At 37.4% G+C, this 72089-nt stretch overlaps 2 protein-coding genes, 1 long non-coding RNA gene and 2 pseudogenes across 4 annotated transcripts; 3 read left to right on the top strand and 2 right to left on the bottom strand.

The window, feature by feature from the left end:
- Positions 1 to 15208: 15208 nt before the first annotated feature.
- LOC131798758 (uncharacterized) lies at positions 15209 to 19174 on the top strand (annotated as a pseudogene).
- Positions 19175 to 22614: 3440 nt separating this feature from the next.
- Positions 22615 to 25593, top strand: LOC131798757 (uncharacterized; annotated as a pseudogene).
- Positions 25594 to 51836: 26243 nt separating this feature from the next.
- Positions 51837 to 54034, bottom strand: LOC131798753 (uncharacterized). 2 transcript variants are annotated; one of them, XM_066167226.1, is made up of 4 exons: positions 53900 to 53996; positions 53601 to 53652; positions 52942 to 53063; positions 51837 to 52804 (listed from the first exon to the last, which is right to left on the bottom strand). In XM_066167226.1, exons 1-4 carry the CDS (start codon positions 53943 to 53945, stop codon positions 52392 to 52394), a joined length of 633 nt encoding a protein of 210 aa, XP_066023323.1. In that variant the 5' UTR covers positions 53946 to 53996; the 3' UTR covers positions 51837 to 52391. The 2 variants fall into 2 exon arrangements, 1 of the variants encoding a protein (XP_066023323.1); XR_010717530.1 differs by having other exon boundaries at positions 53388 to 54034.
- Positions 54035 to 54984: 950 nt separating this feature from the next.
- Positions 54985 to 57186, bottom strand: LOC136280773 (uncharacterized). The gene is made up of 5 exons (XM_066166467.1): positions 56635 to 57186; positions 56104 to 56206; positions 55651 to 55871; positions 55424 to 55555; positions 54985 to 55146 (listed from the first exon to the last, which is right to left on the bottom strand). Exons 1-5 carry the CDS (start codon positions 57184 to 57186, stop codon positions 55132 to 55134), a joined length of 1023 nt encoding a protein of 340 aa, XP_066022564.1. The 3' UTR covers positions 54985 to 55131.
- Positions 57187 to 57264: 78 nt separating this feature from the next.
- LOC131775142 (uncharacterized) lies at positions 57265 to 59598 on the top strand. The gene is made up of 2 exons (XR_010717536.1): positions 57265 to 57442; positions 59496 to 59598. It is a non-coding gene; the product is annotated as an uncharacterized lncRNA (long non-coding RNA).
- Positions 59599 to 72089: the final 12491 nt, after the last annotated feature.

The following is a 72089-nucleotide window of genomic DNA, read 5'->3' as shown; positions in this document are numbered from 1 at the left end:
AAACAGAAACTAATCTGATTATGCTTTGCTAAGTGAGGGATTCGCCGTCCAAGAGTATGCATATCTATTTTCAATGAAAAGAAAGCATCCTACCTCGACAATTATAATGGATTTTGCAACACACACACGGGAATAAACTGAACGATAAACGAATAAGTCGTTTTTATACCTCAGCTGGCTCAACAACAAACAGAGCTGCATCTTAAGTATTAGTTTGCTTCTTTGCTTTGTTTGATTATATTTTTTCTCCTTTAAAAATATTAGTTCTCAGAGAACGATTCAGAGGATAATAAAAAAAATATATATCATTTCTTCGCTTGTGATTGGTTAAAAAAACTCCTATTTTCCACTAATTCGATTGCCAAGTTGTTATCAGAGAGTTTGTTATCCGACAAATTAATGAGCCGGTCACATTCAAAGTTGTAGTTTAAAACAATCAATCAATCAAAACCTTGGTTTCAATCACCATAACAACAGTGTACAGACTTTCTTCAAAATGGATAATTTTTTCCCATGAACAGTGGCAATAGTTTAGAGCACAGTAGTGAGGTTAGTATCAGTCTATTAAATGCAAATTTTCCCTTTCTTCTCTCGCAGCTTGACTATACTTCTTTTCTCGGAAATTATAATTTTTTGTGATAAATTGGTGATAAGACTTCATGTCGTCCTATTAGGTCTGTAATCATACTCGTGGTAAACAACTCGGAATCCCGCTGTGCAGCCGTCCGATTTTGTCACTCGTATTATCACTGACCAAACTGGATTCCACTGAGTACTATTACCATTAAATACCCAAAAACTTATCTTAATTCTTTATCACTCAAACGAACCTCAGGGTTTTGGTTTTTAATTATTTCAAATTCTTCTCACAGAAAAATACGAGTTTGTGGTAATGATGATGAAATTCTGAATTGAAGTTGCCCTGTAATGCATTTATGAAGTTCTCGCTCAACACTGGTATGAGGGTGGAGAAGCCATTTTTGGTTTGATGCTTCGAAGAAACACCTTCAACTGGCATTTAGACTGCTGCTACAAACCAAGCGCCGTCTGAGTGATAAATTGCGACGGTTATTATGTTTACTACATAAATGGCATACCCTCGTGTCACCTCCACTACTGCGACACAGACTAAATCGATGCTGGTTGAAAAAATTATGAATTTTGTGTAATCTTATCATAATTGGTTACATTTATGTGTATTATGCTTCGAAGCAAAGAAGCAAAATAATGTAGCTTACACCTCAGAGGAAATTTTTACTTTAAACAGTGTTATTTCCTTAAGTCTGTTTAACATCAATAAAACTCAAGATAAATGATTTTGGAAATAATCAGGAATGTTTTGGCCTTTAACCTCGTGCTCTCTGACTGTTTGCAGGCGTACAGTATTTTCCACCTGTTGAAAAACCCTTATTTCATCAAGGCCTATACATTATGAATGTCTTCTTTTTACACACAGGCTACGTGCACAATCTTATTCCAGAAACATGCTAATCAGCTAATTTGTAGCAGTGTCTCCTCACGCTTATCGTTATTTGGAACTAAAAGAAATGCAAATACGAACACTTCAAATTAACAAACGTACCTCTACCACAGTTTTTACAAAAGTTTGCATCTTCATCTACCACCGAACCACACGCGGTGCAAAACATCGTGAGCTCGAAAAATGGCGGTTTTTCGAGCGAGCAATGTGTTACTGTTACACGACGTACTATTTCAGATGCGATTAGCAGCCGCTGACCAACCGCTGACCAACTCGTTTTCTTTGTTTTGCCGTGACTTTTTGTTTTGCCGTGACAGTTGTGGGGTACCGTACTTACGGGCCTAACACCTACGAACAATATCATATCAAACTTTTATGCCCTTATCTATTCTTCGAAGAAAAGGGTCTACATTGTTCGTAAGACAAAGGTTAGGAATCACCAGCGCGTAGCCAGCTCACCGAGCGCGAAATTCCAATTTCTTCTGAAGCGATGAGTGTTACAAACACAGCCTTTGTGGGGGAGGGCAAGGTAATGATTATTGCAGCTTGGACACATCTAAAGGGGGTGGGTTGGGGAAGTTTTTTGACGAGAAGGGCGAGGTCTGGACAGTAAGCAGGCGAAAAATTACGCATAATAGTTTTAATAAATCAACTCTGAATGTTGATTAAAACTTTTCGAACACTCGTCAACCATTAAAACTGCAGCTTTTTCCTGAATTCAAACTCTGCTAAGCTAAATACAACTTATACGAGTCATTTAATCTTTTTCGGGTTCATTCTCGTCCCCAAATCCCTTGTCGCTTTTCTTAGCCACTGGCGCAAGGAATATAAGAGAAAACATGTTTTCCGCAGGCCGTAGGGAACAAAGAAAGTGTAATTTCACACCTTTTTACGTTTGAGTGACTCAGTTAACGTTTATATATAAGTAAATGAAGGGAGGCAGCAAGTGGGCAGACTAATTAAGGGTTTTATTCAAAAGTTTAACACAAGCATAAAAAAGGCTCGCAAACCTAAGCCGGAGTCATAAATCGCTTTCTACAGTTTGCGACTGAGCGTAACGCTAAGAAGTATGAGCAAGTTTTACGGTGAACCTAAATTACACTGAATAATTGGCGATCCAACCTCAAGGAGTTGGTGAAAATATTTTTAAGCATCAGAGACAATTCAGCTCTTTAAGATAGAGTGAAAACTCAAAAAAAAAAAACCAAAAAGCAAAAAAATAAAAAATAAAAAAACCTGGGATATACAAAAACCCGGAGGACATAGTTGTTTGGAAGGCGGTTAACACTGATATAGGAGTGAAAGTTACACTTGACTTTGGTCTACCTTGTTTAACGTGTATAGTATGCTAGCGTTTTCAGAGGTTGCATCTTAGTTGCAACAAAAGTAATGAAATATTAGCAGTGTTGCCTCAAGAAGAGTAGTAAAAAGAGAAGATATTTTCCTGCCATTTATCAGCAGCATTTTCTTTATTTACCTCTCACTTAAAGTGCTTTCCATAAGCATTCAACGCTGGCGAAATCCATCTGAGTTTCATAGAGCCATAGGACGCCAATGCACATGTAAAGTGACCTTTATTAATACTGTTGCATGATAATTGCCGGGGTAATATCCCTCATCAGTAGCGACAGCGAAATCAAAGAGTTCAGCCGGGATATAATATCATCGAGGAAGTGTATCAAGTTTGCAAGTATACTTCACTTGTTCTAATTAACATTCATTTAGGCTGTTAGTGTTTTGTCACTCTGAATGAAGAGATGTGAAATAGCAGGGGTGAGGGGAAGAAACCGCTCGTTAATTAAATAAACGCAACTTTTAAAGGACTGGTAACATGCGATTGCTTGTTTATAACAATTAAAAATGGCAAAGTTTTACTATGATAGGAAGATCAAAACCGCACGCTGTTGCGCAATTTCGTAGGAGGCCATTGCAGTGTTCTGTAAGCGTGAATGAACTGTAGAACGCACGAATCAGTTAACTGAAATTCTATTTTGGTACAAAAACGCGAAAGCGGTAAGTCATCCCTGCTAAAAATTATTTTCACTATTCTTTTAGGTAAAGTTAAGCTTTTTTCAATTTTCAATTTCAATTAATTTTTCCTCCTATTAACATTTTTAAGAGACTTAATTAAACAAGAGCTATGTACAAACATTTTTTATCACATAAACTGCGGTGTTATACAGGGATTTGCGGCTCTGAGAAAAGCCGTAACAACACACAAGAAAAAATATCGTATTTTTTCATCTGTGTTGATATAGCCAATCAGCCGCATTTGCCATTGGCGCCACTCGGTCAGGTTGATGAATGAACGGCAAAGCCTTCTCGATTCTCAATACAAGTTGTTTGTCGGAGCTTTTTCGAATTATGCCGGTAAAACACTAAAATATGCGTATCGCTAACAGACTGTGGGGTTCAAACTTTCTTAGAAGGGGAAGGGAACCAATATACTAAAAGAAAAACCGAAAGTTACTTATTCAGTGGCTTTGGTGTTAGCATTTCTCTCGGCTGAGAATGAAAATCAACAACTGGAAGATTTGCCACTAGCCAACTTTTGCCGTTTACCTGAAAGATTTCTTCTGTCGGTAAGGACAAAGTCAATCAATGAGAATTTTGTAAATTGAAATTTACGACCATTGTTGTTTTTGTAATCAAGAATCAACGCATTTTTCCATCTGAAGAGTTAGCGCCAAAGCACTGTACGATTGTTATTCGGAGATTGTCAATTCATTTATTTTCATTCATTAAGGAAGTCGGTTTTTCTTCTAAGTAAAGGGCTATTGTGTTTATATTATAAACAAAATAATACACGGTTGCTTATAGCTATGGAATTTTTCTTCTCGTGTTCAACTCGACATCTCTCTCGTTCGCTGCGGTCACTCGTGAGCTATCGAGTTAAACATTCGAAGAGAAATTCCATATCTACGCGCGCCATGTATTATTCTCTATTTCACAATCTTCATTTCTAACGTATTTTATCAATAATATTGTTTAAGAAGCAATGGTTTTTTTTGTCAGTGGCGAAAAGAAGACTAAACATCACCTCCTGTATATGATATTTCCATCGAAAAATAACAGGTAAATTAATTTAGTTTGCTCCTGGCCCTAGTGACGTAGGTTGAGATCCTGCTTGGAGGATAGTATTGAAAACCATTGTGACTTGTTTTAATTATTGACTGTGTGATTTAATTTTAAGAGCAATACAGGATAAACATCATTTTATTCAAGTTGATGGAAAAAGTACTCGTAGATGTATTATATATTAGCAACCGGGTGCTTCTTTTTTTTTATTTTTTTTAACTGCGTCTTTCTTTAAAATCAAAAACTTAACTGTCTCTTGATACTTTAAAATCTTATGGCATATTTTGAAGCACTTTCACTTTCGCAAATACAAGCGATTACATGATTCCTTGAGTTGATTCTTCATTGTTAAGAGCAGCAGTTTTACTGTCTCTAAGTTTTTAACGTTTAACATCGCTTGAATATTCCTCATTCAATAATAAAATGAAACATCATTTGGTGTCCAAATTGGGCAGAAGTACGGGATGAACTTAGCACCGAATAATGTTTGACTTTGTGTTTTACTTATTCAATTCCCAGAGAAAAGAAATTTCCAGCGCTTCCGTCTCTTGGAGACGAAAACGTGAAAGAACATTCACAAAGAACCCGAAACATTCCCCACACCTGAAATATTCATAATGAGTGTCTCTTATAACTTCAAGTGTTATGTAACTTTTTTTTTTTTTTCTTTTTGAAGCCGACATTAAATATGTATATATATATATATATATATATATATATATATGTAGGAGCTCTTTCTTCTTTGTCAAATTTATACCAAAATTTACACATCACACCTTAAGTTTGATCTCATCCTTTCTAACCTAGAGAATTCCGTTGACAGTACAGCTCTTTCCTCTACGTCGAATTTGTGACAACATTTACGCGTTACACCAAAAGGCTGTTTTTAACCTTTTGAATACTTCATTTTGAAACTGCAAATAAAGAATTCTGTCTGTCGTAGAGCTATAATTTCTTTATGCATTTTGTGAGAACGTTTACAAATTAAACCTAAAAGTTGATTATTCAAGCTTTTGAACACTTTATTTTGAAACGAAAGTTTAATATTTCTGTTTGCAGTATAGCTCTTCCTGCTTTGTCCAATTTGTGACAAACTTTGCGCATTGCACGAAGAGGTTGACTTCAAGCTTTTGAATTACTTATTTTGAAATCAAAACCAAATCATTTTAAAGAGCCAAATGGTTCTTTAGAACTGGACATGCTACGCATAAGAGGTGAACTCCAAAAAAATCTATATAACAAAAATTAGCAAACCAATTTTTAAAAAATTTCTGATCAGGAATTAAATTCCCTAGAAGTGGCCCTGTCACTCAAAATTATGCAAATTGAGGAATTCCTAACTTTAATAAAACTCGCAGCTTTGGCAAAAGACATTAGTTTTTCTGCTGTTAACTTCACCTCCAAATCATTTCAAGCTAGTCTCCCCTAGAAACTTTACATTCTGGATTCAACCTTGAAGGATTCAAGTTTCAGAAATCGTCACCATAATTCATTTTAGTAAAAGGTAAATTTGAATCATCAATCTATATAAAATTAAAAATTGTTTTAAGTTTATTTTGACCCGAGAAGTTTGTAAATCATTCACCTTTGGCTCGTGAGTTACAAACATTCTGGTGTTCTCAAAAAATCCTGTGTGGGTGATAACGCCGGTAAACGGAGAGAAAGTGCGGTATATTGCTTAAAGATACTTCAATTGCTCCAATCGTGAACGGTCATTTTTAGAACTTCTCACCGTATTTGCATATGTAGTTAGATTACTACAGTAACTTCTGGGAGATCTGGTAAACTCACCAGGGAATAAATCAAACCACAAACAACGTTTTTATTCTCATTATTTTATTTTTAGATAAGGCCCTTCTCGAAGACGATAGAATTAACACCAACTGATCCTTGAGCGACTAAATCCTGCACGTAAACGGACAGTGAAAATTCTAAAGGGAGTAAGTTCCTAAAGAATGTTTCAATGTTATGTTGCATTTAAGCAATACTGTACTGTATTTTTTTGGCTGGCACACCGACGGTTTCAAGAATATTTCTTAGGTGGTTGAGTATTGTAAATACTCTTAGGCACTGCAAGTATCATAAGTTTCCCATTTTGTTGTGTTGGCTTTTTCTTCTGTAAGCATTATGATTGTTTAGTTAAGTAAACATAGTAATCATTGTTTAGAACTTATCAGAACAAACATAAAACAATGTCAGAACTTATTGAAAGAAATATATACAATCTATTTTAGGGTGAAAATCGTTTGAGTCTGCTGTTTATGTTTTTCCGCTTTGTTTTGTTTTGTTTTGTTTTGTTTTAACTAATATGTAATATGAAAAAAGAGCATATTTCATGGGATACTCATAAAGTTATTCAACCACAATGCATCACACTAGGAACGATTGTGTCCTCAAGATTGAGCAGGCAAAACAATGGAACAGATCACTCTGGTCATAAAATAGCTGAGGAGAGTGTGTTACCTGTGTTATGAAATATGCAAATACATTGACCTCCTAGTCTTCCCGGATAAGGACAATAAACCGTAGACTCCGTCTCCTGCATCTTCTCTGCACCCGACTGACTAAAAACATTTCATAAAAATGTCGCAAAAAAATTATATTTTAATTTATGTATTCCTACAATATTTTCGGGTGCAAATTGCTTGCTTTGAGAAGCCAATCAGAGCGCGTTTTCAACGCCATCCACTACTTTGCCAGATACTTATAGGTGCTATTTGAAGTATGTAGTTTTTCTCAGTTATATAACACTAGTGGGACGGCCGGCAAACTCAAGGAGTGTCAAATATTGATAGAATCAGAAATGTTTCGTTATAAAAGCATAATCATTCAACCAACCAAAATTCTTTTGAATAGCTGAAAACCAAATTTTGCAGATGGCATGGGATGGAGTCCAAAACTAAAAGGCCTAAGACAAGGCTAGACTGGCAAAGAAAAGTATTGTTTAGCCAAATCTAAATTTGAGGCATGCGGCAGCGTAGGTGGAAGCTAAAGGGATTGTCTTGTTGTTATAAAATCATATGGTGAATAGATTTCCAAAATGCAATGTAAACAACTACAAGAACTAAAAATCTGTAAAGACCAAAAGCACTCTTTAATGGACCGATGCAAACAGGGGAAAATTATGCACAGCTTAAAGTAAAAGAGTCATACAACAAACAATCTTTGAAAAATTACTCTCGAAGCCATTACGAAGAACACAACGAACGCCGGTCCATTCCATGATAAAAATAAACTAAGCTGTTGATTATCCATTTTTGGATGCAATGACCGAGGTTAACAACCCTGGCAAAGACGGAGGGGTTGAGGGGGAGGATTATTACCCTATGAGCAAACTGCATTGACCCTCAGGAGACATCGTCCACCATCTTAGTCCGACCGTTGATGTTGTGACTTTTTCTCCGAGGCCGTCATGGCGTCATGGCTTCTTCCAGCTATCAATTTTCTCAACATTCCTAGAGGTCTGTAGGTTCTTGTGAGTACACATCGGCTGCCAAAGCCTTCATTTTCTCGCTGCACAACGTGCATGGTTATAAACCTGTCAAACTAGCTCAGTACCGGTATCAAGGATATGTAATCTACCGCTGCAATAGTTATGGACCAACGTTTGGGGGTTATCAAGGGCGACATGACATCCAGCTACGAAATAACGGTGGAAACATTCACGATTCCTTCACCACATGCGGCTCTACTTACGCCGTCCCTACTGGTTACCCTGCGTTCGCAAAGTGCGTATTCTTTTCTGGGAGTGAACTATTTACTCCGACTGATCCGGAGGTATTCTACGAGATAACATCGTAGTTGCAAGATTATGAAGAGGATACGATTAAGCAAAAGATAATTCTCAATCAGATTTGGTAAATGAAGGAGTGCGTAGATAAAACTCTGTAAATAGCCTTCATAAAACCCAATAGCAACAACTCTCTGTCTGAGCTTAGGAGACCTGTTTCGCCACTATTCTGAGGCCAAGCCAAAAATGCAGAATTCGCGATGTATTAACTCACACGTCTTGTCAATGAAATCACTGAGCCCTAACGGAATGTTAGAATTAGCGACGCGCACATGCTGTAGCAGCTAGAAAGAAATAGATTCATTTAAACATTTTATATCAAGGTAAGCATTCAATTGTTTAATTAATTCTTGTATATGCTTTTGGAAAATTTCAACAATGATGCTAAATGATTTGGAATGTAGATTTATTCTTGTTTAATATGTATTGACTACGTGATACCTATTTAGTTTTGTATTTGAGTCACGAACATTCGTATTTTTGATCATCCACCTTACGATTATCTAGACTATTTAGTTCAGTCTTTACGAGTTCGGATAACATAGGTTCGATTGTAGCACCAAATCTTCACTTTGTTTGGATAGTGTTGGTGCATCTAGTATATTAAAGAATAATATATTAAAGACCTTGATTATCTATCCTTTTATAATTTTTGACTAGTTTTCAAAACAAGGAATAATCTTAGTACTTAAAAAACAAGACTTACTCCTCTAGTAAGCACCCAGGATGTAACTACTCGCTAATGAATCAAGGAAAATGAAACAAATGTATTACATAGCTCCTGGAAAAGGTAATTTTTTTCAGAAAAAAAAAACCCGACATGATTCTGTATTCACAGGGCAAACACCTCAACCCTCATACAAGGGAATTGAGCAAAGGTGACAGGATGAAAGCGAACGAACCTTGCGTGGACTGGGCTATTCAGTGCGTGCTGTACCACGGTGTTCAAGTCTGAATTCGCTACGAAAATCTGCAAATACAAAATTAAATTCAGACATCACGTGTCACGCGTAATGGCCTATACAAAAATTTTGCAGATTTGTTTTATCTTCCTAAGTAATCATCATTTTTTTGTCTTACAGGAAGTTAGTCATACACCACCCAGAATCACCCTCTCCTCCCTTTCTACAGCGACTCCCTTAGATTACACTTCATGAAGCCACGGACGGTGAGAGTGGATTCCTTTCGGAGTAAGTCGGTAACGATTTCATTGATATAACTTTTTTTCCAATTTGCGATATCGGAAAAAATGGTTTCCCGTCGGTGGAAAAGATGCAGGCTCTAGATCAGTTTTACTTCCCGTTTTTTTCAGATTGTTAGCCGTAGAAATGCTAGAATGAATACTCCCAATTATGTCGATTAGTTGGTACGTGTACTATTATTGGTCAAAAAAGCGCACCGAACTGCACTTAATTTCCCGCTAAATTCAAAAGTTTGTTAGAATCGATATCTCCCACACCCCATTTGAATCCAGAGATGTGAAAAAAATCTAAGTTACCTCCTTTTATTGTTCTGTATCTTAATCAAAGGAACCTTGATTTTTCGCACAGTCTTATGGCCCACCCAAGCGCGAAGCAAGGATGAAAAGACATTTATTATATCTCAGGTTCAAATTGAGGGGGAAGATTGGAATTCAAACAACTTTTAAACTTCGTGGGCCGTACTATTGAATACGGCCCTCTTCACTGACTGATCATAGTGCACCATACTAACTGGGATATATAACACGGAGTATTATTACCATGAATTGACGGATACGTGTTTCCTCCAATACTGTTGGATATTAAGTATTTTATAATCATCTTCAATAACATCAACGAGCCTTTTCTCGCGCAATTTATAAACCAGAAACTGACATGTCTCTGTCATCAATTAATCCCATAATAATGATCAGCACACTTATTTTAAAAAACAAATAAATAAAACAGGCTAGAGAAGATTAAAGTGGAATTATTTCAAACCTTGTCAATGTTTTGTTCCTGATATACACTCCAGCTGCTTTCATCAATAGAGAAGGACAGCTTGTAGCTTTTGACGAATGACCCATTTTTCTTCCCTTGCGTTGCGATTGCGCAGACAGTGTGAAGCGCTCCAATATCAACTTGTATGTAGTCATCGGTGATTGCAGTAGTTTTCTGACACCAACCATTTACTCCATTGAGCCGTCCCATGTGCGGATAATAACTTAGATAATAAGAACTTGCGGTAATTTGGGCGTTAGGTATTATGTGTGGATCTTCTACCCCTACAGGGGCACAAACTGCTGAGAGATATAAAAAATACGACGTTTTGACGCATCAAATCTCAGATGGGAATGTAACTGAAGTCTGTAAATCTTGCCTATAAGAGCTCACGACTTTCTCTCCGAGGAGTCATGAAGAATTAATTTATCCTCACAATATCAGTATAATTTCAAGTCACGGCGACGAGAAGACAGAAAATGATATCAATTACGGAATATCAACTTAAAGTTTTGATATATGTCAACTGGGTAAAAATCGCTGACAACATATTCAAAAGAAGAATTGATAGCTCTTTGGTGACAAACCCCTTTCAGCTGTAAAGATTTGCCGCTTTTTTGTGATACATCCTTTTCAGCAATTAAGACATACCTATTTTGTGACGTAACCTGAAGATATTTAGGAGCTATAACTACTGTACATCGATCACCCTCACCTTTATGGACCTATAGCTGTTGTACGTCGATCACCCTCACCTTTTAGGACCTACAGCTATTGCACGTCGGTCACCCTCACCTTTTATGACCTAGAGCTATTCCGTAATGTATTGCCTCAAACATACGGCATAACACGCTCATAGTCGTTTGCATGGCCCTTTGCGTGATGCTACGGTACCTTCTTAGGTATTTAAAATATCTGCGTGAAGTGAATTAGTTCAAGTACTGATATGGGCCTACCTCTGTTTTTCCACTTTCTCGCGTAAAACCTAGTTTCATCTTGGACAAAATCGTCAGGTTTCTCTTCCCTAGTTCTGTCATTCAGCTCGCATATTTTACCAGTTATGACGTAATTGTAGCTCTGACATGCGACTTCGTTGTTGCAAAACACCAGACATTCGTACGGGTCTTGCACCCTTTTTGATTTATAGGTGTGACCCTTGAGAGCCTTTCCACTCACAGATTGCTCAGCTGGGTTACACTGAGGACCAGCAGCCATGAGCAGAGGGATCAGTGATGAAAAGTAAAAGAAATAAAGAGCTGGGAACATCTGCCTTGAATTGAGCAATGCTGCAATGGTTAGGAAAATCAGTTTCAGGAATTGAGAAGGACTCTAAACAATTCTTTGAATAGAATGGTTTTGTTTCACAGAGCTGGAGAAAAGGATTCCATTGCTACGCTGCAGTTATATATTGCGTAGCTAAGAAAGAAATATCCCTGAGCTGCTATGGAATTTTTCCCAATTGAGATAACGAGGAAGTATCGCTGAAAACTCACAATCTTTGCAAAAATCGTCAATTATCTCAGTAGCCATGATAGTGCACAATACCCCAGCTACATATATTCTGATGACTCAAGTGATTTTTTGATTATAAGTCTCTTCTATGAGAACATTTTTCTGTTCGGATTGATAAATGCGTTTAAGAAATTCTCAGTAAATTGCCACGTGTCGGCATCATAAATTCGCGCTAACCATTTCTGGCCTAAAACTTTTATCTAGTACACACCGAATATTTGTGAGTTTTTCAGGGCATACTGGAAGCATTCTACAAAGTTCAGAACACTTTTTTATGAGTTCCAAAAGAAGGGGTTATCTAACCGTACAGACCGAACTCGATTCACGATGAATCATTTTCTGCAGGTATGTTGTGGTGTTGTGGTTTGTCTTTCGGAAAAACTAAACTAATTTTGGTGATTTGATTAACCTTTCGTGTGGAGGACTGGGTATGTATGTTTCCTTGGAAATACTGCACAGTGCAACTCCGCTGTTTTTCCAGACTTTTCGAAGACGAAAGATTACCCTCTGATTGTTAAATGCCTTTACTAAACGCGAGAACAAATGTACGTCTCTATTTTTCCGCAATGCACTGCTTAATTTCATTCCATTTCAAAACATTTATGGCAAATATCTACGAAATTTCTATTTTTATTTTATCACGCAAACTACTTCGAATGCCTCTGCATTACGATTTAGGTAAGAGCGCTACCAATGAATTTCTTTTTGCTTTCATTGAGGTCGTTGGCGCTTAAACAGGTTTTGATTATTTGAAAATCACCAGTGTTAAAATAGTTTCTTTCCTTTTTCTCCTGAATGGTAAAATAACTCATTTCGATTACCCCGACAATCTGAATCTAGCCGAAAGATTCCTACCATTTAACAAGTATCTAGAAATTTCAGTGCAAAAAGGGACATCCAACTAACCTTGAATTACCTCAACTGTCTGCCCCTTCTGTTTCTATCGAAGTCTGATACGTTTTCCTTCTCTTTGACGATATCTGAACAGCTTTTCAACAGAATATTGTTTTCACACTCAAGGATGTTTGCACTATCAATAAAAAGAATCTTGATTGATTGGTTTTTATACCCCACCGTGCAGATACAGCCAAAATAAATTTCTTCCTTTGTTAAGGAAAGATTAAAAATTCAATAAAAGGCGATCTTTTTGTCGCACCAAAAACTTTCAGAGCTAAATAATTTTAAATGATATTAAGACAGGCAATGCGCTTCAGAATGATATAGAAACGAAAATAATGTCATGAACAACTCAAAGTATGCCTATCATTTGCGTCAAGTATGAATGAATACCCCTCTGTTTCCATCCTAATTTATGCAGTATCAAAAAAAACGTGGACTGAACCTGATCATCTAAGTATATATAAAAAACTACAATACATTAACTGTTATGAAAAATTGATGAGTCAAATTAAAAAAGCAGACTCGATTCTCGCGAACAGTGAAGAATTTAGCGGACAACTTTGACATGTAAATACATTGCTAGATCGAAAAGCCTTGATCTTTTTCAAGGTGCCAGTATAGATTAAGAAAAACTAAGCCTGCTCTATAATTTATACTGAAATAAGAGTATCTAATAAAAGCTTTATTATTTATTCATCTACAACTCCAAGAAATCTTTCAAGAAAGACTGCCCACGTCGACATTTACTATCAAATGTTTATGAAATTGCAACTGCTTAATTGCCAAAAGTAAAGCTGCTCTTGTAACGTAAATGTTCCAGAATAGCTTGGAAACAATATGCTGACTTGAAAAGTAAAAAAGTGTTTTAGCCATAATCTAGATTTGCAGCACTCGGGAGGTAAACATTACAAGCATTCGTTTTTATCTCAGAAAATCGAAATGTTTTGCCAACCTTTGTCATCACATGTTTGTGTGAGAATATTTAGTCAGGACAAGGACATATCAGCAATAAAAATAAACCCGGGCACTCTTCAGAGATTCCAATTTTTTTCCAGCTTATTCCTCGCCCTTTCATCTGGGCTTCTGGAATAATCATCTCCATCAAAATGGGACCTTAAAAAGTATCTATCAAATGTATCCATCCCTCGAAAAAGTTCTTAAGTTGAGCGTAGACTTTTCCTTTACCTCCTCCCGTGCTATCTTTAGAATTCACGCGCGCTCACGGCAGCTTCTTGCGCATGCACAGTGGCACTTACACTCACCATCGTGCGTTGACATTACGACCATGGGATTTGGCCATGCAGATCGTTCCATGGAAACTAAAACAGGGCGTATATTTTTATTGAAGAACACCAGCTTCTTCACATTTTGGGAAGAACTTTCCTAAAGAAACTTGTTAATGCTTTCATTCTTTTCTAAGGAATTTCCTAAAGAATTGTCATTTTAAAGTTGGTACAACGAGGAAGACAAATATTATCCACTTGTCGTGATTGAGTGAATTCATAATTTTATACAGTTGAAAATTAGCTGAAAATGGCTTGAGCCAGTATGCATCTCATACTTTAATGTTTTCATTCGTGTCTTTTATCTTTTATTCAAGAGAAAACAATTTAAAATGAAAATATTACAGCTTGGCGGAAAGCTGCTAGTTTTTTGTGAAGTATTATGCTGGTTAACGCCGTGACTAAATTTCATTATGTAAATTTAAAAAAAACAGAAAAACAGAAAAAAAGAAAAACAAAAAACAAAAAACAATGGTATCATTCTATTTCTACTGAGGTTTTGATAAGAACACTCCAAAACCTGTTTTAGAGCTTTATTTCTCAATAGCTTATTATGAAAACAAATAGTTTGGAACCCCAGAAAAATTAATTGTGGGAACATGATGAATTTAGCAAGCCCTTTGCTCAACTTTAGTCAAGCACAGACCTTTTCAAAATGAGTTCAAGTCCTTTGATAAAGTCCTTATTAGTTATTTCTATATTTTCGTGTAATTGCCAAACTTCGATGAACGGAGTACAGTATAAATAATGAAGGACATTTTGTTGTGTTTCTCATTGTTCCATTTTCAATTCTAGCATGAGCACAACACAGCGGGAAGTTTCTAGCAATTTGATATGGAGAGTTTTCCGATTTGCCACAATGAATGTTTATCAACGTGTCATAATCGCTTCCCACAACGCTTTTAGTAGCAATGAACCTAGTTCGAATTGCATACGCTTTTCATAAAAGTCATCAATGATTCATAACGGGAAAGGAATCGAGGTTTATTCACGATTAATTCGGCATATATTTCGCGTCAATATTGCCTAAATTTTGACTTAAAAAATAGTTATACAATTGCATTTGACGCAAAATGAGGTCATTTTCGTTTTATTTCCTGCTTGAGGACTCATTCTACTGCTAGATGACATTTAGTAAAAAGGGGATGTCTGTTTCATGCTTTCCTCATCTGCCCCGAAACGAAATTAATTTCAGCTTCATTTACAAAGCGGAGTTTAGAGGCCAATCGAAAGAGATTAGTTCAATTAAGAAAGTAAACATCGTAAAAGTTGGAAGTTGTGAAGGAAAATCACGGATACTACAAGCTCATAGGGTAAGCAAATGTGTCAGAGGTAGCGAAAACTATGAAGAGTTGACGTCTGAAGAAATTGGAGGTTGATTGAAACGGAGTCGAACATTGCTATGTAAAAATTACCAGTTATACGATATTTGATATTATCGAAAACATTTTGGGATAACCGGCGCAACCAATTGGGTCATTTCTCGGTTCATCCAGTGAGAAAAAACCTGAGGAACCAACTCTCCTAACGCTACTGATTCTCGAAGGGTAAGTCAGAATTACGCTAAAAATGCTTCGAGATAGGACACAAGTGTGCACTGTGGAATGATTTGGAAGTTTCGGATATCGGACAATCACTGTGAGGATATTTTCCCAGGCAGAAAGATTCGAAAACAAAGAAATCCTCAATGTTCCATGGTATTCCAAGAAGGCAAAAAGCAAAAGAATGTTGAAAACTTTTTATTAATGAAAAAAATTGCCAAGATTTTCAATGAAGTACAGATTTCACTTTTTGTTGAAATACTCAAGTTTTTCCATAAATAACCATAAATATTCATTCAACGTAACGTTCGATTCCTCACGGAGACATAAAATATTTTCCTCTTTATCCAACGTTTGTGACGAAATGAAAAGATCAACTTTCTTACTGAAATTTACCATCTCTTGGGTTCCGTTAACACATATGAGACTATGGACATTACTGATCCTTGCAGCATGCAGGATATGTGCAAAATATGAACGTAGAGAACAACTAGCTTCCCGCAGATTCTCTGTGGCTCTATGGCTGTAGACGCCGTGAGTACGTTATTGTCTTTGTTTGGGTTTTTGGCACGTTCCTTGGTCCAGTGCTTCTATTGTTTCATATTTTAGGCTCTTTTGCATTTTGAATATAATTTGGCTCAGTGGTGGGAGTGGTGGGAGTTAAAACCTCCGATCTGTTGAAGGGTACTCAAATTTAACAAGTTCGACTTCGGTTGAAGACTGGTTTCGAGCAGCGTGATTCAGTCACAACCTTTTTTTAACGCTTTGATCGCTTCACTTCACTTTGCACCGTTTTCTAATCAAGTTTTCAATCGAATTTAAAAAAGGAAAAAACTGATTAGACCTGATAGGAGAAAAAAGGGCCCTAAATTTTAATCTTCAGACCTTAAAATAAAACTATCAACTATCAAAATCGCAAATTGAAATCAACCGCCAACTGTCAAGCCACCCCCCCTTCATTGACCATTGAGATCTTCACAGTACTACTGTGCGTAAGTATAACAAACAACAATCGACGATTATCAACAAAATTAGGAAATGACGACGATGTTCAAACGATATCTTATATAAAGAAGCTAATACTTTCATAGTCCCTATGCATCGCTAAGCACTTTGCGAATTTTCTGTTGCCCTGAGCGACACATTGCAGCAGATTAAGGGTGTAACGTTTTCGCTTCATCCTTACGTTGCAGCTTAAGCTGGCGTTTTCTCTAAAACTATGTCAAAAACATTTCTCATTTAAGTCAAATATATCGTTCGTTTCCAGTAGCCCTCGATCCCCTCTTAAACCCAACGTTTAAGCAGGCCCTCATCATTCACCTTTACGCACGAGCGTGTCTTCGCCAGCGGGAAAGTATGCGGTCCTTAGCAACGCGAGTCAGCAAGAGGTCTGAAACGGGTCTGGTTGCTGACTCTCGGCAACTTCTCCCGATTCGTTTCAAATCTTTACGGGGAAGGAGATCCGCGGTTCTTGCATTGCTAATGTTAAGAGCCGCCTGTCACGCTATGCATGAGCGCTTTAACTGATTTATTTGTTTATCTATTTATTTATAGAGTACAAGTCTATCCAGGTCAGATGTTTTCGGTACTGTATATTTTCTACTTTTCATCTTTGATTCCTCTGCGCATGGCCATTAGTCTGCAATGTGAACCCGCTGAGCAGTCAGAGGGTGGAAAGGCTCTGAAAGGTCACATCTCTAAATCAAAAAGGGTACAAGATCCGTACGAGTGTCTGATGTTCTGCTACAGCGAACTCACATGTCAGAGCTACAATTACGTCAAAACTGGTAAACTTTGCGAGCTTAATAACAGAATCAAAGAGGCAAGACTTGAAGATTTAGTCCGAGATGAAACTAGATTCTACGTGCGACGATGGAAGAACAGAGGTACGGACAATAACATAGTCTTTAAAATCACTATTATAAAAAAGATTCGTGAAAACTGAATACTTTTCATGGCTGAAAACATCAAGTTCCTTTAGTCCTTGGACAATCACACCTGGTTAGTATCGTTAAGCCAAAATTTTCAGCAATTTGATAAATTTTTCAACCTTGCATATGACGGTAACACATGTTCAGCTACTTTTGAGGAGGAGAGGTTGTGTCGGAGAGGTGTGAGATAAACAGACAGACAGATAGAGAGAAAGAGAAGACTTGTTTAAAGCTCATTTATAAATGCTAGGTGTTTTGAACACTATTAAAATTTCATCCTGTTACAATGTGACTGATTCCGTCAGCGTTGTCCTGGGACCGGGTTGAAGCTCGGATATATTCCCTATACAATTCACATATCACTTGTGTAGTTCATCAGATCAAATCAAAGCCTCGCAATAATTGAAGTGGGAATGGGGGGTTGGGGAATGAGTCTCCTCTATTCGAGTCTAAGCCTTACAGGAACAAGAAATTAATGTGGTTGGCTCCCGGTATTTCTCAAGATGTTACCTTCCGAGCACGCATATTTTAAACATTCAATGAAACTTAGCACATCAGATGTAATATTATAGCATTCAAGAAATTATTTAATTCCTTACAGTATCTTGCGATTTAATATGGCCACATTGGAATATTCCTTGCTGAAATGATGTTAGGTTTGTAATTGAACATGACAATACCACACAATCCAGGAGGTAATTGTTATCAAACGAAAAGCATCTTACTGTTCCTTTCCCAAAGTCTCTTTAGGCTCCGCTCCCGAGATACCTGCCGAGTCTTGTGCTGAGATCAAAGCCAGCGAACAAGGTATGGCGGTCAGCGGTAGATATTGGCTGGAGCCCCAAGAGACAAAAATGAAATCCAAGAACTTTCTAGTAACTTAACTATTATTCTTCATTTCTGAACAATTCAAGAAAAAAAGGGATTTGTACCGTTAAAAAATAAGAATGTTTGGAATTCATAATTCCTTTCTTATAGACAGTTCACGTAAAAACAAGTTTGGATCATAAAATGCAAGTTTGTATGGAATTCTTTATTTATTTGCCGATTTACTGTGACATGGTATCAGAGGATGAGGCCTGGACTCTCCTCGCTCGGTTTTCAAACAGTGACACTAAATACTGGATGGATGACTCAGGAGACTGGTGGTATGACAGTACTCAAGCTGCAGGAGAAACCACTGACCCGTCACACAACCCAGACATGATATCACCAGCGTTCTGGCTGGTCAGTGGCAGATAGCTTAGGATCACGCGCAATGATGACTCTGGACACACTCCTCTATTGCAAACCACAGGGAACTGTCTGAGTGGGAAGACATTCCGCTCCAAAATTACTAGCTATGGCAGCTTCAGAAACGGTTCAGTCTGGTCTAAGGGTGAGTGCCTTGGAAAATGCAAAGTTAAATATGGAGGACAATACCTGACAACTGAGGGCTTCGGACAGGCTTCATGCAGTGGTGACCTGCAAGGTGCTGATGAGGTCGGCTTCTGGTGTAACAAGGGCTGGAGTGGTTCTGTGATCATGATTGGAGGAGGTGGAACTGGTTGTTCAGGTGCCGATCACGGAATTGGGACAACCGTGGCGAAACTTGCCTCTTTTAAAATCAAAGAAGATAACAGAAGAGAATCTGACTTTAGTAACGACGCATGGGGTTCGATAACTAAAAGTTACTCGTTGAATTTGTGGATTCGTTAAAGCATCCATCCTTTTTAAACTCGTGAAGCGTGAGATGCTGTTTAAAATGCTGTTTGAAGCGTGAATTTTTCCAAACTTCGCGCATGAAACGGGATCAGAACTACTCTCCACGTACAGTTGTCTTGAATCCGAATTGCCTTTCGATGTATTGAGATAAATACGTGCTTATTTTTAGTTTTTTTTTTGTTTCGTTTTGCTTTGTTTTGTTTTCCAGATGCATGAATTCAAACTTAAAATGATTTTGTGTATATTTAACAAATTGAAAGTGTAAGTAGTTTTATAAAAGGTTTCATTCATTGTTGTGCATCTAGTTTTAAAGAAGAACGAACGTGTACATAGTTATAATAGAACCTGCTTTGATGTTGATTGATCAATGTGTTCAGCTTTAGGCATCTAGGTCTCTGGGATCATTTTCAGGACGTTAACCTTGAGTAATTGTTGGCTTGGTTTTTAACTGGGTGTCGTTATCCTCCATAAATAAAGTTGACACACACATACATAATGACAAATAAATCTTATTTCCCAGTATCAGAAGAAATGTGATCAGGTGGCAGCCAAACGCATGCGCAAAAATTAAATAGAATTAAATTGGCTTACGCAGGGAGACAATATCTTTCCATATTTATTTTAAAAATTTGGAAGCCCTCTCCTTTCAATTGAGTATTCTACTGCAAGTTTGCCCCTCGGATGGAGAGGATGAAACGAAAAGAAAGAAAAACCAGCTACAGTACGGTACATCATTCTATGCTAAGGCCCTACCATAGACTTCATTTTGAATTGTGTTCATTACTTCATGTGATAAGGCAAAAAATTCTGACCTTTGTGCTCATCCCTATATATTCGATCAGCAGACAATAGCGAGAATTTAGGAACAGAAGCAAACCTAGTAGGGGAGACAGGGTTTTAATTCAAAAAGTAATTGTCTCAGAATAGAGTGGGTGAGAGAGTTTTCTTTCCATACCTAAACCTCGTAGTCTGACTTACCTCATACCATGAGGTAAAAAGGTAGTTTAATTAAAAAAAAAGAACAAACAAACAAAATAAATCATAATTTTGAGCATAATTTAGAAAAACTGAGCGATAGTAGCATAATATGCTACTTTTACTGGCACAATCCATAAGGTTCCACTGGTGTTAGCTTGTACCTCAGTTTTTCATTGTATCTTGGGGTTAATAGTCTCTAAATACTAATCTCTAAAAAGAGATGATGTTGTCGAGCGTTTAGAAATGAAGGGGGAGGGAAGGAAGCCGTCTTGGCATATGAAAGGCTAAACTATCAGCCGTTTTCTTTCCTTAGTTTTCTGACTCTTTAACGTTTGGCGATGAACACAATTAACATCCCATGAAGCCTGTGATTGAACTGAACGAAGACATTATAATATTTTTGACTTGGGTAGTTTTAAAAAAGAAATGTATCGCTACAATTGATCATGAATGAACATTTCACCGTATCAGTCCCTTTGGAGACGATACTGATCTACGAATTTGACTTCATCTGTCTGATTAGTAAATGGTTATGTATTTCTATCCGAAGAGATCAACTGATGGGATACTCAAAACTAGCTTCCGGCGTGTAAATATTAAGTCGTATAAGATAACCATCGTTGAACGAGATTCAGTATGAGGAGCCATTTGTGCCAAAAATATCAATCGCTAGAGATAAAACTCAGTAGTTAATGCTAAAATATCAATCGCTTGAGATAAACTCAACCGTTAGTGCTAGCAACAAATCATAACTGTAGATCAATTTAGTTTCCTTTTTAAATTAGTCAGTCGTTCGTGCTAAACCTCAATCGCTTGTGTTTTGCACCAAACGCCATTGTAAAATCGCTAATTATAGATCGCTGGTGTTCCGAGGCAGTTCGATAGCGCCAGATATAAATCCTATGTTTAAATGTCAATTGATATTGTAAAACTTTTATGACTTGTGCTATTTTCAAATTCAGCAATCATAAGGATGACAGTAGTCTGTGATGCCACCGATCGTTTGTGAAAATAAGAAATCGTTATCGCAAAACCTCAATCTTAAGTGCTAGTATAGATTTGTTATCGATTCTAACTTAAAACAGTGTTTTTAATAAATAATTATTGTCGGAAAAGTTATTAGAAATCTAAAATACAATTAAAACTTCTGATTGGATCAACGTCTCCACAAATAATCTATTGAAAACCCAAAAATAATTTGCAATCCAATACTCTTTGTAAAATTCAGAAATATGTTTGAAATCGCGAAAAATGACCAAGGTGATCGTGTCCTATTGATGCCTTGAGGTGGACAGCGAGACGGCATCCTCAAACACATTCATTTATTAACTACAGGCTCACCAGTCATGCAGCATGGGATTTATATAAAAAACTACGATTCAACATATTTTTCTGGCTGTAAAAACATTTTTGGGTCTCCCTTGTCGGCTTACTACTTCCTGGCTCGTGATAAATACATGTTTTATGTAACTATTAAACTTCAATGTTTTGACGTAAAACTTCAAAGGTAGAAAAGGTTGTGGTTATTCATCGTGGTGAAAAACAATAAAATCTCAGTTTTTCGTTTATCTCACGATGTAGTCACGTGTGATGTAGATCGCGACCTTTCGACTTCATACTGCTAGTCTTCTTCAGGCGATGAGGTCGACTGGTCATGCGTGATCTTATAAAGCATGATGCTCTGCAGTGATCAGTTGTTTTTCAACAGCTCTGATTGGTGCATTTCGATCCTTGCTGATCACTCAGTGATTTGCTCCCTGGGCGGTCCGCTGTCGCACGGCTCTCCTGTTGTTGTGTTTTTTGATCATGGGCATCCACGCTTCTGGAATTTCTATTCCACTATCCATGTTGATGTTGCTAGGATGAAGTCTTATGTGAATTACCTCTTTGACCCTACGCGTGTAGTACAAGGGTCATGATAAATAAACTTTCGTAGTCTGCGACTTGAAAACAGCGTGTACGCCTTGTTGTTGTAGGCAACGGCGAAGCTGTTCCCACAGACCTTTGATATAAGCTAAAACCGCATTAGCCTTAAACTCGATGGAGGGTTCGGCACTGTTGTTTGGTTTTCAGGTACTGGTAAGTTTCTGCAAGAACTTTTCAAACACCATAAGGTGTTACTTTTCAATACCAGCAAGTCTTTAACCGACTGTAAATATAAACAAAATTTTCCAACGGAAGCTGTAATTTAAGTGTTCGGTAATGTTGTGTTCCTTGTCGATACCGGTATCAATCGAGCTCTGCGAGATCGAACTCATAGACGCCAGACTTGCGAAATCTGCCTTTGTTTGTTAGCTACAAACACCATTCCAGACAACAATTAACATGCGCGAGGACCGTCTCAAATTGTAGGGATGCAATCGGCGGCAACTTGAACACGTCTCCCGCTGATCTTACAAATATTACCCATTCCCTCTTTATCATTTTCATAAAGACTCAACTCGAGCACATGGAAAATGGCGACGTCTGCTCCAAACAGTGCTATAAGAAGATTGCTAAAGTTAGTTGGTATTGGAAATGACCTTATTCAGAACTTTGAAGAGCAGGACATTACCGCAGAAATAGTTCCTATCCTATCTAATGCACAACTGATTCAACTTGGCTTAACAACGATAGCAACTACCGGTAGTTCGTTCTATTTGCCGAAATAGCGGCACGAGAAATGGGGAGCCAGCACTTTTAGTTTGAGTTTTTGTCAATAAATGCAACCTCGGCAGATGGCTTCCTCTGTAAGTTATGGGAAGCCATTTGTGCTAAAAATATTAATTACAATTGATAAAACCCAATCGGTAGTGCTAAAATGTCAATCGCTAGCGATAAAACTTAAAAAAGGGAATAGTGAGTGAGACAATTGTGATCAGTGACCGCTTTGCAGCCAAATTAGCTTTATCGCGGAGCTTATTCTTGTGAAATAAAAAAATCTACGTCCAACATGTACAAACAGACGAATTTAAAAATCATAAGACTGCACCTCTGTCTAAAGCTTTTAAGAACAAAAACTTAATTGCATCAGATGGAAACTACATGCCAAATAAAAGTATAAAAGAATTAAAAATTTAGTGAAATGAGAGACAATGACTATATTATTTTGGTTGGGAAAGTCTTAGAGTATTATGTATCAGCTATGATATAACTAAAGATCAATTTTTTTAAGTCTAAATACTATTGTCGCTATCATTGTTACCAATATTATCACTATCACTACTACAAAACTCTTGCCATACCGTTCCCTGTATGTATTGCGTTTGGGTTTTAATTACCTGTGAGTTTTTGTATGTTTCATTGGCTGCGTTGTGTGCTTGAAGTTGATGTTCACATTGTTGTGTATTGTTACTTAATTTCCGTCGAGTAATTTTTAATTTTTTTTGTAGAAATTTAGTCTTGTGGATCGATATTTGTGTCCCCTCTTTAGAAGCAGCCTCTTCGTTTATAAATGCTTCTAAAAAGGATTTCGTTATTTTGAGGTTATTTATAAGTTTTTGTTCTCTTTTTTGTATTTTTCCGACTCATGTCTCGTGCCGTAGGTGTGTGGAGATTTTGAATAAATGATGAGCACAAATACGCGTGACTTCGAGTTTAATCATCCCAACTGTGTCAATTACAAATCGCACGAATATGTCGTGTGGTTACTAAGTGGTCTAATTTGTGGTTTAATTGACAGTTTCAAGTCCAAACTGTCCGACTTTACCGGTCTGGTTACAAACACTTGTAATCCGGCTGTCAGGCCAATTGGAACAGTTAAGCTGCCGATGAAAATTAAGCACAAACATTTTGGGATAACCGGCGAAACTAAGTTGGGTCATTTCTTGGTTCATCCAGTGAGAAAAAATCTCAGGAACCGATACCCTAAACACTACGTATTCTCGAAGGGCAAGTAACCTCGTTGCTTTGAAAACGAGAATCCTTTGAGTTTTTGAGTCAGAATTTTTTTTAGTGGTATTTGAAGTTGATAATATATATTTTAACAATTGCATTAAAAATGCTTCGAAATAAGACAGAATTGTGCATTGGAAGTTTCGGATATCGGGCGATCACACCAAGGACATTTACCCAGACAGAAAGTTTCTAATTCGGAAAACAAAGAAGTTCTCATTGTTCCAATGTATTCCTAGAAGGAAAAAGGCAAAAGAACCTTGAAAAGTTTTTTTAGAAATAAAAAAAACAGATTTTTAATGAAGTACAGAATTAATTTTTTGTTCACATACTCAAGTTTTCTAATAAATATTCATTCAACGTAACGTTCGATTTGTCATGGAGACTCAAAATGTTTTCATCTTCATCCAATGTTTGTAACAAAAAAAAAGATCATCTTTCTTAATATTATTGCTAAGCCTAGCCTTCAAGGAATTGTTTAATATGTCCACATTTAAGCATTCTTCGTTAAAATTATGCTCGGTTGGTTAATTGAACAGTACAATACGATCAAGAAAGTAATTGTCGTCAAACGAGAAGCATTTTACTGTTTCTTTGCCAAAGTCTCATTAGGCTCCGTTCCCGAGATGCCTGCCGAGTCTTGTAGAGAGATCAAAGCCAGCTAACAAGGGATGGCGGTCAGCGGTAGATATTGGCTGGAGCCCCGGGAGACAAAAATGAAATCTAAGAACTTTCTGGTAACTAACTAAATTATTTTTCTTCACTTTGGACAATTCAAGAAAAAATAGATCTGTATCGTAAAAGTAAGAATGTTTGGAATTCATAATTTCTTTCTTGCAGACAATTCACGGAAAAATAAATTAGGACTATAAATGAAAGTTTGCATGGAATTCTTAATTTCTTTGCAGGTTTATTGTGACATGGTATCAGTGGATCAGGTCTGGACTCTCCTCCCTCAGTTTTCAAACAGTGATCCAAAAAAAACTGGATGGATGACTCAGGAGACTGGTGGTATGACAGTACTCAAGCTGCAGGAGAAGCCGCTGACCCGTCGTATAACGCAGACATGATCTCCCCGGCGTTCTGGCTGGTCGGTGGCAGTGAGCTTAAGATTACGCGCAATGATGACTCTGGACACACCCCTCTATTGCAAACAAAATGGGAACTGTCTGAGTGGGAAGAGATTCCGCTCCAAAATTACCAGCTACGGTAATTTCAGAAACGGTTCAGTTTGGTCCAATGGTAAGTGCCTGGGAAAATGCAAAGTTCAATATGGCGGACACCACCAAACCACTGGGAGCTTCGGACAGGCTTCATGCAGCAGTGACCTGCAAGGTGCTGATGAGGTCGGCTTCTGGTGTGTCAAGGGCTGGAGTGGTTCTGTGATCATGATCGGAGGAGTCGGAGCTGATTGTTCAGATGCCGATCACGGAATTGTGACAACGGTGGCGAAACTCACCTCTTTTAAATTCATGGAAAATAACAGAAGAGAATCTGACTTTAGTAACGACGCATGGGGTTCGATAACTAAAAGTTACTTATTGAATTTGTGGATTCGTTAATGCACGCATCCCTTTTAAACTCGTGTGTGAAATGCTGCTTAAGATATACGCGGAGTGAATTTTTCCAAAATTCATGCATGAAACGTGATCAGAACTACCTTCTGAACACAGTTTTCTTAAATCCGAATTACTTTTCCTTGTATCAAGACAAATTAGTGTTACTTTTAGTTTGTTTTTGTTTTGCTCTGTTTTCTTTTTTTCAGATGCATGAATTCAAACATACAATTACTTTTTTTTTATCCTGCAAAGTGAAAGTGTAAGTAGTTATATAAAAGGCCTCATTGATTGTTATGCATCTAGTTTTAAAGAGATGCGAAAGTCTGCATAGTTATATCAGGGCGTGCTTTGATTTTCATTAATTTTTTTCAGTTTTAGATATCTAGGTCTTTAGGGTCATTTTTAAGACGTTAACCTCGTGTACTTGTTAGCTTGATGGCCGCAAGTTTTTCAGTTTTTAACTGGCTGTCGTCACCCTCTGTAAATAAAGTTGACACACATACATCGACAAGAATTGAAACTGCTCAAGCAGGGCGACAAATTCTTTCCATATCTATCGTTGGGACTGTTCTCATCGTTGATTTCAAGACTTTGAAACCCTTTTCTTTTTATTTGAGTATTCTTCTGCAAGTTTGCTTTTCGGGTGGAGAGGATAAAACGAAAAGAAAGGAAAACCAGCTACAGTGCTGTAGATCATTGTATGTTAAGGCATTACGATACACACCATTTTGAATTATCTTCAGTACTCCATTTAATTAAGAAAAAATATTGACCTATGTACTCATCCTTAGATATTCAATCAGCAAAAAATAGCGCGACTTTGGGGAAAGAAGCAAACCTAATTGTCGCAGAATCGAACGGGTGAGAGGGTTTTCCTTCCATACTTAAACCTCAAAGTTTGACCAACGTCATACGAAGAGGTAAAAGGTAGCCTACCGGTAATTTAAAAAAAAAAACCAGCATAATTTTGAGCATGACTTGGCAATGATAGTAGCATAATATGCTACTTTTACTGGCACAATCCATAGGGGCCTACTAATGTTAGCTTGTACCTCCATTTTTCTATCGTATCTTAGGGTCAGTAACACGTATCTCAGGGTAGTTTTGTCTTACTTCTACGAGTTAATTTTTAATAAGCGTGTGTTTGTATTTCCTATTTCAGTTTTTGCACTCTTATAGACTTCGCTGCGTTTAGAAGTTTGACAGGTGGCTACGATTTGTTCTTAAAAGATGATGTTATTGAGCGTTTCGAAATGAACGGGGAGGGAAAGAAGCTGTCCTGGCTTGTTAAAGACTCAACTATTAGCCGTTTTCTTTCCTAAGTTTTCTGACTCTATAACCTTTGGCGATGAACACTATTAAAATCTCATGAAACCTTTGATCGAACTGAAGGGAGACATTTTAATATTTTTGACTTAGGGGAATTTTAAGATAGAATTGCATTGCCACACTAAAATGAACATTTTACCGGACATTCCCTCCCGGGTCGATACTGATTTACAAATATGACTTTATCTGTTTGATGAGTAGATGGTAAAGTATTTTTATTTCTAGAGATCAACGGATGGGATACACAAAATTAGCTTCGGTCCGGTGAATAAATATTAAGTCGTATAAGATAGCCATCGTTGAACGAGATTCAGTATATATGGGGAGCCGTTTGTGCCAAAAATATCAATCGCTAGGAATAAAACTCAATCTTTAGCGCCAAAATATCAATCGCTAGAGCTAACAACAAATCGTGCTCGTAAATCAATTTAGCTTCCGTTCAAAAATTGTCAGTCGTTAGTGGTGGACCTCAACGGTTTGTGTTATTGCGCCAAACGTCGTCATAAGACTCCAATTAAAATCGCTAATTATAAATCACTGGTGTTCCGAGGCAGATCGATAGCCAAATATCAGTCATAGGTTTAATTGTCAGTCGATAGTGTAAAACCTTTATGGCTTGTGTTATTTTCAAAATACAGCGATTGTAACGATGACAATCGTCTGTGACACCACCAATCGTTTGTGATAATTAGTTGGAAATCGCTACCGCAAAACCTCAATCGATAGCGCTAGTATCGATTTGTTATCGATTCTAACTTAAACCAGTCTTCCGCTTGTTGAGAAAAGATGTACCATTCAAATCTTGCTTACTTTCTTGAAATCTGATAAGGGACATTGAAATCCTAGAACATATTTTGAAGAGTAATTGTTTTTAATAAATCATTAGTGGAAAACTGTTGTAGATCGGAAAAACAAATATAAATACTGATCAGATCGCTGTTTCCACATACAATTTATCATGAAAACCCAAAAATAATTTGCGATCCAAGATTCTTAAAGAGTTGTTGCTGTTTGTTGGCTGCAATCACCATTTCCGAACACTATCAATATGCGCGAGGACCGTCTCAAGTGGTAGGGATGCAATCGACGGCAACATGAACCCGTCTCCCGCTGATCTTCCAAATATGAGCCAATTCCCACTTTCCCATTTTCCCACCATTTTAATGAAGACTCAAAACAAACACATGGAAAATGGCGAACAAACAGTGATACAATATGATTACTAGATTCAGTTTTTGTCGGAAATACGTTATTCATAAATTTGAAGCGCAGGACATACCGCAGAAATAGTTCCTACCCTATCTGCTAAGAAGGCATTCTCTTTGCCGAAATAGAAGCGCAAGAAATGGGAAGCTAACATTTTTAGTTCGAGTCCTTGTCAATAAATGCAACCTCGGCAAATGGCTTCTTCTGTAAGATATGGGGAGCCAAAAAAACTCAAAAAAAGGGAATACTGAGTGAGGCAATTGTGATAAGTGACCGTTTTGCGGCCTAATTAGCTATATCGCGGAGCCTAATCTTGTGTAATAAAAAATCCACGTCCAACAAACAGACGAATTTAAAAATCGCAAGACTGCATCTCTTTCTAAAGCTTCTAAGAACAAAAACGTAATTGCATGAGATGAAAATTATATGCCAAATATAAGTATAAAGGAATAAAAAAAAATTTAGTGACTGGCAAGAGATAATGAATGTATTATTATTTTTATTGGGAAAGTCTTAGAGTATTATCTGTATTGTTTACTTTAACACTGTACCACGCTCTCACAAGTATACCACATTTCATAAGATAATATCTTGGGTGGATATAAAAATCTGGGTAAATGTATTTCCCTTCTTCTTCTTCTTTTTTCTTATGAGTGTTGATAAACGAGGAAGATGAATGCCACTGAAGATGATACGAATTAAAGGCAACGTGTGTCTCTAATCCAAAATAGACAACAGATGATATTTGAAACAGTTTAAACGCACTTAAAAGTTGAAGAGAATGTTCTAACAAAATATACTAGGTGGTACACCTACCTGATTAAATATAAAAACTGAATATAGAGGGAAAAAAAGGTGAATGCAGTGAGGAATGTCCAAAGCCTTTGGTTTGTTCCTTCGTACTTTGTACGATCGTTGCACTAAGATATCAGGCGCACTTGAAATAACGACTTGACGTCGCACTTTTTAATAAAAAACTAACGCACTTTGTAATAAAACTTGACTTTCGCACTTTGATGTAAAAAAGCTGTTGCATTTCATACTAATACTCATAGCACTCTGTGACAAAAAAAGGCAGACGCATTTTGTAATAGTACTGGTCGCACTTTGTAATGTAAAAGCTGATGCCTTTTAAAATGAGAGTTCTCGCACATTTTAATAAACTTAGTATAGATGGTAAGTGGATTATAATAATAAGTAATGGTAATAGAACTGAGAGGAGCACGTATCGCGAGGCTAATTTGAATTTACGAGGACCTTTACGCCCAAATTGTGCGACGCGAAGTCTGATTACCAATTCATTGGGTCATTAACAAAATTCAAGAAACTCAGTTATAGAAAATTTCTTGTAGGAGCACTTACCATTTTTATAGACACTGAATAACAGTTATCGGACCAGTTAATTCCACCCATGTTTGTTTCAATGTGGACCTCTCCACCTGCTCACGAAAGAGCGTTTCTTCGTTTTGATCGGTTAGCATTCACCAGGTAGTTGATGGTGTAAAGTGCTTAATTTTCATTGGCAGCCTAACTGTCCCAATTGGCCTGTCAGATTACAAGTGTTTTTGATCGAACGGGTAAAGTCGAACAGTTTGGAGTTGAAACAGTCGATTAAGCCACAAATTAGGCCGGTTAATAACCCTTTAGCCTATTCGCGCAATTTGTAGTTGACACAGTTGGGATGATAATCTTAAAGATTTATGATTAAACTCGAAGCCACGCGTATTTGCGCTCATCATTTATGTAAAATCTCCACACGTCTACGGCAGGAAACATGAGTAGATAAAAATTCAAAAAGGAGAAAAAAAACCTATGAATAAACTCAAAATAACGCAATTTTTTAGAAGCATTTAAAAACGGCGAGGCTGCTTCTAAAGAGAGGACATAAATGTTGATCCATGGGACTAAATTTATACACAAAAAATTACAAATTACCTGACCTATAATTACGTCATGAACTGTTAAAATGTTTACTGATTGCACTACACAGGGGGACTTAACGGCTGAGATTCCTTGTCGACGAGGAGAGCGAGGCATGCGCAGGCTACAGCTGAAAGACAGGTTAAGATCGCCCCAAACAGAGTGAAACACGGGCAGTGCTAGTTTTGCATGTATCCTTGGTCCACTAGCCATTAAGGGGATAGACCTTAATTTCATGAGCACTTAACATCACAATCAGTAAGGAAGTTGCGTTATAATGAATTCGCGAGTATTCATTTTTCGCCGCCATGCACTTTGAGGTAAACCCGTTGTGAATAATTTTGTCAATGACTTTTTTTATAATCGTCTTCCATTTGCAGTTCGAGTCAATCTTCTTAATCGTCTGCCGACCTCAATCCGTTTAGGGCAAAATTTTAATCGTTTCAATTATTCTATCTCACCAAACTAATATTTATTTTGAGGTTTCCCTCACTTTAAAGGTAATTTTTACAAATATTTTAGAGGAAAGAATGATGACTCAGCTCTTCAAAAATGGTCAGCTTTCGGGACAGAAAACTATTACCAATCGCTTCCGGATATCTTGGAATGGTTAGCCAGTGAGCATCTGACGACCAGAAATAGAAGAAAAGAGGGCGCTGTTTGCGCCAGATGGCCAATAATGAGACAGGCTTAATGACAACAGATATAAATGTCGCGATATTGTCACGAGTCGTTCATAAATTCAATATCCGGGTAAACAAAGTCAGGTTAAAAAGTTTTGTGCCACACAAGCATTTCAAACAAGGTTTGCTGTAAATATGGCATTTATTCGATGGACCATGCCACTAGAAAAAGTTTTTCAGCTGTCACAACCTTGTTTCAGTTTTCTCTCGGTTTTACCTCAGGACAGGTGAAATCCTGCTCTGAGGAGAATAAATTTCGCAACTAATTGACAACTTACAAAACTTAAAACAACCAACCTTCATGAGTTTCCTATATTTTGGGTTGCAGAATTTCGTAAACGTTTTTCAGAAAGCTGTACGGTCTGTTTGTTTGTTTGTCTGCTAGAACGTATCACAAAGATAAGTGATTCTCAACTTCCGGTTTTAGCCCAATTCATTTCCGCTTTGTAACCAAGTTGAGCCAACCACTTAGTGCCCAGGATATATCGCGCTCTTAAAGCACCCGATTCGCTCATAATTAACCGCTTACATGCGGATTTAATTAGTATCAAATTAACGCATACAAGCGGTCAAAGAAGGGCCTATTTACCTATCGTGAACCTGTGACGTATGGGATTAAATATTAGTGCCCTGCTCAGCACGCTTCGCTGACCCCATTGCTTGGTTTTTGTATCCCTGCACAACGTGGATCATTAGGTTATTGCGCGTCTGACCTTTTTACTTTACAATGGAAAGGCAGTCCCGATTAGTTTATTCAGAAGAACAAAAGGAAGTGCTGACCACGTTTTTCAACGAGGGAATGACTTCCACCAAGAAAGCGATGTGCGACAAAATTCGTGCATGTGCCACAAGAGTCGGCATTTCGGAAGACCAAGTGAAGGTAGTTTAAGCTCTCACGGCCTTGATTAACACTCATTTTATCCCAGGCACCAGGATAACTAATTTCCTGTACTAAATTTCATGTATGTATGTTAAGAGTTTTAGGCCATTTGAAGTTAGTGTAATTTAATTTTTCTGATCTTTTGACCTATTCTGTTACAAACCACGTTGATTTAATTGCGATCTGAGGACATCTTTCGAGCATTTTTCTAATTTTATTACGCAAAGGCTTTATATGAAGTTACAGTGTAAGGTTTTCGCCGGCCAGTTTAGTCCTAATTCTGCGTTGTCCATAGCTATAGCCTTTCACAAATGATGTGAAAGCCGTTTGATGTCGAAAGAAATTAAATGAATCATGTGTTGTACTTTTTCTCCATCTAAATAAAAATAACATGGAACGACGAGAAACCACAAAAACGATCTTAAACCACCTAAAAGCATTTTAAACTACCTGAAACCACCTAAAAACAGACAAACCATCTTAAACCACGTAAATTAACACAGGAAAAAATATCTGATTCCCAAATTGGGAATTTCTAAGAAATTCCCAAGGTTAAATCCCAATAACGGGTATTACATGGGAATTTGCATGAAATTCCCAAAGTAAAAACCCAGCATTGGGTATTACGTGGGAAAGTATATGCCAAGATTGGGAATTAGTTAGGATTTTGTTACAGGAAAAAGTACAAATTCCCAAAATTGGGAATAATAAAGAAACTCCCAATGTAAAACCCAATATTGGTTATTACATGAAAAGCAGTGTACCAATCTTGGGAATTTAGTGGGACTTTTAAGACTATTTCCCAAACTGAAACCCCAATCCTGGGTATTACACAAGAATTTCAATAAATTTCCCTTTGTTAAAACCCAACATTGGGAATAGTGTTGCAGACTTTGGTAAATTGGTAGAAACTTCTGCCCAAAAGATCAATTTCAAATTGGGAACTTTGCAAAAGGTAAAAAAGGAAGAGTTTATTTCAAAATTCCAAAACTGGCAATTTCTCAAACTTGTAAAAAAGCAACTTTGCTAAAATGATATCGTTTTGAAAAAATATGGGTGAAGCATTAGGTTTCGAGACAACTTCCCCAAATGTTATTATAGGTTGTTGGACTGCTTCTATTTTATTACACTTTACTCCAACAATAAAAAGCAATAGTGGAGAAGGGGACATCCAAAGCGCCTGAGCACCATACTAGGGATACTCCCAGTGAGTTCAGTATCATTCAATGTTAAAATGCACAATTTCTATACTTTCCTCTAAGAGGATTATTTCCAACAGCTGGGAATTGCATCAGTACGTGTACAGAAATGCATGGCAATTACAATGTGTTTGCATGTTTGGAACTTGACTTGACATGACTTGACTATGACATAAAAATCAAGAGAGTTCCAAATTATAACATTGTCTGAAATTTAAAACCCTGAAAAATGATATGTTGACTTTGAATTATTGAAGAATGTCTTGGGCATATCAAAATCATGGTCAAGTCATTTGCCAATACATTTTTGCTGTGTAAACTGTAAAACGTATGTACCCAGATCTGCATTCTTATCATCAGTTATTAAAAGTTAATACCTGTACCAAGATGATGACTGATTGCCTGAACATGAATCCTTTCAAGGAAACAGCAGCAATGTCCCTTAGAGTTCTTTAAACATTCGTCCATTACTCTGCCAATTTCTTGCAGATCTGCCACGTATACTTTTGAAGTGTACTTGCTGAGGGCGTGTACCTTCACGAACCCAGAGACCTGATTGCCTACCCCAACGAGAATGGGGTATATAAAACTACACCTGGACAGTTTGAGTCCTTTCCTGAACTGCTAACACCACTGCTCTCCATGGGTCTGGGTCATCACCCTTTGTGAGTAACATATCACCCACTTCAGGATAACAGGGAACAATAACACTGGAGAGTGGAAAGCACTGTCTCTGAAAGTCAATACAAATGTAAATGCTTGGATCATTAAGATTTTCTGGATCTGGAAAAAGCATAACCTTCCGCTGGATTTTAGAAGAATGGACAATCTTTTCAGTACTTGATGGCCTTACTAAGGCTCCCTTGCTCCAATGGTGGAGTTGCTTTTCAGAGTTATAGATCACTGCCTGGAAGCAATCTCCAACAACAAATAAATGATATTCGTGGCTTACGTTTGTCCATAGCAGCTGAGTAATAGTTAAAACACATTCATCGCCATCTTCAGTAGAAATAATTATGTTTTCACCTACATGTACTCTATAAAGCATTCCTTTGTTGCCATTAACACTGGTGAAATAGATACTACGACATTCTTGTGCCACATCACTAAGGCTTTCACCTGTTATACCTTGATCCTGGCCAAATTAAGCAAGGATGGAATTCCTTTGCACTTCTTCAAACAAATGAACAGGTTTTGATGCTCCAACTAGTATACCGTTAATTTTGGCCAGGTGATTTGCTTCATCACTGAAATGCTGTTTGGCATTTTCCAATTCAGCTAGAGATCCATAGTGTGCCTCCTTTGGATAAGAAACAGTTGCTGCAAAAGAGTTTCCTTGCGCTTTCAAGGAAGAACGCACCTTAAGAACTTCTCTGCGCAACCCTGCCCTCGTAAAAGTTATTTCAATATTTTTGAAGTTGGTTGATATTGCAATAAAGCGACCCACTGCACGCTCAAAGTTGTAGCACCAAACGTTATCTGGAGGACCAAAGTTTATCACATCCTCTTTAATGTGTGTCAGGTTATGATTGACGGCATGACAGTACGTTAATCCCTGGCTTTCTTCAAGTAGAATATTATATCTTAAAACAGTTTCGTGAAAAATTGCCGTGGAGTCAATGGTCCACCCATTTCTTCCCTGACAATACAGATACTCAACAATTCTTGCTAAACATTCCCAGGTTTCAAAATGTTCTTCCGAAACAAGGCCTCCCAAAACTACTTCCGAGATGGGGAATGCAAACTTTTGAAAGTCTTTAGCTTTCCAGTACCCTATTCTTGAAAGCCTGCTCGGATATCAAGAAGAAAGAAATTCTGCACTCCAGGGCACTTTAAATAGTCTTTCTTGAAGTACTTTCTGATCCAAAAGTTGATTAGATAAAAGGAAATTAAGGTTATTTCCTACAACTCCAAGAGCAACCGTGTGCATAACATCAAAAACACAGTGTTTGTGGTAATCAAAACCATACAATGCATGGAGACGATGAAGCACAGACAAACCAGTAAATCCTGATTCTTTTGCCATTTCCTGAGCTACAGTTCTTCTTTCTTCCTGTTCAATTAATTGCAATGTTTCAAGTTCATCATGAATGTTTCTTTTTGGCCATGGATACCTTGTCGATTTTCGGTAATTTCCATAGTAATAGTGATTACTACCAGGGTCCAAGATACTTTCACATTTGCAACGTCGACAAGGGTTTTTCCACAGAAAATTCCCTTACAAACCTCACAAATAGCAGCATGGTCCCCAGTAACACACAAAATAAAATGCCTTAATTTTGCAGGCCCAGAAGGGAAGTTAGGCAATGTAAAGCTATAATTATCAACTGCGATGCCATTGATAAATCCATCTTCAATTTCATCAAGAAGAGGTGACAAAAATGGATCCAGAGATATCAGCCTTCTTTCTGGAAGCAAATACGCAGGCACAAAACCGACAATAAATATCTCAGATTTTTTTTGTCTGTCTTCCTTGGACATATTAGCTATCTGAACTTCAATAGCTCCAGAGCCATGATTGTATTTACCATCAAATGGCTGAAATCCATCCCAATGAAGAATGTACGCTAAGTTTCTTGCATCTCCAGTTGCTTTCTGGATAACATGGGGGGTAGTGACTGCACAGGATAAACAGGTTACCAGCTTTTGTCCATCATTTCCATCAGGAGAAGAATTGATATCTTGGACAACCCCACCACAATTATCACATTTGGCAGGTAATTGCCACTCTTCCTCAGGATTCCAAAATCACTGAAGCTCTGAGAAACGTCTTCCATCCCATATCTCACTTTTGCATGTGAAACCCCAACCATCTTGATTTTCTTGTCCAAGCCAATGATCCTTTTCAAACCAGTGTGACAGAATTTTTTTGCAAAACATAGGATCACTTGCCCAGAGGTTAATCTTAGGACCTAAGCCAAGATAGTAATAAAGAATAGTTCCCTTTTTGTTACATTGAGGACATAAATCATCTTCTGATGACATTAAACCAAAGTGACATCTGTGGCTCTCATCAAGGCAAATTATGTACTTTTTAGCATCCCTGTAGCTGACAGAATGCAAAAGTACCTCTGCATCTTTCCAACATTTTGGCCACAAATGTTGATACTGCTCACTAAATCCCATCATGAATAGTTTCTTTCCCCAGTCCAAGATATGATCAAATCCAATGTTTGACAATTTTAGTTCAAGCTGCAATTGTAGAGCATAAAGAATTACATCTATTATTTGCTCAGTTATTGTTCTGGTTGGGTCTACATCACCTGCATGAACGTGTTATTCATTCGATTCGTTTTCTTCAGGAGTACTAGAATCGAGACTATCCACGAATGTGTCTGAGTAATCAAACATCTCTTGATCTTGGTCCACGGCTTGTAAAACTTCACTAGATGATGACTCCTCAAGGCCTTCTATTTCCTCTTCGTGCAAGCCTAAATTTCCAGTTACCCTTAAACTGCTATGTTCACGCTTACGATGTCTGAATGCGGTCGCTCTTGAGACAGGCATGCCGTTGCAATCGTTGCAAGCACAATGAACATGCTCTGACTGGGAATCCTCGCAGATACAAATACAAATTTCCTTGGTTGTATCCACGCAAAACGCCATAATTTGTCAAATTTCGAGTTTTCTTTGATTGCTTCTTAAGTTGAAAGAGAGTTTCCCTTGCCTTTCGAATGATGCATGAGGAACATTTCGAATTATGCACAGAACTTTTTCCTGTAACACTCGATCGTGCGCGCTCATCCGCCATATTGAAATTGAGCCGACGGGGATAATATCAGCGGAGATGTAAATTACCGAAAACGCGACTAAACGCCACCAATGAGAAACGTCCAAAGAACAGAGGCGGGGAAATTAGCCACTCAAGAGAGGTAATATATTACAAAAAATATTCTCGCGCGCTTTTTTAGCATTCAGTTAAAGGAAATGGTGGGCGAACACAATGAGGGTCGTTCTCGTGCTTTTCTAACACCAAGACTTTCCTCTCCCGACGATTGTTTCTCATCCCAAATGGACAGCCCTGAAAGTGGAGACACTGATGATGTATCAAGTGAAAACGACAGCCTACGAACATATACACAGAAACAAAAAGTTAGACCAAAACAGCTTCCCTTTCCCGCCAGTTTGCTGGAAGGAAAAAGTGATGAAGTTATTGTTTTAGATATAAATGTCTCTGGTAAGTTGTCGTTTAGTTTTCAATTTCGAAATTAATGCGAAATGATTCTCTTCTGTAATTTCCGATTGACAGTGGTGTTTTTTCAAAACTTCAGAGTGGACGTGCGAGGAAGTCAAGGGGTGGGTCATGAGCATCTTCAACGATGAGAGCATTGCGAAGAGATTTGTGGAAGAGGAAATAACCGGAACTACTTTACTCTCCCAACGCATTCTAAACGACAACTCGATGGAAAGGCTTGGCCTTAACACGATTGGGAAGAAAGAAAAGTTTTCTTCATCAGTTCAGAAACTAGGTTAGTAGAATTGAGCGTAAATATTTTAGATTAAGCTTACTGTGAGGCAGACATAGGGAGAAAAGCGGTTTCTGTGAAACATTTATAATCCGTAAGCTTCTTTAGCCCCACTAGGCGAAAAATTTAGCATTTGATCACAAAGGATTAACTGGGAGAAATGCTTTCTTTTCAGTTTCCAATACATCTGTCAGTGAAGTTCCCGCGGGCTTCATGGTGTCACGTGGCTTTTCCCGCTCTGAAAGTGATTATTCCAGAGTAATTTTAAAACGTTTTCTTTATTTTTCTCATGGCATGGGCTTCTACCAGTAACTGAATTCCATGCTTGTATTGTATATAGCTTGCATTGTCGATGTCCTCACATGGTTGTCTTCTTTCTCTTTTTTTTTTTTTTTTTCTTTTTTACTAGTCACTAAAAGAGGATCTGTAAATGCTTGTACTTCTGTGGCGGGTAAACAGCTGGATGGCAGACAAATAGGAAAACTAACCCTTCCAGATAGCAGATCTCTTGATCCTGCTACAAAGTCAATTTACCTAACAGTGTAAGCATGATGTAACTACAGTATCACTGTCATAGAAAATGAATGTTTTCAGTGAAATGTGAAGAAAAAATATTTTGCAAGGCCTTTAGTCTCCGACTGTGAAGATCATAACAACAGGCATTTGCTTAGTGTTGAGTCAAATCAGACCAATAAATATTCAATATCTGGTCATTTGCATATGGAAATCATGGTACTTGAAGCTTGTATGTGGTGGTATTTTTAAGACTATTTATCTTCTTGCTCTTTCTAGGGTATTTTGACACTGCTAAATATCATCCAATACTCCTTGCCTCAAGAATTAATACTACTGCGTTTATTACTGTTTTAAAGCTACATCCTACTAACTTCTTTTTTTTTTTTATTCATTAGACAAACACGCATCCGTAGGGCCACAGAAAATGAGTTTCCTGGTAATAGTATTCCAACATTTAGAAGCAATCCAGAGGCAAGAAAACGACTAGACAAGTTAGTGAAGCAACTGGCCAATTCATGCTCAATTGAAGAAGTTAACCTTGGAGAAGGTACACTGTAGCTACATGTAGACAAGTTGTTTTCGCTTCTAACAAATTTGCAGAGGGTATCCGGTCACATACAATGTCAGTGCTCAATGAAAGAAGGAGGATGGTCACCCTCGGATACAATTATGAGGAAGTATGTTTAAACAAAGGACCCCTCTCCATATTAACTTATTTAGAAAAGAGGAAGCTACCCTTAACAGCATACATTTTTTTGTGTGTTTATGTGCAGAGTTGTTCTCTCACATGTACTATATTGAACACATCTATTTAGGATAAAAGGAAGTCAAGCAACAGTATAAGTGAAGGTGAAGGAAGCCCACCGTGCTCACAGATGAAAAGGCACAAAAGTGATCACAAGTCAGATAATCAGAGTGACACTGAAGATTCCAGGTCAAGCAATGCTGACAATAACTCTGAAGAAGGATCAGGCACAAATGGTAATCGTCAATTATAAATTTAAAGGGTAATGTGTAGTTCCATAAAATATTCATACCTCCCCCACAAAAGGGATTCTTTTACAAGAACCCTCACCCCTCTGGAAAGTCCAATTAAACTTGATACATTTCTTTAAATTTTTTGGACTTTGAGAACCCCATCAGAGTTTGTGCAATAAACTCTCAGTTAAAAGTGCTGAAGTCATTACAATGGCAGTATTTAAAGAAACAAAAATGAAAGATGTAAAACTACACACACAGATCCTACCAGCTTGCAGATATCTTAAAGTTGCTGGGGTCAGAGGGAAATCTAAGCCATCAGTAACAAAGCTGCTTGCTCAAGCATTTATTGACAAGGAATATGTAGTTGTTAATGAGTTAGAAAATTGCAACTTGGCCAATTTGACATTCAGCGATGTAAGCGTGTCTTCTGATAAGGACATTGTATCAGATATAAAAGAGTGGCTGAAATAGGACTTTTCTTTTTAGTTCTTATTTGGACTACCAAGGAACAGTTAAGCCAAGGAAAACTAGGAGGAAGAAGAGGAAGTAGTGCATGTACGATTATCTCTATATTTCTTGCTGAATTGGCATCAAAATCTTGTAAGCTGTTACTGCCACATCATGGAAGGCTTTGTAATAAGTGGCATTCTGCTGTAGCAGAAGCGATTTCTGAAGGGAATAGTATATATGATAGATATGTTGATAAACCGGGCATACTTCTTGATGTTCGTGATGTGGGGGAAATATATGAAACAAGCCTAGAGAAACATATGCACATTTCAGAAACGAAACCTGTTTGGTTATCGCCTTCAACTGATCCTTTTTCATGCACTTTGGGTTTTAATCATACTCAGTTTTTCCTGCAAAGAGGGCAACATTTTGCTGTTTTTATTTGCCATAAAAAGTCAGTCTTAATTGTAAGTGATGGCACTGGTAAAGTCTTGGTTATAGATACCCATTTCCATGCTGATACAAACAGTGGAACATATTTTATTTATGGGAAAGCAGATGAGGTTGCATTGTATTTCACCAAAAATTACCCAGGGAAAACAGTTGGTACTCTAACAGAAGTTTCATTTGTAGTTCTTGTAGACTGAAATTACTTGTGCATGCACCATTGATATAGTTTTCACAGGTTATTGGGATTAAAATAGAAAAACAGCTGTCTGGCATTTTCCCTTGTCTTTTTGTTTATGGAAGATGGAAAAAAATCACCCACCAGTTATATTTTGAAACACTGCCGAAGAATGAAGATCAGTTTAATTTGATGCTTCAGGGTTACTTTACTTGTCATAGCTCTGAAATGTTGTCTGCATTTTGACTTAGTCATTGGCAGCCTATTATTTTGAGCCCAGCTGTTTGTTGTTTAAGTTGAATATTAACCCTACGTACATTAATGTACCACTGATCAATGGTGGTCCAGGAAAAGTACACTTTCAAATTGACATTGACATAAACTTGAAGTTGATTCATTTTTAAGAGTAAGCTGCATTGCAGACCAGAAATCTTAACTGGCAGGTACGTTTGAGTATTTGCCTATAATGTTGTGTTAAAACATATTGCAATAATATTGCACATATTAATTAACCTTATATATCATTCATTTTTGTGCATGCACTTGTACCAAAGTATAGTGATATGTAAGGAATGCATTGAGTTGATTTCTACATCTTGACAAAGTTGAATTATAGCTGGCTTTAGTAATACACACCAAGTTCAGCCAGCTCCAGATCTTTCAACATCTATCTTTGGATAACTGCTTTGTGTGATATGGAGTCAGTTGGCAGGTCATTGATCCTTAAGCATGGCAGATTTCTCAAATGTTTCTGATAGCAAATTTAGGACTCCACTATTGATCATGTATTCAGATTTATAATAAACTTCAAGATTATAGTTGTAAAATTTGTATTGTTTTATTGTCAACTGACTTCACATCACTGGCCTACTTATACTTAGCATTTGACAGCCCTCATGATGCTTTTTCAACACTAGTTGATACAGAAAGCCAATTATATATATATAAGCCACTTATTATTGCATTATTATAAAATATATTGTTTATTGTAATACTTTTAATGGCAACATATCTGCTTTGTAGTGCATTGTCCTAATAAAATGGAAAGTTGGAGTTACATTACTTCTTGGCTTACACAGAGAGGGTTTCATCCTTATCTTGTAGACAAATCAATATATATTAAAAACCTTCCTCAAACATACTGGAATTCTTATATATATTAAATTAGCTTGTCTCAGCTATTATTAGCGATGTAATATGTGAGAAGTTTGATGCAAAATCTTTTGTTTAAGGAAGGTTTATCTTACAATTATAAATTACTATTGTTGGTATAGCTTCAGTACCAAGGGAGGCCTATTTGATGAAGATCAGAGCTCCCAATGGTGGAAGAGCTGAAAATATTCAAAAATTAGGAATTCAATAATCCCAAACAATTGTAGAAATTGGGACTAATATTTTTTAATTCCCATTTCAGGTTATGTTTGGGTTTTAATTGGTAATTTTTAAATAACCCAACATAAAACAATTTGAATTCCCAATTTGGAAAGTGGAAATTGCTTTAAATTCCCTTTTTGTTTCCCATGAAAATCCTATTTTTGAAGGCGATTCCCAATTCTGGGATATTGTACAATACCCAAAAATGGGAATCTACAATACCCAACAAAATGGACATTGGGAACAGTCTCACATTCCCAATTTATGCACTGTTTGGGTTTTTCTTGGGATTATTTTAGAAATCCATTAATATCCCATTTAATTACCAATATGGGAATCTGCCATTTTTTCCTGTGAAAACCATCTAAAACTACCTACGATTGACTAAGAGAGTTCTCTGAGTACCGCATTGATAGTTTGCTCCTCTGGAGACCTCTGTAATCAATTTCAATTTTTGGGACCGCTTCACACGTTTCGTACCGCTTTCTTGTACTGAATGAAAGTTCTCTTACTTCACATGAAAATGTAATTAACTGGGTGCCATTGTTAGACATTTGTTGATAAATTTGTGCAATTTTGTCCTCTTTGACTCAAGTTGTCAATTGAAAAATGAGATCGACTGTAATTTAGTTTTCCATAAGGAAATTATAGGAACAATGATGGCCTTTGTAACTCCTATTTGTCGAGCGCAATGATAGTCTGAATCATTCATCTACAGCTGGCCTCCTAAACCAGCCTACTATCTCCATCTCGAGCTGAGATAATATTTCTTTGATTTTTGGTGGTTTTAGATGGTTGCACTGAGGTAGTTTTAGGTGGTTGTACTGAGGTGGTTTTAGATGGTTGTACTGAGGTAGTTTTAGGTGGTTGTACTGAGGTGGTCTTTAGATGGTTGTACTAAGGTAGTTTTAGGTGGTTGTACTGAGGTGGTTTTTAGATGGTTGCAGTTAGGTAGTTTTAGTTGGTTGTGCAGAGGTGGTTTTAGATGGTTGCCTTGAGGTAGTTTTAGATGGTTTAAGATGGTTTGCTTGTAGATTGTTCAAGATGGTTTAAGATGGTTTAGGGCCTGGTTACATAAAGGTGGGGGACCCTTGGTAGTTGAGGTAACCTGCCTACCTGTGGTTGAGAAATAGCCTGTGTTAATGTACAATCTTACAATCTCAGGAACTCTAGCAACCCCAGCAAGATACATTGACCCACCTTGGGATTTTTACATGGCAAATTGCCATCCCTGTTGGGAGACATTCTCCTAAGCAGGTCACCCTGCCTATCATGTAAACATGATGGATAGGCAGGTTACCTCACCTAGGTGGAGTCCCCCAACCTTCATGTAAACAGGCCCCTAGGATGGTTTTAAGATGGTTTCAGTTGCTTGTACACGGCTTTAGATGGTTTTAGTTGGTTGTAGATGGTCTGAATCAGTTGTAGATCAGGTTTTAGTTGGTTGTGGATGGTTTGAGTTTGTTGCAGATGGTTTGAGGTGGTTGTATATGGTTTGAGTTGGTTTTAGATGGCTTGAGTTGGTTGTAGATGGATACAGATGCTTCCAGATGGTTTCAAATGGTTACAGATCATTCTAGATGTTTTAAGAAGGTTATAAATGGTTCCAGATAGTTTAAGATGGTTCTGAATGGTTTTAGTTGATTCAAGATGGTTGCCAATTTTTTTTACATGGGTCAAATGATTTAAGATGGGTTTATATGGTTTTAGATGGTTTCAAATGGTTTAAGATTACTTTGGATCCTTTTAGTTTGTTTTCAGGTGTACATATTGGTTTTAGTTTGTGTTAAGGGGGTTTTTGGTCAGGCCATGCTTTAGTATTTCCCTTTCTTTGCACCTTATGTGTTTCCTACATAAGTTTTGTCTTATATTAATACAGTAAAACCCAATTGAATTAAGTGTTTTGAATAAGGTACTACATACGAGGATGTTAATGCAGAAGGTCATATTCACAGTTGACTTCTGATAACTTTCAAATGTTATTCGAGCCAGCAACTAGCAAATGAAACAAAAGTCATTGGGGTGCTTTAGATTTACATGTTTTTTGTTCATTTGCTATCGCTATTTTTTTCCTCTCTCTCTCTCTCTCTCTCTCCCTCTCCTCTCTCTGTGTCTCTCTATCTTTCAATTTGTTTTTATTTGTTATTTTGAATCTTTTTCAGTATTTTAAGATAGACAAAATTGATGTGGTATTTGTATCACACAATATAGATACAAAAAGAAATACTTTTAAAGAGATCTTGAAGAAGCTCAGAACTTTAATTTTATGGGACTGCATGCACAGACCTCTCCTCCCAGACTTTGCAAATTAGAGCATATAATAACAGTTTCCTTTTTTCAATAGCCTTTTTAGCTCATCTAACTGTTTTAAGTCATATTAATGTGATAAAGTAACTGGAAATATATAATTTTCCAATTGAATAAAGAGAGAACGTTTCTAAAGAACCTGTGGTGCTGCATTTGTGGGGAAATATAGCAAGAAAATTCCGTTTTATTTACTGAGTTGATAATATGAATTTGCCATCAGAAAGTGTTTCAAAGTTGACTTTTTGAGTGTCAGCCCTAAAGTAGCTGTGACTGCATGTGTGTTGTCAGTGACAGTTAGTTCAAAGTTTTCTTGTTTGTCAAACTGCTAAACCAGTTAGAATTTTACTTTTCTTGGTTTTTTTCTTTTAGTGTGAAACATTACTTTTTTTCTGGTCAGCACTGGATAAACAACCACAATGCGAAGTGTAGTAGTGGCTCCAGAGTGCTTGATGGACACAAGAGGACAGAAAAGAAACTAGTGAGGAAACAAAGTAGCTTTAATGCTTTCACAAGGGAGTTTCTCCACAAAGGTAGTCATTCTTGATCTAGCTAAATTTGTGCTTTACATCTTACCTTTTAAGTTGAAAAATGCATCACGTCCTTTTATTCCACAGAACAAACTGGTGGAAGTGCAGAGGTCTTTCGCACCATCGGAGAAAAGTAGAGGAACTTGTCTGACTCAGATAGAGATGCCTACAAAAAGGTGGCAACAGATTCAGGGTCAGCTGTGTCACTACCCTCAGCTGATAAACAAGCCAAGAAGATAATTGGCAACATCATGAAACAGGTCAGCTAGTAATAATCATAGTCATTATCATCATCATTATTACAAACTTACAATGATATTTTGGGATGTGAACTTTGTGGTTTATAAATGACCAAGTTCAACTCACCAAGCTGTATAAAGACTGGATTGACAAGTTCTTGAAATGATATACCCAATACATTCACTGACCTTATGATTTTGTTTAATTTGTAAACTGGTCTTAAATTGTGCTATAATAGCAAACAAGCATTTCATATTGAATTTTTCTGTTCGACATTGATTTTAATTGATCAGCATTAATTGATCAGTTTTCTTATTGCATTTATATTACTGGTAGATTGACTTTTGTCAAATAAAATTATGATATTTATCTGTGTGGATTGTAATTTAAGATATGCCAAAAATTTTCCCCTTTCTTATAATTTTACAGTTGGTCACCAGGTGTCTCAGCAAGCTCTTAATAAACAATGAAAGTTATTCTTAAACTTACTCAATTACCTGTTTTAAATATCTTACTTTTTGGGTTTTTTCTTTTCCTTGATTTACACAACTTTCTAAGTATGCAAGCTCAGTAATTTTCATGTAATTAAATGTTTGTCACCATACACTCCCATCATGGAATACATCTTTAATCCAGCACTAAACAAACTGACATTGCTTAAGTAATGAGTATATATGTTATCACACTTATTTGGTTCTTCTAATTGTTACCAATCCTTATCAATGTTTTACACAGGTTGCAGAACTGGAAACACTTGGTGGTCATGCCTTTTGACAGCCTTTTAAAAACAAACATCATGGAAACATTTGCAAGTAGATTACACTGTGAGTACTGACTGTAGATATGCATTAATTAGCACTTTACTCTTGATATATACTTTCAGAAGCTCATTCTAATTTTACTTGTAATGTTGAAATCTTTCTGCAAATTTTTGCGCTTGAGAATTTGTGAATTGGATTTTTCCATACATGAGTTGATGAAAAAAAGAAAAACAATTAGTAAAACCAATTACCTGTTAATTCCAATTTGCATTTCATTCCTGCACTCAAAACATAAACATAACCTCAAAAAAAGGTTATCAAGAGCAGTAGTCCCGGTACTCAATTTCTGTTACTCTAAGTGTACATCTTTGTTCTTAAATATCAATATAATCTCAATATATTAAAACAATAAATGAATCTCAATGAAATTCACTACATTGATGCTTAGATCAACAACTTATTACACCAAGCATCTCGTTTCTTAAGAACTTAGAAAAGAAGGCATTATATTTCCAGTGAAAATAGGTCCTTAATTTATAGGTAATTCCCTGGTGGAAAAGCAAGACGTGTCAGTAAAACATCTACAAGAAGTGTTCAACTTCAAATACAGTATGCGTTTTTATAGCATATATTTGCCTTTATCCATGCACCTGCAGATTAAGGTCTTCGAAGATCTAGCTGATGTTCCTCCAAATTATTGAAAAATATCTTTGTTTTCTCTTTCCACTGAAATGGCAGCATTCAGTTTCAGTTGACCCATGATTGAAAACTACATCTCCATAAACTACTATTTGAAGCATTTAAGGGGTCAATAGCTGTTTTATACTCAGCTTCTGCCTTTTCTGTGATTTGTTGCAATACGAAAAAAAAGTCAGTCTTCTTTCCCAATATAAATTTTATTTCTGCTTTTAATGTATTCGTGGGGTAATTCCCTTTATCTATGGCTATGATTTCTGTATAAGTGTCATATTTAACGCAACAAGGAGTGACTTTTAGCTTCGTTTTTTTTTTTCCAGTCAATTTCTGACTTTGTCTTTTGTAGGTGAACTTGTCGGAAACGGAGGAAGTAAAATGCCTTACGCTAAGATACAGCAATTGGGAATTTCATTGTTATTGTTACTAACCTTCCCTTGGATTTAAAGAAAGAGATTGGTGTTATTCCGCGTAAACCGTCTCTTTACGGAAGCGGCCAGCGCCGAAAGCTGTGGCTCGCCCGTCATGACTGAAGCTTTGGTATTTCTTTGCCTGTACTCTCCATGGATAGTTGCACGACCCCTTCAGCCACCACTCACACATCAACTTCTCCTACGCCCACTCCTTCCCTTGTTAATTCGTCGACCTCCTGTTAATTAGCACTCCCGGTTTAAGTTGAAAACCACTGCTACTCACAACCGTAACAATACCAACTCACAACAAACTAACTACTAATAGAACTTACAAACACCTCAGTCGAAAAGATGAAATTTACACAATATACATTCTTCTTTCTTTCTGCAACCAAAGCCACAGTGAGTGTTGACCACTGTACTTCCCGCGCATCCATTGTTCTTGGTACTCCTTCCTAATCTTAACGCAGCACTTCCTCTGCTGCTGGTTTTATCGTTTCCAAAGGTGAGCAAGTTTTTGTATCTAGTGCATTAGCACGCAGACACGATGGAAGAGCGTACGGAATTCGAAAAGCACTTTATATACGCCACATTTGAGCACGAAATATGATGTTTTATCCATAGTTTACCTTACGTGACGGATAACATGAAATGTACACTGATTTTCAACAAGTGGAATGTGTAACCATGTCGATATTTTATCGTTATAATTTCGGAAACTGTCGGTTGACCAATTGGATTCAAGTAGAAAACCGCAAGGAAGAGTCGGGAGCAATTGAATTCGGGGACGAAAATATGACGATGACTCTGATCTTTGACCACCATGTGCTTTTACCCGTGCCTTGAGGAAAGGAGGAATTTCACACTTGTGGATCACACTTCGGAAAGTTGGTGAGTGTCCTTTTGCTCTTGTAAACTTTATGATGAACTTCTATAACGTTGGTTTCTCAGTATGCCACAGCTTTTGAAGTTTGAGTCAATGTGGTCGAGTAAAAGACTTTAAGGGATGTTTTCAAGTGTTCGATCGATGCTCTCCACGCCAACAGAATAGTCATGCTGCGGTGTTGTTTACGATGCGTAGAGGAAAGAACTTCAGCTTCGTGAGCTCCATTTGGGGAAAAGAAAAGGCCTTAAAGGCAAACATTGAGCCCCTTTTGGGGAAAATTGAGCCTCTTGTGGGGAAGATTGAGCCCCTTGTGGGAATTATTGAGCCTGCCCGTTTGGAGATTACACAAAATGTATATAGAAGAGCGAGAAACCTAGCTGATGTTAAAGGAAAGACTCCTTTGACTGACGCAACATCTGCGAAAGCTGTGGTATATATGAACAGAAAAAGTTATGTTAGTAGCAGTATAAATGAGATTAAACGTAATTTAAGCGATTTCTCGAAAACAGCTGATGTGGATATGATGTGTTCACGTGGAACAGATGAAATTGATACACATTTCAAAATAGCTGACCAAAAAACCAAAGAAACGACGTAGAAACCGAGAGCCGTCGAGGGTTTCGATGAAACGGATTGTGCAATTATGAAAAAAAGAAAAACAAGATGTAAACTTAAGGTCATCATTAGGAAATATATTCCTAAGTCTTCAAGGTTATACAGCTTTGCTACTACATGTAAATGTCAACACTGAAACTACAGTTTCAGTTGGTTCCACCATATTGTTAAACTTTCAGTTACGTCACCTGGGATTGAGACCCCTAGATGTTGGGGGTGCTGGTGACTGTTTTTTTAGAGCTGTTTCTCATCAGTTATATGGTGATCCATGCCATCACTTGCAGCAGTAAAACATTATAATTCTAGAGCAGGGAAAAACTTTAATGAAGTTAAAATATTATTGCTTGCCCCTACTGGAAAAGCTGCTTATGGTATCAAAGGGAACACAGTACATAGTGCCTTGGCAATACCAGCATGCCAGTCTCTAAAGACATATAAACCTCTTGACTCAAGAAGACTAAATACCCTCAGATGTAAACTTCGTGCTGTTCAGCTTATATTTCTTGATGAAATATCAATGATAGGCAATACTATGTTAAATGTCCTAATAAATAATAGACTTAAGGATATCAAGGGTAGTAAAGAGGTATTTGGAGGTATTAGCATAATTGCATTGGGTGATTTGTTTCAACTAGAACCTGTTATGGACAGTTATGTGTTCAAAGATATGAAGAACTCAGATTATGGATCTCTTGCCCCCAATTTATGGCAAGAACATTTTACAATGTTTGAACTGGACGAAATTATGAGACAAAGGGAAAGTAGAGAATTTGCTCAAATTCTAAATAGATTGAGAGAAGGTAATCACACCCAAGATGATATTGCAAAACTGAAAGAAAGATGCATTTCAGAACACTGTATGAATTACCCAATTGATGTTCCTCATTTGTTCATTCAAAACTCAAAAGTTGACGAGTTTAGTATTAGAGTTCACAGGGCAGCTACTGGTGACAAATATACCATCAAAGCATTGGATAGTGTTATAGGTGCAAATTCTCCAGAACTCAGAGATAAAATCTTCAAGCAAATACCACTGGATCCCAGGAAAACAAAGCAATTAGCAAATCTTCAACTTGCTGAAGGGAAAGAATAGAAATAGCCATAAATGTAAGAACTGATGATGGTATCACAAATGGTGCTGGCGGCATCATCAAGATAATAAAATTGTATGACACAAATATACCATCTGGTATAATTTGGGTTCAATTTGACTATGTGGATGTTGGTGAGAAAACCAGACATGACAACAGACATGTGTATGTCAATGGCATTGAATGCACGTGGACCCCCATCAAACCTGTTACTGCACAATTTGCAGTTGGAAGAAATAGAATAGCTCAAGTTGTAAGAAAGCAGTTTTCCACTTAGACCTGCAGCAGCAAAAACAACACATAGATCACAGGGTGACACTGAAACTAGAATAGTTGTTAACTGACCTTTGTGAGAACAAAATAGTTGTTAATCCTGAAGTAAAAGCAGAAATGCAACATTTAAGAAAAGACCGGCACCTCAAGCTTTCCATAATTCCAATTCCCAATTCCAAAACAGATCCAACAGCCTTTAAGATATGTTTTCTTAATTCAAGGTCATTGCATAGACATATTGAGGACATACAAAAAGACTTAAACTACTCAAACATGGATGTAAATGTATTCTCAGAAACACAGTTATGTTACTTAGACAGTGATACTGACTACAGCATCACTGGGTATACCCTATTTAGAAATGACAGTCAACTAGACGTTTTCAGTACAAGACCTTATGGTGGAACTGCAGTGTACAGTAAAATTCCTTTTCTACCTGGATATCCAGTTTGCAACAACACTGGTGGTGTTGAAATAACTATCATTAAGGTTACAACAGTTCCACACATTACCATAATAGGCATATATCAGTCACCAAGAGTGCCAATTAAACAAATGTGTGTAGCATTGATCGGACTTCTTACCCTTGATATTTCAGGTTTCAAAGTTTTCATTGGCGATTTCAATATCAATTGGTTAAATGAAAAAGACAAGATTCCTCTTTATAATCTATTTATAAGAGATCACAGTTACAGACAACTGGTTTCATGTTCTACTACTAATAACAGAACCACTATAGACCACGTCTACACTAATTTACCTGAATCACAAATCCACTTATTTTTCTGATCACAAAGCAATCTGTGCATTGATTAAAAAATAGACCTTTATGGTTTTCTTGTCACCTTCACTGTAACTTACATGTGTTTTGTCTTAAAGAGAATATTCATAGTTAATGACTACAAAAAAATGAATTTAACTCAAATATACACCTTAGATACCAATCATGCACTGTGATTGACATCTAAGGGGTAATCTGCAGATATGTGATATGCAACACATATCCAGGTATGTCTATTTTATGATTATTGCTTTTGTGCCCTGTAGTACATACAGATTGCAGTTTTCTTTGACACCTGTTCTACAACCCTCAGTTACTGATACCATTTATTTCTCTTCGCTCTCCAGGTAGACACACCTCGGTTGTAATAGACAACAACAATGAACAACCTAACAGGATACATTCATAACGTATCCCCTGTTAAGCACTCCAACAAGACTCGCTATTTTGATATGCTTATTCAAACAGAAGCGACCAAAGTACGTGGAGTCTGTTTCTCTTCAAGCAAGCATTTTGACTTTGAAAGATGCAGCAAACAAAAGTCCCCAGTAAAGATTAGCAACTTCACTATTAAAAATAACAGTGTTCTCTTGAATGCAAGAGTCCAAATAGAGGAACTGAAGGAGGTCACTTTTCTACGAGAAGAGATTCCCTCGACTCTAAACATCTCGATGCTCTCGATGCTCTCGAATGTCACCAATAACCAGCTTATTAATCTCAAAGCCAAAGTGGTCCACTTATCTGGAGTGAAGAAAATAATCACAAGAGATGGCACGAAGTCGAAAGCTGATTGTTGCCTCCTAGATCCATCTGGATCAATCAAACTAACCCTGTGGGAGGACCTGATTACAGAAGTTGCAGACGACAACACATATAACTTCTGTAACCTTAAAGTGTCGAAGGATAATGACAACTACTCCATTTACCTTACTACACCAAAGCATGACTGTTCCATTTCACCAGCTGATACTTTCGCAGAGGAAGTAGCTTCACCAGGTGATTTGCCACCACTTGGACCCATTTTGGAGATATTTGCCAGTTTCCACAACTTGATTATAACGATTTTGACTCCCACTTGGACCCATTTAGGCGAAAGTAGCCAGTTTCCACGACTTTCTTTCGATTCTCTTGGGAAGTTGACATTGATTCGCACCCTAACTCATTTTGGTGATTTCAGCCAATCTCTTGGACTTTCCAATGATTTTCATGGGATCTTAGCATTGACCCTCAATTGGACCCATTTTTGTGATTTTGGTCAATCCATGCGACTTTCTTATCATTTTCACGAGATGTCAACATTGACCCGCACTTGCACCCATTTTGGCGATATTTGCCAGTTTCCACAACTTGCTTATAACGATTTTGACTCCCACTTGGACCCATTTAGGCGAAAGTAGCCAGTTTCGACGACTTTCTTACGATTCTCATGGGAAGTTGACACTGATTCGCATCCTAACCCATTTTGGTGATTTCAGCCAATCTCTTCGACTTTCTAATGATTTTCATGGGATCTTAACATTGACCCTCAATTGGACCCATTTTTGTGATTTTAGTCAACCCCTGCGACTTTCTTATCATTTTCACGAGATGTCAACATTGACCCGCACTTGAACCCATTTTGGCGATATTTGCCAGTTTCCACAACTTGCTTATAACGATTTTGACTCCCACTTGGACCCATTTTAGCGATATTGCCCAGTTTCTACAAGTTCCTCACGATCTTTGTGGGATATCGACACTGACTTGCAATTGGACCCATTTTGGCTATAAAGGCCAGTTTCCACAACTTTCTTATGGTATTTATGGGACACTTGGACCCATTTTGCCGACATTGGCCAATTCTTCGACTTCCTCGTCGCTCTTATGGGATATTGCTCTCGACCCACACTCACACTCTCACTCATTTTAGCAAAATTGCGAACCTTAGATGTTCTTGACTCATGTAATAATGCACTAAATAATTTTAATAAAGGTCGCCATTGCCATGCGTTAAAATACTTGTCCCGCGAACAAAGACACTTAGGCCAAAATGCTGAAACTTTTTCAATTTAATCTGGCTTCAAACGTCACAACAAAATGACCAGGTAAGGATGCGTCAAGGAGCCAAAGTCGATAAAACAAGATTGAATTAATTCGTGGAGGAGAGCTGTTATTTGTCGTGTAAAGTGACTGACTAGTTGACACAGCTTAATCTTTTTTAGCTGATTGGTAACACTTGTTCGTAGATTTACATTCTTGAGTGAAAGAGGAAAAGGAACAGGCAGTTGAAACGACTCACAAGTTACAATCAAGATATTTCTGTGTTCAAATCTGAACTATCTGAATCAGATTCACTGTCACTTCCGTATTCAGCACTGAGAACGGAACGCAGGTCCTCAAAGACTTCACTTTGGCCAAGCTGTTGAACCACGTCTGCTTCATCAGTGTTGTAATCGTCCTCCATCTGAACCTCCTCACCGGCATCATCACAATCCACTTCGGGGAAAATTCCAAGGTCAAACTGAGCTTCACATTCCTCATGGCTGCCATCATCATTAGAAAAGAGACCGTGGAGATGACCTGTGAATACGGAAAGCTCATCCATTTTAGTGCGGGCAATGGAGAGTAACGCGCGAGCTCGCTCCGTATCTTTCTGTGCCACCAGTTCCTTTGACCAAGTGTCCAATACCTTCAACTTTCCCTCGAAATGACTGAACATCCGAGCCATTTCTTCTTCTGGTGTTGGCTATTTCCTCTAAACATCTTTTGCGTGTGTGAAACAGATCAATGAGTTGCCTTTTTAAACAACAGGGAACAGCAGACTGAGGTTGGATGTCATCGTTTAGTACACGCCACAGTGGACTGTCGATGCTTAGCGCGTCTTCAACTGCAATTGTGGAGGGGTATTTACAACCCACCGTGTCAATGTTTTGTCTTGCGTACTCCTTGACCAGCTGTTTAATAGCTCCCGTTGCCTTTGTAATTTGCGTACAAAGCCGTTTTGCAATGGCTTGTCCATCTAAAGAATTAACACGACATGAGTCAAAATGATACCCTAGAAAGCCTAGGTTATAATCATTTCAATACGATGTGTTGGTTAGCTGTAATCGGGCTTTTATCGACGACTGTTAGCACTGGAACATATCAATGCAATACCTGCATATTTCTTCATCAGTTGTAAGAGAAACCACCTTTCTGAGCACTTGACATGCATGGATAATAGCAAGTCTTCTAGACGCTTGTCTTGCAAATCGCGGAGGTATGCAATATACATGCTACTGTCAGGAGAGAAATTATTGGTTTGGATTTGCATTGCTTTGAAGTGCAATTGGCAATCAAAACTTGCCCTGAGAACCCAGTAAAATACCAATAACGACTTCCACGTTTAATGACATGGAATTTTCCATAATTCTGATTGCCCGACTGCCTGATTGTCTTTTTACTTGTATGATAAGCTATTTCTAGATTTTGTGGCTGGTAATGAGTTCTTTGTTTTGTTTTGGCGGACCTCGTTTGAAAATCGTTTTAATATCCTTACGTAAAGATCATTTAGTTCCCAGATTAGGGGAATAAATTGCAGGATCAAAATTATGGTTTCATACCAGTCAAGCTGATCGGTCAGTACTTTCCATGTTTCAGATTCCGGGGAACATTTTTGCAGGTTTGTTCTGTTAATGAACAGTTTGAAAATTCAGAAGACAAGCATCAGAGAAAGTCAGGAGAAGTGACAGAAAGTGATGGACCAAAAGTGACACATTTCCGGAAAATTTGGGGTAAACATTGTATGAAAACCAGATCCCCATGCTACTTCATACCTTACACAGAAAAACTGCCTCATTTTGTCCGGGTAATCATCTGGTGATGAACCTTCAAGTAGGAAACGTAAAATCATAAACGAACTTGTAACTGTTTAAGTAACTTGCGTGTACCTATCTGAACTTCAGTTGTGGTACTCTAATTTCCTCTTAAGCACTTCAAAACATTTATCACTCTGTAATCAAAAGGGGGGCAAAGTACAATGGAAATCATTCATTTGTCATGATTATTATTGGTCGTTAAAGGTGAACCATTCCAAATAAGTTCCCCTCGATGAATAGGCGAAATTTGTACGTACTGGGTCTTCCTGTACTGGCCGCTTTGTTAGCCGTAGATTTCTCCATAATGCTCCACTCTGAGACGCTGGATACGTCCACCTTAATACCTTGGTAATAGTAAAATGGGGCTGTATCATCATCTAGACATACCTATGTATCTAACAAAGTTACATTCATCGAAGTTACATTCATCAAAAGACCAAAGAGGGCTGTCTCATCGAGCTTTGTGGATTTGTTTTTGGAACGGAGATTGGAACCAGCTTGAAACTGATTACACTGCTCCTACAACAGAAAACATTTAACTCTTAATCTTCAACTTCCTTTCTACCTTTTCTTGAGATGTCATTTAAAGTAGAAGTATCAAAGATAAAAACAGAACAGGAATTAAGATCTATGTAGCATTCATGCACGTGTAGCATTCAAAGTAGATTTGGGTTGTTGGAGGTGAACCCTCACATTAGAAATTAAACATTACATGATGGGAAAGGTGGCAAGGAAAATATTGGCAGAAAATAATAATCATTCATCAATTTCTCATAAAAATTTAAAAAATGGGACAACCAAATAAATTTACTGCTTGATAACAACCCTTCCTCTTTCATTCAGGCTTGAGACCAGCAAGAGTGACAGTAGACACCCTTGGCAGAGTTAGTTGTGTAAGCAAATACAAAGATATTACCTTTAAAGACCATAAATCAATTGCAAAAAAAGAGGGAAAAAAACTGTATTTGAAAAAAAAAAATAAATAAAAAATAGAAAAAGATCAAGGAAAAGAGGGGGCTGCAATAAAGATTATGTTCTTGTTCTTGAAGCTGACAATTCACACAGTTCTTGTATAATTAAGTTTACAGAACAAACTAACAATATATTTGAGCTACATGTATTTTGGGCAGAATGCTACCAAAGTAATTAACCCTTCAAACTGTACCATATTTAAATTATTCAACACTAACATCATTATTATAAGTAACGAACATAATTTTTACTTTTGGTCTCTCATTGCAATGGTTGAGTAGTGGTATGAGTACTGAGTAACAAAAGATTAGAGCAACGCAACAAAATACAAAGTAAGAGAAAAAGTCCTTTGGTTCACACACCATTGACTTGCTGCTTGGTCTTTTGCTTTAATTAGCTAGAAATGCATCTACTTTTTTTGGCTAATGAACAGTTCCTCTCCATGATTTGAGGACTTTCCACTAGTTCCAGCACTGCATTTGTGGACACATCCAAACAATGCATCAACAGAGATAAATTAACTTCCCTTCTCCTACAATCAGATGCCAAAATCTTATTAGAAATGTCATGTTAAAGATATTTCTTACGTCTAAATGAATGAAAAACAATGGAATAACTCATGCTAAGACCAGCTGCCACACTATGAGGACCACTAGGAAAAAGAGAGAATCATAAAGATTCAAAACAATGTTTCTTGTCTAAATTATATCATTCATTATGCCAACACATATAGTGATAGTCATTTGAGATTTCTAAAGGTAAATATTACCCACTTAGACATTTCATCTGAAGGATGACTTATCACAAACCTTAGGACATGCAGGACATTCATGATCATTCTCATAAGAAGGATTGAAATGCTTCAGGTTACTCAACATGCTAGACATATATCGGAACTCGCAGAAACAATCTCCGACAAGGAGCCGGTAGATGTCCTTAATCTAAAGGAAAACAAATAATTTATTTATTGTATAAATTAAGAAAATAAAAAGGAATTCATAAGCATAAGATAAAAAATTACTGAATGAATACTTACGTAAACCTTTGAAGCAGGTGGGACCAGCCACTGCAGTGCCTGACATATTGACCTTAAAGACACTCTACATTCTAAGAAAGTGTATTGGAGCAAGGCCATAAATTCAAAGTCAAAGGCTACCTGGGGCTGTTTTGGAGTAAATGGCCAGAAACCATTCCTGACCAGCGTTATGGCTTCTGGTTCATGCTCGCAACATTTGATTTTGATGGGATTCTGCTGCCCTGTATAAAGACAAACACCATAGAGTGTCCATAGTCGTATTCTTCTATAATAATTGTTTATTAATTCCTGTCTGTGTTGAAAAAAACAATTAAAACACAAACAAAGACCTTCCTGGAAGAGGTAACCTAACTAATTAAATATAAGTATAAGTAAAAAGTAGTACTAATAATTGCAGACTGGCAACCTATCTAACAATATAGTTACATATTGCACAGCTGCAGAGTTACTTACCATGCAAACCGACAGCTATAATGTCACGCACATATCCATGATTCATGTTGTGAGGTGTGGTCCATACACACTCACCAAACTGATATGGCACAAATCTTCCATCCTAAGAGCATAAAATATCCTACATGAATCAGGAGAATACAAATCACACACCATTTAAATCAGCCAACTCTTTCAAAATTGCCAAAAATAAACTTTACTTTGTTCTGAGTATAGAGCAAATTACATGTATACTTGCAAGAAAAAATTATCCTTGCTGCTTTCGCTTTTTCCTCTGTATAAAAATGGGTCAGGTCTCGTTGACATAATACACATTGAAGTTGAGAAAAAACTACATCAAGTGAAGTAATTGAATAGAGGTGATATATGGAGTTGTAAGAAAAAAAAGATGGATATCTCTGCAATTAAACCACAAGACAACGTACTTACAAATGAAATTGCCTAACGGCCAGAGTACACAAGAAATCGGGTTTCACAACATAATTGAAAAGGTGACTGGAGGAGATTGTCCTCCATAAATCTTCAACTCACTTTCCAAACTTCCGGGTGGTGAAGTGATCTACCGCCTGCGTGAACTAAATTGATGTGATCTGCGCATAGGAATTGCCCTGGACTGCAGTGAAGGCATCTGCCGCACGCCTCTTCTTCGCAAAAAGGAATGACACACATCTGCCCCAAAGGCAAAGCCTGTCTGGTCAACAGCGCTGAGACGAGCTGCTCTCTCGCATTGAACCAAGACAAAGCCAGCGTGGCTTTCCTCTCATGGTAAGCTTTTAACTTGCGCTTCAGTCGCACTTTTTTACTTTTAGATCTTTGGTTGGTTCTCAAACCATGATAGTCGTCAATATGGGGAAGGTCTTCTTGGTCTGGAGAAAAACCGCCGCACGTGTTTAGAGAAGATCCGGCGACTACAGACGTTGTATCAGTTAATTGCTGGGCGGCATATCGAACTGGAACACTAAACTTCGACTTTCTTTTAGCTTTTCCTCCTTTAAAAGTAACTACATTCAAACTTTTTTTCGACCTAAAATCGCGTTTAGGAGGCATAATGATATCCAAAGCTTTTCCAAAGCCGCGTTTCATGGGTTCGCAGGCTATGGCACCAGGCCTTGAGTCCTTTCAGGTCTCGATAGGTAAATAGGCCCAACTTTGACGGCTTGTATGCGTTAATTTGATACTAATTAAATCGGCATGTAAGCGGTTAATTATGAGCGAATCGGGTACTTAAAGATGGCGGATAAGGCGAAACGAAGATTTACCTGAAATAATGAGCTTAATGGGAAAAGATTACAGAAGAATCTCGGGCTTAGCGAAGCCTCTTGTGGAATGCAAAACAGAGGTGAGAGTTTACTAGGCACATTGTGTTTACTACGCCTTAGTAGTACGGGTAGTTAACGCAAGTAAGTACGTTTTAACAAAGTCAAGTTCAAGATTGCACAAAACTTGGCTATGAAATGCCGGTACATGTAGCTGCAAGAGGTTGTGGCTACCGACTTTTCCGGTTTATACGCAGATTTCTTTTTCTTAGCATTGCTCGTATCAATCTAAACCGTGACGAATTACCTAATAGGAAAGTTATTTGAAACCTAGGAAAAAAAAATGACATCGAAGGCACGTGAGGTTTGGTTAATTGTTTATTTTTAATTGAGCTTACATAATGCTAAGGATTTACGTATATTTTTCTCCTTGGCAAAATAGCGATTACATGTAGTTACTGCTTTAAATGAATTCTTCAGGTCAAATTTATTATCAGGTTCTTTTTTATTACTTCTTGTCTTGTTTCGCTTTGTTTTGTTTCGATTTGCCTTCCAGCATAATGCAACTTGTGATTAAGTCAATTAAATGCAGAATATATTCTGTTTCCCCACTAAAATGAAACAAACAAAAGTTTAGTGAAATTCGTATTTTTTTATGACAGCTCAGCAAATGATCACAGTGTGATAAATGTGTGATAAAAGTGTCCCTAAAGATCAGCCACATGTCAGCTGTTAAAGCACAAAGGGAACATTTGTTTGTTGCTGCACTTTGGGATCACAGAGAGTAACTTAACTGTTCAAAAAGTGTCTTCTTCTGAATTTCAAATTCGGCAAAGGGTACAATTTTGCTCCCTAATGTGAATTACTTAAAGAATAAAAAAGGAAACTATAAGAAATAAATTAAAAGCACTGTTGGTGCAAAAAATCACATTTGACATAATTTATTTAAAATTTATAGATTTTTTTTCTATCCATTTCATTTTCATTAAGCTTTCATTAATTTTCTAATAAGCTCTGAGGTTTATATTATGAATTATATTCAGCTACCCTCTATTTACACCAAATGGAGGCTGTTATGTTTATTATCCCTCAATATTTTTCAACATGCGGGAAAATTGTTTGTGAACAGCTTACTGTTGATGGTGTGGGACGTTTACTTTTCAGTGTCCTCTGAAATGATTTTATGGACAAAAGATACATGTTCCTTCTTCTATAACAACCACACAATTAATGCTTTTCATCTTTAATTAACCTTTTAACTCCCATGAGTGACCAAGACAGAATTTCTCCTTAGAATAGTAATACTTTATCAAGCAGACAAGTGGTGAGAGTTAAGAAGAATATTAATTAGGGGATTATTAGTTGATCCAAAAACAAACTCTCCAAACTAACATCACAAGAACTGTATGGGAGAGAGTATAGAGAATTAGTAATGAGATCTTGGGAGTTTTAAACACAGATTTTTCCATATTGGACATAAGGTTGGAAAATTAGGGAATATCACTTCAGGTACAGTGTTGGATATCCCCCAGTTTTCTGTCATGTAATGGGTTTAGACCGGTTGCCTTAACTAGCAAATAAATTTGTTGGAGTATAATGGAATTTATTGATCATGAGAAATTTATTGTAAAATTGAGGTTGCTGATGTATTTTTAGTATAACGTGTGATGTTGTGATTAAAATATGAAAAAAGAAGGGGAAAAAAACAGATATAAACAAAGACAGAAACCAACTTAGGCCACTGCAAAATACAAGAAACCAAATTGCTGTTTTTGCCTCTGATTGGTTGATTAGATAGTGCTAATATTTTAGCCAATCACAGACCAGTCATGGAAAAGCTTAGTTCCAATATTAGATTGTTTTTAGGCCCATTTAAATTTATAGATAGCACTGTGTGATGAATAAAAAGATCATAACAGCATTCAAATCTGTCCCAAATTGTCTCCTCTTAGCCAACCAGCTGAAATCTTGACCCTTTTACCTTCAAGATCCAAGAATTGACTCACTCAATTGAAAACCTTACTCAGTTTGTTGTAAGTATTGAGAATATGCCTGAGATTGTGTTAATACTCAACCAAAAGGTTCTTGTCAGATATCTTATTTTCTTAATTATTATATTTTTATTCATTTTTTCAGGCCCTTCTTTATGGAAGCTGTGTGTCCTAGAACGACAACATAACCAAGCATGCCTGTGATAAGGAGTTTCAAGCACTTAAAGCCTGCATAAGACAAGCAGTAAGTTTTTTTGGAGACTGGTCAGGGTCTCTTTTCTTTCTGAATTTAATTAGCTTGGATATCATGTTATATTTTAAACCACAAACTTCAGTTATCATGACAAGATAGTCATTTGAAGATGGGCACAAAAGTGTCCTTTCAGGGAATGGGGTGATTAAAATAGAAAGGTTTGGCTCTTTCGTGCAGCACTTTCTTTGTTAGAAATGTCCATAGTTTCTTTCAGCTAGTAATTTGTTAAACACAAGGAGTTAATGACTGGCTTCAAGGGATAAAGTGAGTTTTCTTTTCCCAAGGCTCTCAAATGTTCCTCGAACTGAAGCCAAAGGCAACAATTAGGGTCAAATGAAAAATGGCTTTGGGTTGGGAGGTATAACATTGCGATTTTAAACAATTGCAAAAGTATTTGTAGTACTTACATACTTAAACATGTATTTTCAAACTAACTCTTACACTCTCAAATGAGTCAGCTTTAATCAGAATTAATCAGGTTCAGCCTTTCATCAGTGGAAGGTTTAACTTTGCATTGTCAAATTGTTGGTGTCCTTTTTTGTTAATTTCTCTAAGAGACTACAGCAAGTCACTTAGACATAGGAATGCTGTGCTTTTTCTACTTAAATTTAAATACCTCATACTTATAATAATGTAATAATAATCATTAGATACTGAAAAAAAATGTTTCATTCCTGATTAGTCTATTGTGAATGAATTGAAAAATAAGTTATTGAGTGCAATACAGGATTTCCATACCACACACTGACTTGAAATTAAAACTTTTAAAGATGACTTAACAACACTAAACTCTTTAATAGTTTAAAGAAAACATTTAAATTTGATGTGTCCATCACTGTCTAAATTTTAGTGAATGATCAAATCAAACAATATAATTATCTTAAGGCATTTTCCAACAGGTTGAAAGTGTTTGTTTAGAAATGTGCACCAGGAAATTGGACAAAGAGTAGTATTTGTATGAGGTTTTGTTTAGAACATATCATGCATAAAAGCATATCAAACAGCTCTGACATTTCATAATTTATAGTAACTCGTTATATGTTTTGAAAGTTTTTCAAACTGTACTCCAATGGCTAGGTCATTTAACAAAACTTTCTAAACATCACTGATGCCTTTGAATTAAGAAATGTACTTGACCTCATGTAACTGTTACTTACTGTCACATACATTTCCCATCTGCTCCCCTGTGCTCACATATGTCAATTCCTGCAAGAACACTCTGTCAGCCAAGGAAATCATAGAAGCACAATGATATTTTTTAATCCTTAATCTATACACATAAATTCCCTATTGTCTGTTTTTAAACCTTTTCACTCTAACATCAATAATTATATATGCATATTCTCCATACTTTTCTCTGTGTTCTGACAAGGAGAATTTGCTCAACAGACGAAAGCTTTTTTTTTTTGACAAAGAGAATTTGCTAAACAATTAAGGTATTTTTTGTCAGTGGTTTAATTTAATGGATGACATTTGCAAGGCAAAACTAGTTCGTAGTCACTATCTGGGGTTTTAGGATTAGACAAAGGTTATAATCAAATTATAGAAAAACTGGTGTGCCTGGCCTTTTTGTTTACCTTATGAGAAGATGTTAGTAAAATAGGGATTCTTATCAAATATTATCATGTAATATTTTATATTTTTATCTCTCTTAAGTTTTCTCATTGTTTGATGAGACGGGAAAAGAGAGACCAACTGCACCTATTGCAGGAAAGTTCTGAAACAAGACGTTACAGACAACCCACTCACTTTTTGCCTGGGGTAAAAATGTTACAAGAGGAGACATTTAGTCTCTGTCCGTAAATACATATATTTACAAGCCCCTTTTATAAGCCCTCGGTTAAAGGCTCATCTAACTTTAAACAAAAAAAAGTATCAAATTATAAGCAATAAATAATTGCAAGTGTCAGTTTCCTTTGAAGCCTACAAACAATATGAGTTGCTTTCAAATTCGTGTTGTGGAGGTTCCTAACTGCGTAGCAAAAATTCAAATAGCCTCCCTTTGTTAAAAATGGTTGTTCGGTTGGCTGATGAAGCTTATTTTCCTCGTGTGACAGGCATGTCACGTTGGCGAGGGATAAATTAACGCGCGCAAAATAATGCAAAGGTTTGATAGCGGAAATTTGTTTCCTTTTTTTTTTTTTAATTGGTTTAGCTAGCCAAGAATAAAGACAACGACTTTTTCAGTAATAATTTACTAAAGAACAACATAGGTTACGTTTTTCAGCTTATTGTTGTACGCGTGACTTAAACGCATCACGCGATTAAAATTATTGTCTTAGCTCTGAATTTATTTACAACAACGCTTAACAGCAGCTGTAAAAACCTTTACTTTTCTGTGTATTTATTCTCTGCTGCTTATGTGGATAAATGCGATCAGGCTCTGAAAGTGTAAAGGGACAATCAATATTCAGGTACTTAATGCAATAGCCTTAAACCTTAGTAGTCAATTATTTTATCCTTCTTGCAGCAAAATTGTTAATTTAAAGACGGTGAGCAATTTTTTCGGTGTATCGCAAAATAACTTCATTTGCGGTACATATGTCGATTCTGTTGATGAATGTGTGTTTGCTTTGCGCTCTAATGGAATATTTATTTTTCACTATTTATCTCTGGAACGTATAGTCTGTTATTCGATCCATCTAGTTTCTTTAGGTTGTGTGATATCACCGAAAAATGAACTGTACAATGAACTTTCTTAGCGCTGTCAAATTAAAGAAACATAGCTCTTCGGTAAAACTGATCAAAATCAATTTTCTCTCTATAAACATTACCACAGTGTCGTGTAAACTGCTGACGAGAATCAAAAACAATCAACTTGTCAAATGTCGAAATGCTTAGCGAAACACATCGAGATTTAGTGGTAAGATCTTCGGATTTCAGATGGAAAAATCTGCATGGGAGCGTCCACTTTGAATTGTTGTTTTACATTTAATATATAACAGCAACAAAAAAGAGGAAAAATTGGCGATTACTTCGTAAAACCAAAAATTTGAAAGTCAAATGAAAACAGAGTTGGAGACAAGAAGCAGTCAGCTTGTGGATGATGCGGGTTCTAAAAATTACTAATATTCCATTTATTTTTCTCGTCGACATGAGCCTTTCTTTCCTCAGCATCAATGAAAAAATAGAAAAAAAGAAAAACATTCTTTGTCCACATGCTCTTTAGGAAGACGTAATAACTACTAGAGTTTCGATAACTTTTAGTCTATAAATAACTTCCCTAGTCTTTAACTGTTTACTTCCAAACAATAAACTCTTAATTCTCTACACCATACCGGAGCTTTCTCTTGAAAGAGGGTAGTGGGAAAAACGCGATTCATCAAATCCCTTGTTCCTTTTTCAACGAGTGATGATAAGAATGCTCGTCCTCTGGCTAGGTATTAAAAATAGGTCCGCAATGCGTACATGTGTGGCTCACGAAATTTAGCTGCTTTTTGTCTCCTTGGGTTTCTATTAGAAGAGCTAATATCTGATTACCATTAGATAGTTTTCAATATTAATCATGTTCATTAATAACACAAGATAACTAGCATACAAAAGTCCCGAAATGTTCATTCTGTAGATGAGTTATTGGCCAAACTTTGGTTTGAAGGTCTCATTTTGACAACAAATGTTGCACATGTAACCCGAGGATTTTAGGAACTGAAAAACATCAGCATAATCTTCCATAGTGATCTGAGAGATTCAGTCACGATTATGTTTACGTAACGAAGTGGAATTGACTTCTTAAGTTTGTTGGTTGCTTGTCTTTTCCAAGGCAAGTGATGTGAAATTAACCCTAGGGAAGAATTTCATATGAATATTTGTGACATTTTGTGTACCAGTACACAAGGACAAAACTTTGTAGAAGGGCAAGGACATTCGGGAAATGATGTAATCTAAACTAGAAGCTATTGGGAGCTTGTTTGGTTTGAATGTGTGACTAATTTTGGACAAGATATACATGTAAAGTAACACAATGCTGAGTGTAGGTTTCTTTTGTCCATTAGGGTATAAAGTTCAACTTTCAGTTGGTTGAGAGCAAAACGTTTACTATAATTATTGTATTTAGGTTTTGTGGGGCTGTATTTTCAATAAAGAATACAGAAAAATTCAGTTGAGGTAGGTAGATATGAGGTTGCAAATGGAAGAGTCTAGGGAAAAAAGATAGGTGCATTACAAGATCAGAACACAAGCAATATTTTAATGTATTATATGTTGAGTTAAGTACTCTGAAGTAACATTACATTAACGTTGCTAATAATTTTTAACCCAATACCTGGAGGTTTTATTTAACAGAAAGTTCAATAGAGATATTGTCACCATAATAGATTTCAGGAACAGTAATCAGAGACATAACTTAAACACAGCAGAGCAATGTACAGGCAAGTGCATGATGGTATCATATGATTTAAACTACCTGAAGCTTTCAAGTTTTCTTATTATTGAAATTGTAATTTCATGCCAGTGAGTCTACCAAATTCAATTTATGGGGAAAGATGAATAGGTGAACTTGACATCATCATGCAAATGGTCAACTTCACATCATCATACAAAGTGCTAATCTACCGTACAAAAAGGTCCAAAACAAACATGGTAAGCAACTGAACTTCATGTATCACTTTGTGTCAGAGCACACAAGAGGACGTGTGAGACCTGCTTCACTCTCATTTGCTAGAACAAGATTGAATTTCTGGTACCAATCAAAATTCAGAATGACTGTGACAGTTTGGAACTGATCTGTTAAGACTGCTTTTAAGGGGTCTACAGATGTGATAAGAATCTTGGGTCTCCGAGGATACCTGATGGCTAACTTTTAACTATAAACGTAACAAATGTCAGTTCCATCGAACTGTCTTCATAAAAACTCAACAAAGTCAAAGCTACATGTAACTTAATTAAAGTGTACTTTGGTATTCTAAATAAGCAGAAGTAAATTTTTCACAAACAACAAATGTTGAGCTCATAGCATGTGTGCAGTTTAAAGTATTTTAAAAATTTAAAAGTGCTTATCATATGAGAAATCGTGTTATTAATTATTCATAATGTATACGTGAAAGATACACATTCACAGGAAATCAACAAACTGATGGCAGATAAATTTGACAGTATTGACTAAATGAAGTGTGTGCCATCAAAATTTGTCCTTCAGCTGAATTCTTGCTCAGGAACGCAATTTTGTTAGTGTTTATCAATATACATAAAAGTATCCAAGCTTTTGTTTATTTTTGTCAGCTACAGCATGTATCAATCGGAACAACCTACTTTGTGTAAATCTCATTGGTTTCTCATGTGATCTATTATTGCTGAGCCTAGTTTATATTATTTTGTACATGAGTTATTACTTTTTCACTGATGATAAATGAAAAAGGCACCTAGCTCTTTTCAGCTAATCAAAAAAGTGTAATTTTTCATGTATATCAGTATTGTGATGAATTCACCAAACCAAACAAAAAACTGAAAAGGAGGCGTAGTCTACCAAATAAAGGCCTAATACACATGTATTGCTACCAAGTATAGATACCAAAGCTTAATATCTGAACCATTATGAAGAGAATCTAGAAGACTGCCAAGATTGAAGGAAGTCATGAAATGTTAAGGTCTGAATAATTCTGGCCATAACTTGGAAAACATAACACTAATCACATTTCAGTTAACATTAAAGCATTAGGCTCCTATTCATATTTTAATAAAAGCGAAACCACTCTGTTACTGAATTCCATTACTCCCCAAAGTTTGGAATCAATCACAATAGACATTTAGCACCATGTTAATAACAAACTGCAGTTTCAGGTTAGGCGTTAGACGTTTGTGACTTTTATTGGTTTAGCTATGTAAACATGAAAGTATAATTTCATTTAAAGGGGCTGTCAAATCGAATTGCCAGACAACAGCAGTGCCTGATTTTCTAATGGCAACAAAAAAGTCCTATTTTCTCTCATTGGCTAAAAAATTGTTTATTCTATTTGTATTCAATGACATGTAATGCCATGGGGTGGCAGGGTATTCTGCCGTTTAACCAGAATTTTATCTTAGCATTTACTAAAAAGACTGGTTGAGTAATTTTCTCACTGAGCATATGGCATAAACAGAAATTCAGGATAAAAAACATTCCAGTAAATGACTTACGTGAAATGTGACCGCATAGATAGTCAATAATGACTCCCAAGTTTCAATGTGGCACAACCTGCACTAAAGGTCCAGACCGTGAAATGTTGGCCTGAGAGAGCACAACTCCACGCTGTAATCCACTTAGAAGACAAGCCGACTGTAGGAAAGCCGGCGTGTGTGGCGTGTCTAGCAAACAATCATTTTTCTTTTTCTTCTGGCATTTCAGTTAGAGACTTTTGCTTCCTTTTCATATGTTGTGTTTGGTTTCTTTTATTTCTGAAAGGCAAATGTTCAATTTTTGGACTCTCGTGAACATTTTGCAAATCAAGTTCATTATCTCTGACAAAGACACCTTTAATTTCAAAAGGAACAACCCCTGTTTGTAAGCAGGAGATTTTCAAATATGACACAAGGTTTTCAATTCCTTCAATGGTAAGCAAATTACATTTCCCAAATGAGTGGGGCATCCCATACATATCCCTGGAATGAGCATCAAAAATTTTAAAGCTTTGTTCTGAATTGTTAATCACTGCAACAGTATTAATTCCAATCGTTAAAAAACAACAATTGTAATTAAGTTGACAATTTGAAAACACTTGTCAGAGAATTTTGAAGAGACATGTATGGCCCATTATTTGATGCCTTGAACAAACTTTCTGTCAATGACTCACTATATTCTAATATGTATACTTTATTGTAAATTGAAACAATGCATGGAACATCAGTTGAAAGCAAATAATCATTTGTCTGGACAGAACATCTTATAGAAGTATAAAAATCATTTCCAATGGTAAGAATATTATTCAGAGTGGAAGAAGTCCACAAATTGATATCTTCTATGTGATTATAAATAATAGCAGTAAGTGACATTGCTACACATTGTTTACCAGTATTTTCACCAAAAAGTGCTTCATTTCCTTGACTGTAGTCAGCACATATTGTTCTTGTTGGATCGATCGGATCGTGTCATAATGTGGCTGCACAAGTTGTGTAAGCCACACAAAAATGTCTCCGTCTTTGTATTTTTGTTGAAGTCGATTTTAAAGGTTAAAAAGGTTGCGAGACTGACGGCTTGTAACATCACTGTTAGATCACGTGAACCTACTAGTTTGTTTTATCAAAATGTATCTGTTCGTGATCGCAAAAGAGCACGAGCCACGCCCAAACTGATTTCCGTTGGTGCAAAATTTTGAATTACAGTGGCAAAGTCAAAGTGTGAGATTGAAGACTGCAATTAAACTGCACAGCGTCTATCGTTGTCCGTGCTTACTTAAACAAACTCAAAACACTTTGATCCCTCGTTAATTCGATAGAAATAATTAGTGATCATCACCAAAACAAGCAAGACTCAACAATATGAATTTAGAGGAAGTAATCGGTTGTTTCTTGTGAATTGAGACTGGTAACAGCAGTCCCAATGGATGCAGTTTACAACATATGCATAGAGATTTTGACTTAACACTTTTGGAATTACTCAAATCCGTAATAATCATCTTGTATGTGCCCTTTGGTGAAAATTATATTAAATTTTTCGGCTAACGGGCATAAAGCCAAAGGGACATTTTATGTGCTAACAAATTCCTTCCTGGCTTTTTTTCCTTTTCGGATTTTGCTTTCTTCTAGGACAACTTTTAGTGCAATTAAGCAAAGTAAATTGATATTGAATATAGAAAACTAGAGACTTCATATAAGTAAAGAGTACAAACCTTTTAATACATTCCCCCAAAGAATAGGATCATGGTATTTCATACGCTTGAGCTTAACATTCTGAGAATTAAGAAACACCATTATGAGGTTGATAATTTGAAGGAAACTGTCCAATGAGTTACATCTCAAGTTTTTTGATTAGTAAAAGAACGCTTCACAGTGGGCACAGTCGTCTGGTAATTTGTTATATAGCAAAATGAATAAATTAGAGGTGGCGATGGAGAAACAAATCGAAAATTTTGGAAACCTACTTGAAAGCACATAAGAGCGCAAAATACTACAAAACCAAAATGTCATGCCGGTATAACATTACCCTCAGTCAGGCTCTGTAGCGGTGGTTGTCGGTAAACACGTGCACGAGTGGGAGACATTCCATTGCTACCTTCTAATGTCATAGATTTTGTGATGTTGTCCACTCAGATGGTCCTTATGTTTTTTCGGTTAGCTGGTGAAGCTTATTTTCCCCGTGTGACAGGCACGTCACATCGGCAAGGGATAAATTAATGCGCGAAAATTAATGTAAAGGTTTGATAGTGGAAATTTGTTTGCCTCTTTTTTATAAATTGTTCTAGCTAGCGAAGAGTTAAGACCTCAACTTTTTCAGTATAAATTTCTACAGAATAACATTGTATCAAGACGTCCTCTCGAAAATACAGAGTAAAAGTGCGCAGAGTTCACAACAACATGCTACATATTTTTTAATGGTGAGCACGTGCTCTCGCTTCCTCTTACGTACGGGAAATCAGTAACTGACGTAATACGTCACGCCACATGTCACATCCTCCCCAATATAAAATGGGTAGACAAACCAAAAAAAAAACGAAAAAACTGGAATATGCATGAGAAACCTTAAACAATAATAAACTGGAACATGGACACTATGTGCGAAAGTGTCTCAACTGGTAATAAATGTTCAGTTTTGAACAACAAATAGAAGGTTCGGTGTTAAGCCTAACAGGCAATGTCCACAAGTTGCTTGTAGGTTGGTCACACTACAAATTCCTTAGGGTATGAAGGTCTAGTGACCAGTCTTCCTGACTGGGTTCTAATCCCTGAGTCCAGCTCTTTTTAGGGTTCACTACATGGTAGGCTTTTAGTGCCTGATTCTTTGCGAAGTGAGGGCTCATCTGGCTCGTCAGGATAGCTTGACATTTGTGGTGGCTCAGTAAGGGTATCCTCAGGAGGCAATTTGCTGGTCCTTCTTCCATGGCCTAACATGTTGCTGTCTGGTATTTGCTGTGATTCACCACTAGTTGCTTCAGGGCGTGACTAATTAGTCTTCTTCAGATGGGCTCAGTTGCGCCTATAGGAAGATCCATCTGCTGTCTCAATTTCATTCATTCGTCAAGTCGTTCAACAACCACTCCCCTCTTCCATTCCTTTTGCCCCAGTGCAAACGGTTTCAGCCTCAAATTGTCTCCCTCATTCAATTCAGGTAAGTCATGGGCATCAGAATTGTAGTATAGAGCCTGCCTTTTTTGAACATCTTTCAGCTTCTCTCTCTCGTGACTAGAGCTCAGGGTTCTTGGTTCCAGGAGAGAACCAGTTGTGGGAAGTGATGTCCTTGTCCTCCTATTCATAAGCCTCTGAACTGGACTACTTCCGATTCCTTGAGATGGGATATTGCACTCAGCCAGTAGTCCCAAGTAGAGGTCATTGCCACCTTTAGCAGTTCTACGGAGGAGTTTTTTTAGCAGACTTCACTTTTTTAGCAGCCTCTACTTTGCCGTTAGCCTTACTATTGTAAGGAGAGGTGACCCTGTGCTCAATGTCCCATTCTTTTGTAAGCTTTTGGAACTCTGCAGCTACAAATTGGGGGCTATTGTCACTAACAAGTGGACAGTTCCAGAATCTGTGTTATGTAGCCGGTCCAGCTCCCAATAACCACTATAGTAATCGACCGTTACCAAGTAATATTTCTGGTTTAGGGTGAAGAGGTCCACAGCAACTTTTTCCCAAGGCCTCTGGTATGTCATGACTCATGAAGGTCTCTTTCCCATGAGAAACTTCAAATAATCTGCAGGGCTCACAAGTCGAGATCCAGCGCTTGAGTTCAGAGTTCATACCAGGCCAGTACACACTCTCTCTCGCTCTCTTCAAACAGCCTTCTACACCAGCATGCGACGCATGTATGTCTTTCTTTATCTCAGCTCTCAGCCCTTGAGGCACAACAAGGCGCTCCCCTTTGAACACCAGCCCATCATAAATACTAAGTTCATCTCTCATGCTGTAGTAGGGGGTCAGCTGAGGTGAGATCTTTGACCGATCCTCGGCCCATCCCTTCAGTATGGTGTCCATAAGCAGTCGCAGGGTTTCATCCTTTGCAGTCTCGAGTTGGACTTTCTGTACCCTCTCTTATCGCATGGGTAGGAATTGGACCTTATTGACAGACTCAAATTCACTGGGGGTTGATTGACCATCAGCTGGGAGAAATGATCTGTTCATCATGCAACCAAGTGCAGTCAGCAGATGTCCCATGAAATCCACCTGTTGTACCCTCAGCACCACTTTGTGCCTGTTGAGCTTGACGGACTTCTGCCGGCAACGTTCCAATAGCAACGAGAGATTCTTGTCATGATCTTGCCTGGCGTCATCAAGAGTGTCACCAATACCATAAATCAAGATGTCATCTGCTATGCAGGCAACACCCACAATTCCTTCCAGAGCTTGGACCAGACGTTTCTAGAATATTTCCGAGCTTACGGAAAGTCCAAAGGATAGGCGTGTCCACCTATACCTCCCAAAAGGGGTTGAAAATATGGTAAGCATGCTAGAGTCTTCTTCCAAAGTACAGTGCCAATATCCATGACTAAGGTCAACTTTGCTGAAGATTTTGGCCTTGGCAAGGTCAGGAAGGATGTCATCAAGGACTGGTAATTGATAGTGTTCCCGCTCTAGCGCAAGGTTCAAAGAACGTGGATCTATGCAGATGCGTTGGCTTCCGTTCTTCTTGGTGGCAATTGCCATCTGATTTACCCAGTCAGTGGGCTCATCCACTGGAGTGAGAACTCTTGCAGTGTCTAGCCTGTTAAGTTCTAGTTTCACTGGTTCTTTTAACTCAATAGGCAGTCGTTCTGGCGGGCAAAGTATCGGTTCCACATCAGAGTTCAGTGTGAGTCGCACAGAGCCAGGCAGGGTTCCAATGTCCCCGTTGAAAATGTCAGGAAATTCATCTAAGATATCGGTGCTATCTACTACTCCATTGACATGCTCAAACTGGTCATAGTTGACTGTGATGAGGTTCATCTTTTCAGCAGCCTTGCGGCTAAGCAGGGGGGTGAGCTGTTTGTCAACAACGGCAAACTTTACAATGTACTTCAACAGTGTTTTTGGGTTTTCAAAGAGCAGCTTGCAGGTTTCAAGCGCTTTCATCTTCGCTTTGTTCCACATTTTCAGGGAGATATTAGAAGGTTTAGTATGGCTGTCATCGGTGTGGCTTTTAGGGATAAACAGACAGTAGCTCCACAGTCCACTTGCAGACTGACTGGCTTGGAGTTAACGAGCATTTCACAATAAATGGGCTTGTTCTTGTCTTTATCGAACACCATTAACAACGACACTAAGAGTCTTAACTGAAGCCACGTCCGAGTCAGAGTCTGAAGGGTTAGAGTCTTGACTTACCGAGTGAACTTTGTCTTTTCGCTCGCAAATCTCCGAGCCCTTCCAGTGATTCATTTTACCACAGACACTGCACCTTTTACCCCATGCAGGACACAGTTCCTTCTTCATAAGATGAATCTTTAAGCAGAATTTGCATTTGAGCTTTCGTGATTGGGAGTTACTCCTGTCAGGTAAATGTTCGGAACGGTCACTCCGTCTCCCGCTCGTCTTTGGAGGGCCCTTTGCCTTGTTAATCCAATGAACTTCCTCGAGTTTTCCACCTATCGCTTGCATATGAGTTGTGGCGCCCTCCGAGGTTCGACAAATATCGATACACTTCTTTAGGTCGAGCTTTCTTTCCTGAAGTAGACGTTTGCGAGCATCCTCCTTTCTGATCCCAAGGACTATGCGGTCTCGTATCAGAGAGTCTTTCATTGTCGGGCATGTGCAGAAATTACATGTGTCGGTCATGTTTCTGAGGGCGGTCAGGTAAGCATCGAAGTTTTCATCAGCTTCTTGATTGCGTTGGTTGAATTTGAAGCGCTCGTACGTCTCGTTTACGTCACCGGTGAAGTATTCGTCAAACTTAACGACTATCGTGTCGACCTTGTTTGAATCTTCGCTCGCAGTGAACTGAAATGCGCTGATTTTCCAAGGCGCTCTGCCCGATGGTGCAAAGAAAAAGAGCCTTCTGGTATGCCTCTCCTTGCGTTTAAAATTTCGAAACAATAGCAAAGTTGAGCCAAGTTTGCTTCCACAACTTCCACCTTTTCGCCGAGCAGTCAGCAAGATTGAGTGGAGGTGGCGGTTTCACTTGAGGTAACGACGGGCGATGGATATTTCCAGCTTGGTTCGAAGCCGTTGTGTGTACAGAAACAGTCGCGGGGGTTCCAGAGGAAGATTCCTAGTCGCTCATCGTTGAAACAATAAACAGAATAAAAACCACCACCGCTGCCACCATGTATCAAGACGTCCTCTCGAAAATATAGAGTAAAAGTACGCAGAGTTCACAAAAACAAGCTACATATTTTTTAATGGTGAGCACGTGCTCTCGCTTCCTCTTACATATGGGAAATCAGTAACTGA

The sequence above is a fragment of the Pocillopora verrucosa genome, chromosome 5 (genome assembly GCF_036669915.1).
Source record: "Pocillopora verrucosa isolate sample1 chromosome 5, ASM3666991v2, whole genome shotgun sequence".
In the NCBI taxonomy this organism is placed as follows: domain Eukaryota; kingdom Metazoa; phylum Cnidaria; class Anthozoa; order Scleractinia; family Pocilloporidae; genus Pocillopora; species Pocillopora verrucosa.
This window is presented reverse-complemented; position numbering and strand designations above follow the sequence as displayed.

Coding starts and splice junctions, on each gene's coding strand:
- LOC131798753 (XM_066167226.1), bottom strand. CDS start 53,945: ATGGAGAAATCTACGGCTAACAAAGCGGCCAGTACAGGAAGACCCA. Junction 53,064..53,600: donor AGGCAGTTTTTCTGTGTAAG/GTATGAAGTAGC, acceptor CTCTCCTGACAG/TAGCATGTATATTGCATACC. Junction 52,805..52,941: donor ACTGATGAAGAAATATGCAG/GTATTGCATTGA, acceptor TTAATTCTTTAG/ATGGACAAGCCATTGCAAAA.
- LOC136280773 (XM_066166467.1), bottom strand. CDS start 57,186: ATGAAACGCGGCTTTGGAAAAGCTTTGGATATCATTATGCCTCCTAAA. Junction 56,207..56,634: donor ACCACCCGGAAGTTTGGAAA/GTGAGTTGAAGA, acceptor TTATGCTCTTAG/GATGGAAGATTTGTGCCATA. Junction 55,556..55,650: donor CACCTGCTTCAAAGGTTTAC/GTAAGTATTCAT, acceptor GTTTTCCTTTAG/ATTAAGGACATCTACCGGCT.